Source organism: Diabrotica virgifera, chromosome 9, assembly GCF_917563875.1.
Source record: "Diabrotica virgifera virgifera chromosome 9, PGI_DIABVI_V3a".
In the NCBI taxonomy this organism is placed as follows: Eukaryota; Metazoa; Arthropoda; class Insecta; order Coleoptera; family Chrysomelidae; genus Diabrotica; species Diabrotica virgifera.
In genome coordinates, this window is record NC_065451.1 from 129,591,742 (window position 1) to 129,663,830 (window position 72,089).

Genomic DNA, 72,089 nt, shown 5'->3' on the forward strand with positions numbered 1-72,089 from the left:
TAACATTTTTTTATAGCTGTAGGGAGATAATGTTGGAAAGCTCTGCTAGAAATCATCCAAGCACGTCAAGAATGGTACCAGAACCAGAACAAATTCCAATAGAATTGGAGGGAGATGATACAAAAATAATAGATGCAGATGTTGCAGATGTAGATTGCAATGTTTAACCAATGATGTTGAAATTCAGATAACAGAAATGGAATTTAGATTACAAAATTTCAGTTTGCTAGACTTGCTCAATAGCAATAAACTCTTAAATGCATTTACTGGTATTCCAACTTTTCAGCTATTAAATGATATTGCTAAGTGTGTTGAAGTAGCTGAAGGTTCTTCAAACAATACTAAAATACCAGTGCTTCGTGTTGTGCTGACAATGATAAAGCTCAAACTGAATATTTCTTTTCTGTGCATTTCAGCATTTTTTAGTTTAAGTAATACAGGCTGTAGAAATTATTAAAAAAAAAACGTTAATATCACAGTTCTGCAGTATGGCATTCCTTTTCCTGAGAAAGAGGAAGTATTAGGTAATTTACGTAAGTGTTTTGAAAAATACAGGAACACTAGAGTAGTACTTGACTGCACTGAAATTGTCATTGAAAAATTCAACTGTCTCAAGTGTCGCATCAGAAGTTATTCCCATTATAAAGGAAATCATACGGTGAAATTTTTAATTGGAACTACTCCTTCTGGTATTATTTCCGTCATCAGTAAAGGTTATGGGGGTCGAACTTCAGATAAAGCAATTTTAGTGCAGTCAAAGTTACTAGAAAAATGTATACCAAATGAGGATGCACTTATGGTGGATAAAGGTTTTCAAATTGAAGCAGAGTGTGCACAACATAAAATAGGGTTGATAAGTCCACCATTTTTGAAAAAGAAGGCTCAGCTGTCCCATTTAGAAGCTGTTGAAACTGCTAGTATTGCAGCTGCTAGGGTCCATATTGAACGCTCTATTCAGATAATCAAGCTATTTAATGTTTTCAAGGGACCCATTGGTCAAAATTTATTGCCATATGTTGAGGATATGGTGGTTATTGTTGCTGCAGTTGTAAATTCAACAAACCCAATTTTACATGAAGATAAATTTATTCATTCTTGTTAAATATTTTTTATTATTTCCTTCAATTTTTGTTTCTGTATTCAACTCTCATCATCATTATCATCGTCAATGGTGCTACAGCCCTATGAAAGAGCCTCGACCTTTCTAAGTCTTTTGCGCCAGTCAGTCCTATCCATTGCCAGTTTGCCGCACCTATTTTTCTCCCATGCTCATCTACACAATCCTTCCATCTGAGTTTTGGCCTACCCCTATTTCTACTTTCCACAGGTTGTGACATAAGGATTCTTCTAGGAGGGTTGTTCTGCTGTGATCTTGCTAGATGTCCTGCCCATCTTAGTCTTCCTATTCCTATAAGAGATACTACGTCTATACCACCAAATTTTTGTTTATATCTGTGGTATACCTCGTAGTTGTACCTCCTCCTCCAAAAACCATTTTCACAGATGCCACAGAATATTCCTCTCAGGATCCTTCTTGCTTTCATCTGCCTTGGAGATGGTCCATGCCTCTGATCCATGTGTCAACACTGGTTGTATAAGGGTTTTGTATATGGTTATTTTTGTTTTTTGGCTTAAGTTTCTGCGTCTCATATGTCTACTCAGTCCAAAATAGCATATGTTGGCTAGGATTATCCTTTGCTTTATTTCTTCCGTCATGACGTCCTCCTTGGTGATCAGGGAGCCTAAGTATGTGAATTTGTCCACCACTTCAAAGGTAGAGTTATCAACCGTGAATTGGTGACCGATCTTTCTGGCTCTATTGTTGGGTGTTGATGCCATCATCTTAGGTTTCTCCTCGTTTACCTGCAGGCCCATGGTTTTTGAGGCATTTGAGAAGGTGGTATACATTTCTTCTACAGTCCATCTCACCTTGACTTTACAGTATAGGGAACATAGGCAATGCAGTCCTTATGAGAGTTTTTAACCCAGTGATGCCGATTTTATCAAAAAGAATTTGTAATCGAACATTAGAGAGATTAAATTAAAACAGTTTTAGAAAGTCAATCTACAATTTTGGGATTAATTTGCGAAATAACTATAGTATATCAAATAAACTTAAACGCATACGAATCCTCAAATTGTAGATTGTCTTTCTAAAACAGTTTTAATTTAATCTCTCTAATGTTCGATTGCGAACTCTTTTTGATAAAATCTTCATCACCGCGCTAAAAACTCTCATAAGGACTGCATTGCCTATGTTCCCTATACTGTAAAGTCAAGGTGGGACGGACTATAGCTTGCGTGTTGTGGCAACTAGGTCCACGTCATGTATTTAACTCTCAAGAAATACAAATTTCATACAGGAGTGTATTTAAAGATAAATAATTAAACCTCAGGTTTGATTTGATTTGCATTTAAATATTGTTTTAACGTAGTCTTGATTTTTTTTATGTTTGTAACATTTAATTGTGGCTGTATTAACCTATAACCACTGACCTGCAGTATGCTATGCCTCATCGAAAATATATTTTGTTTTAAAACTTTTTTAATAAAAGATTCCGTCGAACACTATCTCTGTACCTTGAAGTGGTGTGTAATTATAGCTCCTCTCAACTGCTGCAGGTTTAGTAGTTGTAGTCTTTCAGCTACGTTGATGTAAAGTTTTCTGGCGGTATCACATACTGCATGTCAGTGCATACGCTTCTATAGTTAAAAGTCCATTCAGTATGTTTTCAATATTATAATGGCAGCAAGTTCGTCCAGTTATTCTACTTTCAGGTACTTACAATATTGTTTTACTATTTTTTAGTTAACAATACGCGTTTTTTGTAAATCAGTTTATAAAGATTTTATAAGAACCTCCACCATTTTTTTAATATTGTGCAAACTTTCTTGGAAATTCTATTGTTCAATTTTCTTGTAAAAATAAAGTTTATTTTATTTGGAGCAGTATTTTATTTTACAGCAGTATAAAGAATCATTCCTGAGTTAATGTAACAAACAAATACAGAGATGTAAGACTCTCTCTCTTCAATCCTGACCCCCCGGAGGGAGTGTAGTGGTCGACGTGATGTCGTGTATTGTCCGTCTCCAAAGATCTCTGTCTCTGGTCATTTCTTTTAACTCATGCATAGGTCTTTTGCATATTCCTGTAATCTGATCGATCCATCTTGTTGGGGATCTTCCTCGTGATCTTCGGCCTTCCACCTTTCCTTGTATAATGAGTCTTTCCATGTTTTCTGTGTTGGCTCTCATAACATGTCCAAAGTATTTTAATTGTTGGAGATGGACTTTATTGGAGAGCCGTTGGCTAACTTTTAGCTCTCTTAAAATCGAATTATTTGTTCTATGGTCGGTCCAAGGAATTCGTAGCATTCGTCTCCAACAGAACATTTCAGTGGCGTCTATCTTTCTTCTTTCCGAATTTCTCAGGGTGCAACATTCACATCCGTAAGTCAGTATTGGATCCGTAGGTTGATCAGTATCCGTAAGTTGATCAACCTCATCTTTAACGCTCTTGAAATTTGACAGTCCTTCCATATTGTGGTCATTTTTGCTGTGGCGACTTTTGCTAGATCACATCTACGTTTTATTTCCTCCTGTAGTGACCCTGTGTTTGCGATTAATGATCCCAGATATAAGTATGAGTTCACAACCTCAAACCGATCAATTGTGGTTATATGTGGATGATTGTTATGTAGTCTATCCACTATCATGATCTTTGTCTTTGATATGTTTAATTGCAGACCAAATATTTGACTTTCGTCTTCAACCAGTCGTATAAGATCAATCAGCTCTGCTTGACTATTTGCAAGAAGGGCTGTGTCATCTGCGAAACGTAGGTTGTTTATTTTATGACCATTTATTGAGATGCCTTTTTCCCATCCTTCAAGTGCTCTTCTCATAATATGCTCTCCATATATACTGAATAATTGTGGCGATAGTATACATCCCTGTCTGACACCCCGTTCTGGATGAAATTCGTTTGAAAGTGTGTCAAGCACTTTAACTGATCCAGTAGTGTGTTCGTATAGTTCAGTTATAAGCGAAATAAGGTGTTGGGGTACGCCCACTTCTTTTAGTATTTGCCATAAGTGTCTCCACTTGACCCTATCGAACGCCTTACGATAATCTATAAAGCATATGTACAGTGGATTATTGAATTCCCTAGATTTTTCGATTATCTGTCTTATATTTGAAGGGGTGAGTGGATGAAGGGAGTAAGTGACTTCTTTAAGAAAATGAGTTATCCGCATGGATGAAGGTGGTAAGTGCTAAATTAAATTTTCCACTTATCCCCAGCCTTCTATGATTTAAAATAACTGAGATAGCCAGCGTATGAAGGAGGCAATTGACCATACTACTTTAAATATCTAGTGAATGAAGGAGGTAAGTAACAAGATAAAGTACTTACCTCCTTCATCCATACCACAGAGAATAAAAATTGAGACATACCTCCTTCATGTATTCGTCAGCTGACATCAGATGACAACAAATTAAAGTTTTTAGGTTATGTGCAAGTGCAACTCTCGCTACTGCTTGTGTTAGTGTTCTTAGCTGTTTTAGTTTATTTGATTACTTATAAAGTGATTTATTATGATTAGTTCTAGGGGAAAACTTTTGGCAGACTTGGCTTTACAGCAATTACAACAGGAATCCACTATTACAGAAGAAGTTGGTGATAATGAAACCAAGATAAAAGGTAAATATTATTCTTTAGTAGTTTCAAGTATTTTGCAAAATATTAATTTTAATTGATTGATTTTCATTTATTTAAAGATAAGCCTATATATATTACGTCTAGCCTACAATCTAAGTCTAGGCCTATGTAACTTGCAAAGCATCGGCACGTCCTATGCTGTTGTTTACAAAATGGTTATTTGGGCTGTAAGCCTACTAGAATGCTTTTAATGACACCGAATTTTGTAAATCAATAAAAATCCATTAGTATTAATAAAATCATATTTTCATTAAGCGCTAAATTTACAATTCAACATCATAATAAAACGGCAACATTAGTGATATCATTTTTTTCAGATTCAAATATAGCCAAAGAACGTAAAAACCTACGGGATGGCTCTAGTATCTCCATTCAACATTGTAGCTCAAATTATCAGAATCATTCTGATGAACTAGAACTGAAGAACCAAGGTACAGAACGTACAAGACCATCCAATAAAAACAAACATGGAGTTTACAAAAAACTACGTAAGTACATTAGAGATACATATTTGAAAAATGGGCTAGTTAAAAAAATCTAATGAAATGGTAAGGTGGTATTAGAACCCGGATGCCTCACTCTGGGCGAGTCTCTTAAGCAATTACACTATCCGACCCACGTGATTGTTGCCTTCAAATTTTGTAGTTAGCTTATTTAACATGAATTATTTTCTGTTAATCATTGACTGTCAATAGGGACTTAAAGCAACAGACCAGATTAATAACTAATGTTTTGTTTTTCTTAACAGCTGAAATTAAGCCAGGCAAATTTAGGCTTATGCTAATGTTCTGTTCTAGATTACGGAGAAAAACTTGATTCAGATGATGAAAGCGTTTCATCATTATTTAGTGATGACTCAAGAGATGAATACGTTCCTAATGAAAATGAGAAAGATGATATCGAATCAGATGAGGATGGAAATGAGGAAGGCAATATCAATAAGGAAGTGGTGAGTGAAGAAACTGAAAATGAGATTATGAATGATGGCAATATAAATTTTGAACTACAAGTAAATGGAAATATTCCATATGATGAGATCGTTACTCTTCCTGAAAATGGAAATGAAGAGGATCTTAATTTGCCCACTAAAACCAAGAAAAAAATATTTCCACTAAACGTAAAAGTAACTAGAAAAAGACAGAAACAGATTGAAGAATGGAAAGCACGAAAACGTGCCAAGTGCAAATAAAGTGGTCTGCCTTACATTTCTAAAATAGGCCAAGTAAAACCCGCTAAAACCGTTAACTCTGGGATTTTGTGCAATGAAAATTGCCGCTACAAGTGTTCTCAGTCAATAACTGTAGAAGAAAGGGAATCAATATTTTCTTCCTACTACAAACTGCCTTCTTTTTAAGAGCATTAAAAAAGGAAACCAATGAGAAAGAAAACTGGAGCATTAAGCATAAAACTGCCACCTACCAATACAATGTAACTTGTAGTGGCCGGCAAACTACCATATGCAAACGGGCTTTCATTTCCTTGTTTGCATCAGCTTGAAAAAGGTTGACCTGATCCAAACTTCAATAAAACCAGGGAAAAATGCTCCTGAACCGGACAGAAGGGGAAAACACGCAGTCAGACCTAACAAGACCCCTGCTGAAGTTGCTGCTTACGTCATTGAGCATATTTCCAGTTTCCCAGCAGAAGAGTCGCACTACTCCAGGCATTGTAATATTCACAAAAAATATCTTTCACCGCAACTTTCGATCCCTAGAATGCATAAACTTTACCTAGACAAATGCCGAACTGACGGAAGAAAGGAAAAATTTCAAATAAAAGAGGCTACATACCGATTCATTTTTAATAATGAATTTAATCTCTTTTGGTTATCACAAAAGCGATACATGTAGCACATGCGATTCTGGCAAAAGTAATGGAGAGCACGCTGAAAATTACAAATCAGCGTTTGCCTTTTATCTTAGACAAATGTGGTTTTACAACTTAGGAATCCACATAATAACCAAAAATTTGGAAAACACTGTTTTCTGTACATGGACGGAAAATCAAGCTTCCAGAGGTAGCTCGGAAATTTTTAGTTGTTTTCTACGAACAATCGAAGTGGATCCAGCCTTCAAATGAAAAGATCATCTAATTTTGTGGACGGACTCGTGTGCCGGGCAAAATAAAAATTTTTTGATGGTATGTTTGTTTCAGTATCTTGTGGGCAAAGGCATCTTCAAAACGATTGAGCCCAAGTTTCCAGAGGTAGGACCCTCGTACTTAGACTCGGATAGAGCATTTGGACGTATGTAGAAACGAATAAAGAAACATCAGAACATTTACATCCCTGATGAATATCGTGATGTGATTGTTTCTTCAACCAAGAAAAATATGGTGATAGACATGCAACATCACTTTAGAGACACGGAAAATATTATGAAAACCATGAAACTAATGAATAGAAAAAAAGATCTTAATGAAAAGGTTAATTTCAAAACTGGAATCAAGTGGATTCGCGTAGATGTCTTTGGATCATACCTTTTCAAGGAGTCTTACGATTACTACACACCTTTCAAAATGGTATGTATCCTCAAACAGAAAAATTTCCCATCCCTTCTACCTGAAGAATTCAACATTCCAAGACATATCCAAAATACTGGATCCTTAAGCAAAGAAAAGGTAGACAATCTAAAAGAACAGCTTTGCTTCATTCCAGAAAGGGATAAGTGGTATTATGAAGCCATCATAGAGCAACAAAAATTTTAAGAAGGTGGTACAATATCCTTAGACTGATTCAAAAACTGCTTAGAAATTCAGTGTTTGTCATTCCTTTGTAAAACCAAAAATATAAGTATTTACTTGACATCCATGTTATTTTTTTCCTGATTATAGCGCTTATTCAAAAGAAAATGCAAATATTTATCCTAGATAAAGGAGGTAAGTCCACATACCCCCTTCATGTTGGCATAGACATAATTTCTAACACAAAAAAGTTTTTGGATAAAAGAGGTAAGTACAAATATACAGGGTGTTTCATTAATAATTGTCCATATAGTAACTGGAGAAACCTTAGCACAAAATACGAAGATTTAACCTAAAACTCTTAAATAAAATGTGGTTTCTTACTGAGTTACAGGGTGTTTTATCTAAAAATTTAAAAACTATTTTTGCTCAGCATTTTAAAACTATTAGACGTATCCTTTTCATACTTGGCAGGAAGTGCGACTACTAGACACCCTACTAAATTATGATAAACAAACGTTTGTGGCTATTACCAGAGGCGTACTACGGGGGAAAGTGAATGGTTGGCCCTTTCCAAATTCTACGTCAATGGCGGAATTGCTATTTTAGTTCAATTATTGGATTCAATACTTTCTATGAAAATAATATACTCTTCATTCGTAACGATAAAGTCATTAGTTTTCGAGATCTTTGAACTTAAAAATGAAACGACATAGTTATTTTGATTAATGTATTGTGTCGCTTCATTTTTAATTTCAAATATCTCGAAAACTAATCATTTTATCGTTACGAATGAAAAGTATATTATTTACATAAAAAGTACTGGAAAATCAAAAAATTACACTAAAACAGCAATTTCGTCAGTGGCGTAGAATTTGGGAAGGGTCGACCAGCCACTATCCGCTGTCGTACGCCTCTTGTAGTAGCTAGAAACGTTTATTTATCTTAATTTAGTAGGGCGTACAGTACCTACACTTTCTGCCAAGTATGATACGGATACGCCAAATAGTTTTAAAGTATAGGGTACAAATCATTTTTAAATTTTAATCATATGAATCATATCATAAATTAATCAAAATAACTGTGCCGTTTCATATTTAACTTCAAATATCTGGAAAACGAATGACTTTATCGTTACCAATGAAGAGTATATTATTTACGTAGAAAGTATTGGAGAATCTAAAAACGGCACTAAAATAGTAATTCCTCCAGTGGCGTAGAATTTGAGAAGGGTCAACCATTCACTATCCCCTGTCGTACGCTTCTGGTAGTAGCTAGAAACGTTTGTTTATCATAACTTAGTAGGGTGTATAGTAGTCGCACTTTCTGCCAAGTATGAAAAGGATACGTTGAATAGTTTTAAAATGCTGAGCAAAAATAGTTTTTAAATTTTCAGATAAAACACCCTGTAACTCAGTAAGGGACCACATTTTATTTAAGTGTTTTAGGTTAAATCTTCGTATTTTGTGTTAAGGTTTCTCCAGTTACTATATGGATAATTATTAATGAAACACCCTGTATATTTTTCAAACAAGTTTTTAAAAATCTGGGGGATTTTTGTTTTTACAATAAACTCTATACCAGGGGTGGCCAACCTTTTTGGCAACCGGGCCAAAATTCGGAAACACAATTTCGCACCGGGCCGTACTACTAAATAATCTTATGTAGCTAATGGTAGGGGAGCCCAAGCGGGTATTTTTGCAGTTACTCGAGCGCGTCAGATTATTACATGGGGATTATTACCTTGTACCCTGAAAATGTACCTCTACCATATATTGGCTCTTAATGCAGGGGAGTTCGTTAAGGGGGGGCCGAAAAAAAGAATCTATCCTTAGAAAAACTCGAAATCGTCAGATTAAGATAAGGTAAGTTAAGTACATGCAAAACAGTGTATATTTTAAAAATCTGACGATTTGAGCAGGGCATAAGGAAATAAGTGAGTCCCAAATTTTCAAAAGAAAAAAGCGAATATTTCGCGAAATGAATGACGGATCGAAAAACTAAAAAATACGTACCTAATATTTTTCAAAAATCTATCGAATGATACCAAACACGACTTCCCATGGAGAGGGGTGGGGGGCAAATTAAACTTTTTAAATACGAATTCCGCGATATTTCGCGAAATGAACATCAGATCGAAAAACTGAAAAATACACTTATTTAATATTTTTGAAAAATTTATCGAATGGCACCAAACACGACCCCCCACGGAGGTGAGGTGGGTGGTTACTTTAAAATCTTAAATAGGAGCCCCCATTTTTTATTGCAGATTTGGATTCCTTACGTAAAAATAAGTAACTTTTATTCGAAACATTTTTTCGGATTATGGATAGATGCCGTTATAATCGGAAAAAACGATTGTTGGAAATGGAAAATTAAATTAAAAATGGACAAGTCCCCACTAAATTGGAAAACTTTTCTTACCTTTTTTTGGTTTTAGGATCTACTCTTTACAACCCAATAGGTCCCCAAAGCGCTCGAGTGACTGCACATTTAGCATACTTTGCTCCCCTACCATAAGTAACGGACAAAAAAAACATCATTTTTGAAGATATTTTTAAAAATAAAACAAATTTCTTACTAAAACAATTTAATAAAAAAATAAAAACACAAATTTTTTGTTTTATGTATCATTTTGCTAACTGAACAAATTTGTAAATTAATGAGATATCTGACTTTGTTTAGCAGAACTAAGCTCATCAATATTAACCTCGACTGAAGTCGTTGCTACACGCAGACAGTTTTCTAGATGGACATCGGTAATCCGTGTTCTGATATGGGATTTAATATGCTTCATCCTACTAAAATGTTTCCAAATAATGACATCACGAACAGAGCATGTTTGTAAAATGTAGGATATTTCTCCTTGTCAAAATAGTTTTTATAGAATTCTTCCAAGACAACCTGATCAAATTTTTTTTTTCAGCTGTGCATCACATTGCATTTCGCAACATTCCATTTGTAAATGTCCCGGCAAGGAATTTATGTCTGTTGAAAATGGTGAGCCAATGCAGAAAAAAGCACACAATGCTTTTTGAAATCTTGGAATCTGTTTTCGAATTCGATTTTTAAATCAGATATCAAAGATGAGTATTTAGTTGCTGTCTCCGATGTGATATCTGGTCGTTCTGAAAGTGTAGTAAAATGAGTGAAGTTTTTAGTTTGGAGCTGCTGTTCCAAAAGCCCTAGTTTTATTTGAAACGTAGAAATAAGATCATACGTGCCATTAATAAATTGATCATTGCCTTGTAGATGAGTATTGAGTTCATTTAAGTGGCTAGTTATATCTACCAGAAATGCAAAGTCGGAAACCCACTCGTCGTCTTGAAACTCTGAAATACTCTTTGATTTGCTTTCAAAAAATGATTATACTTCTTGCCGCAAATCAAAAACTCTTTTTAACATTTTTGCACGGGTCAGCCATCTTACTTCTGCATAAAATATAACATCTTCATATTCTGATTCGAAGGACTTGAGAAATTCTTGAAATTGACGGTGATTCAAAGCTTGTGACTTAATAAAGTTCACTATTTTGATAACTACCTTCATAACATGGTCCATTTTGGGAGATTTGGCACACAAATTCTCTTGATGAATACATAATGCAATGAAAATTCAGCATCGACGTATTGCCTACTTTACAGGCCTCGTTTTCCATTGCTGGAGCACCAGCAGTTGTTAAGCCCACAAGTTGTTTAGTTGCAATGAAAAGCGATTGAGTGTGGTTTGAACGGCCTCTAATAAATCTCGTGACTTAGTGATATCCTTAGTGGAAATAATGCTGCTAGTTCTTCCGTTTTATTAAAATAGGCATCAACACCTCTGATAAAGATCACCATTACACTTGTGCGGTATCCGTCATATCGGTGATTTCATCCAATGCCAGAGAATAATATATATGAACTCAGATGCGCGATTGTTCTTATCTTCGACATGTTTTCCAATATCATCCACACGCCTTGTAATAGTTTGACGAGATAGGCTTATTTTTGAGAATTCCTTTTTCTTTTCTGGACATAAAATTTCAGCGACACTGTCCAAACACTCCTTAACAATTTCACCGTCTGAAAAAGGCTTTGATTTTTTTGCTAGGATTGCAGCTACTGCATAACTCGCTTTTACATAACATGTTGACTTTGAATTCGCTCTTGTAAATACTTGTTGTTCTGCAGAAAGTTTTCTTTTAAGCTATTGACCTGGTCCTGTCGAAACTGTCCTTTGTACTTGTCGAACTTATTTGCATGTTTAAATAATGTCATAACGACGTTTAATGTTGTACTCTTTCATAAAAGAAACTGATCCATTGCATATTAAACATATTGGTTTTAGTTTGTTATTTGTTATGCTATTGGCATAGCTTCGCGGGCCACAAGCTGACAGTTGAAGGGCCGCATGCGGCCCGCGGGCCGCTGGTTGGCCACCCTTGCTCTATACATATCCTACCTGTGAGAATAAAAAAATTCGGTTTAAAAAATCGATTAATAAAAAAGTTCCAGCAATAAAACTTTTGAGTTAAATTTCTCAAAAACTTACTTTTGTTACTTACTCCCTTCATCCACTCACCCCTTCATTTAACAGGTGTTCTCTAGTACCCCTACCTTTGGCAAATCCAGTTTGCTCTTGTGGAATTTCTCTTTGAAGGAATGTTTTTAGTCTCTCGTTGATTATATGTAGCATTATTTTACTGGCATGTGATATAAGAGAAATAGTTCTATAATTGTCGCATTTATGGAAGCTGCCTTTTTTATGAATTGTGGTTATTGTAGATTTTGACCAGTCTTCAGGCCATTGTTTTGAATGCCATATTTGGTTAAAGAGCAGATGAAGTAATTTTACGCCAGTTTCTTCTGTGGCTTTGAGCATTTCTGCTGTTATCATATCTGGACTTGGTGCTTTATTATATTTAAGCTTACTGATCGCGAGTCTTACTTCATTTTCAAGTATATCAGGTTCTTCTTCCACCTCGTCAGAGATTTGGTTAACAGGTTCTTGGCGTTGATCATCTTTATATAAGTCCCTGCAATACGATCTCCATGTCTCTGCTATATCTTCTCTGTTTGTTCTCAGAGTTCCAGTGTTGTCTTCAATGGCCCAAGTTCTGGCTTTAAAGTCTCTTGTTAAGTAGCGTATTTTTCTAAAGAGATCTCTCGGCTGATTATTCTGATCATGTCTCTCAATTTCTTTGCATATACCCTTTTTTTTTTTTTTTTCCGAGGTGGGAATCTTCTTAAGACCGTCTGGGAAGGTGTCCCAGGTGTGTCGGATTCGGCCCGCCCTCTCTGTATCACGAGCCGCCTACCGACTAAACCCACCTCCTCTTTCTCCAGCCGACGGGTCTGGAACCGCTCTTAGCGAGCATATCTGACCCGTCGACCTTACTCATAGCTCCCCTCCGGCACTTCTAGCGTGCATTCCATGGATTGGTTGGCCGCTCGGCCGCCCCCCGCGCACGCTCCGCACCAGACAGGCCGGTGAAGCGACCGCCTAGCTCAACCCGTGCGCGGGTAGGTCGACCGGGGTGTCCCCAGCCCAGGATGGAACGAACCAGAGAATGTCAGTTGGCAGTTACGAGCAACTCCAGTCATTCATACTTTCATCTATCCACGCTGTCTCATCCACCCATTCATACTTTCTTTCATTTAACCCCAAACATTCCTTACTTTCATCTATGCACACTTACTCGTCCACCCATTCATTCTGACATTTAGATGGGACAGTCTGTGTAGGTTGGATGTAAAAGGTCCTTCCCCACTGATTGTCCCAAAACGATACAAAACATGGTATAACATACAAAGAAAGAACTAGAATAAAAGGAGATGAAAAGAGAAAGTGGAGATAGAATTAGAGAAGAGAGAAGAAAGAGAAAAGAAGAATAGGAAAGAAGCAAAAGAGAAAAGAAAAAGTAAAGATAGAGAACATAAACAGGAAATAGAAAGATAAAATTGATCAAAAGACGATTACTTGTATAGATAAAATTAAGTAAATAAATAAATAAACTACAATAAAATAAATAAATAAATAAATAAAACCATGTAAGAATAAAAATAGACAGTCAGTGTGGTTTGGATGTAAAGGGTCCTCCCCCCTCTGACTGCCCGCCACGACACAAACACATTTTTTAAATAAATAAATATAGTGGTCATCCCGTCTGCAGACGCCTCTCCTTCTCTTCCTTGTGTTTCATTGTCTTGGTGACAAAAGCAATGACCAGGTCGAAGTCTCTCTTGCCATTGATAGCTTTATCAATTAGCTCGTGAGGCTCGCCTAGAGGGGATCCCAGACCCAGCTGCAGCTCGGCACGCCCCGCATGGTACGCAGGGCACACGAACACGACATGCCGCGCGTCATCAACCACCCCACACTCGGGACACAGATCGTCAGCGGTCTTCCCTATACGGTGGGTATATTTTCTGAACGATCCATGCCCCGTCAAAAACTGTGTGAAGTAGTAGTTGACGCGCCGATGCCGACACCCGCACCACCTCACCACATCCGGGATCAAGGATCTCGTCCAGACCGCCTTCTCGACTTCGGCTGCCCATTCCCTCTGCCACAACTCTATACTTCTCTTTCTTTCTAATGGTCCTGAACCTATTGCCCCATTGCCCCGTTGGTACATTCGGACTCTCTCTCCAGCCAGGATGTGCACCGGCACAGAACCAGCCACCACCTGTAACGCAATGGTTGATACAGTTCTGTACGCGCTGCACACCCTGATCAGAGGTTTCCTTTGTGCCCTGAGAAGCATGTCTTTATATTTTTTCATCCGGAGGACCTCGTACCATACCGGGGCCCCGTATAATACTATCGATAGAATGGATTGTAACATAACTGTTCTTTTCTGTGATCCTGGGCCCCCTATGTTTGGCATTAACTTGTTTAGTACCGAGGTCCTTTTTTCAGCCTTTCGACATGCTTCCTGAACGTGTTGTCCGAATGCTAGTCTATCGTCTAACGTGATGCCTAAGTATTTCACGGTCTTTTGGGGTCTTATTTCGGAGCCATTGTACTCGAATATTATGTTGTTTCTGTATCTCGGTCCCCTCAAGATTATCGCTTCAGTTTTCTCTACTGCAAGTTTTAAATCGTTTTCTTCTATCCATTCCGCGGTTCTCTTTATTGCTTGGTTTACTTTTTCTATTATGCCCCAATCGCCTTCGACTAGTAAGGCCAGATCGTCCGCGTATGCAATCGCTTTTACTCCTCTCTCTTTGTTTATTTCTAGTACCCCGTTATATAATATATTCCATAGTGAGGGTCCCAGGACTGACCCCTGGGGTACTCCCGCGGTCATTTTCATCTTCTTTTTCTTTGATATGCATACGGTTCTTTCAGATAGGTAGTCCTTTATTATGTTGGACAAATATTCCGGAGCTCCACATTCGACTATTCTGTCTACAATGAGGCCCCAGTTTGCTGAGTTAAAAGCGTTTTTTATGTCCAACAGAACAAGGACTACCCACCTTTTCTTGCTTGCCTTTGCCGAGTCCTTTATCCAGGTTGCGGCATCTACTGTCGATCTGCCTTTCCGGAATCCGTACTGTTGATTAGATAACGCTCTCTCATCTTCCAACATGACCTCCAGTCTCTTCTTGACAAGTCTTTCGTAGAACTTACCAAGGCAGTCCAGGAGGCATATTGGCCGATAAGAGGCTGCCGAATCGGGGGGCTTCCCAGGCTTCAGGAGTAGAACTAAGTTCGCTTCCTTTAAGTCCCTGGGAAACTCTTGCTTCTGCAGTAGGTCATTACATATTCTTCTGATCAAACCTGGTTTCTCTGTTGCTATTATCTTGATTGCCTCTGGAGGCAGCCCGTCGGGGCCGGGAGCTTTCCCCGTCTTCATCTCCTGACCAGCGGTTTTAATTTCATCTTCCGTGAACTCCTCTACCATTGTTGGAAAAATCTTAACAAAGTTTTGGACTGTCTTCGTGGGGAAGAGGAGTTCAGCTGATTCCATCCGCTGGTCCTCGTCAAGTTTATATGGGGCCATTATTTTCAAGGACTTCATGGTAATTTTATATGCGTCGCCCAATATATCCTCATCTAAAGCTTTAATCAGGGCCTGCCACTTTTCTTTTTTACTTTGTTTTATTGTTTTGTTTAATTTTTTCTTCTGTTCTTTGTATATTTCATTGAGCTCGAGGTTGCCCTGGCTTCTCGTGTAATTCCTTCGAGCTCTGAGGCATTTCTCCCGTAGATCTTCAATTTCATCCGTCCACCAGTAGGGAGTTTTTTGGTTGTTTTTCCTTTTCACGGTGGCCAACTTTACTGCGCTCTCGAGTACTCCTCTCAGTTGGCCAAGGTCAGAAATCTCTTCCTCATTTATTTTTCTGACCTCCGATAGGTACGTATTTGTGTTAAAATATGTTGTAGTGTGTCCTATCGGCCGCCTTATTCCCCCTTTAACCTTTATTTCATATTTGATGTATCGGTGGTAGGTAAATAACTGATCGTCGAGAACATCCCAATCGTGGACTCTTCTTGATAGCCCCTCGCTTGCAATAGTAACGTCAATATGTGTTTGACTGGCCCCCCTTACGAACGTAGGTTTATTATTATTTAGAACTTGGAGGCCAGTCTGGGCTATCCACTCATTCCAGAGTTCCCCCTTTTTGTCGTTTATGGGGGAACCCCACAACCTAGATTTTGCATTGATGTCCCCGGCGATCATAATTTCTTTTTCGTTCGCGGCGGTACTCATTATCTCATCTACTATGTCTTTGTATCTAGGTAGAGGGATGTTCGGAGACACGTAACATGCCAGGAGGCTGAAGTCCCTAAGTCTGATGAGGACATGATTTTCCCCCCTGACAATGGCACGAACTCCCACATCCCCATTCCTAATGAGCACCGCCACGTTTTGCTGGCTATCTTGTACCCACCCACCGACCGATGTAATTTTCTTATTTGGTTCGGGGACGATGAGCAGATCTATTTCTAGCTTGCAGGCTTTTGCGTGGACAAGATCGTGCGATCTGCGCGCTCTGCCCACGTTCACCTGCAGTATCCTTATACCAGGTTGATCCTTGAGGTCCGTTTAGGTTCAGTTCCCTGAGGTCTCCTCTGCAGCGGATTCGCATCCTATTATTAGGTTAAAATGTCTAAAAACTAAAGTGAATAAATAAACAGGTATAGATAAAATAAATAAATAAATAGAAGAAATAAAATGTATATAGATAAAATGTATATAAATAGAAATTTTCAATAAATAGTATATATAGATGAATAAATAAAATAAATAAAATTCAATAATTAAGTTAAATAAAGAGAGTGTATAAATAAATTTTATTAAATTGAAATAGTGGTGAGCATAAGGTGTTTTCCGTGAAACTTTGTGAGAGGTGGCCTCCTGTTTCGCAGGTGGGCTGTATAGGGGTCCATTTCTGTTCTCCAGGAAACCATCTCTCACCTTCTTACTTTTATTTTTTTTCTTATGCACCCTTTGGGGGTTCCCTTTCCCTTCCCCTACCGTACACCCACGCCCGATAGGCTGGGCATTGCATGCGGTCCATGCGATGACCTTCTTCATTACAAGTGAGACAGAATGCGGTGTTACCACACTGCACTGCCGTATGCCCTGTTTTCATGCAGTTGTAGCAACACGCTACCCTGCTCTCCCCTTTACATTCAAATGTGCTATGCCCGTAATGGAGACATTTGTAGCACCTCATCGGGGTGTACCTCTCCATAATGGGACAGAACACCCAGCCTATCGCTATCGTAGTGTATCGTCTCAATTCCTCCGCTTTCGTAGGGCGCACGGCTATGGTTGCCACTTGTTCTCCGTGCTGGTTTGTTCGTAGCATTTTTATGTCTACCTCGTCCTGTGATATTCCGGTGTATGCTTGTATGGCTTCATGTAGGATTTTCTCCGTGACCCCTGGGTCCAGACCAGTTATTGTGAAATAATTCTCTTTGCGCCTTACTGCCATACTAATACCGGACATCTTCGTGTCCATCTCCCTTTTTAGCTTTTCTGCAGCTCCCCTTCCTTTAAGCTTCACGAGGATGTCCCCCCCTTCGGTTTTTTTAAGTCTATCCACCTTCACTCCTATTTTCCCTATATTTATTTTCGCATTCATCTCCTTTAAGACGTCTGTATATGACTTGCTCCCGGTTTTAATTAGGAGGGATTCCTCTTGCTCGTTTTTAACTTCTTTATCCGTTTCTTTGCCTCGTATAATTATCTCCCACGTTATTTTTTCCCTCCTACCCACGAATTCCAGGGCTTTTCGTACCTTCTCTTTGTTTATTTCGTTATTAATTGCTACCCGTATTATTTCGGGCGGCTCCTTCCTCTCTTTAATTTGTTTTAGGGCCTTCTCCGCCACTTCATATATACCTTGGTCCTTAATTTTTGCGACATAGGTATACCATTCTCTCCTTACAGTTGCCATGGAGCTTCTGTTCCCATTTTCTATGTACTCTACGTTTCCCTCTTGACAACCCTCTATGATTTCATGCACTTCTTCTCTGATAGTGCGTATTACGCTTTCTATTCCACCCTCTTTTATTTCATTTTTTGTTACTATCAGGCATTCTTTCTTAGCTATTGTTTCTTGCAAGCCCCCTTGTTCCCATTTTGTTTTTTCGTAGACTGTTTCCTCCCACCTCTTTTCATATATTTGGTTGAAGTCATTTATGTCCCCCCCTTTGTTTAATACTTCAATTATCTTCTCAGTCTCCTTTCTTTGCTTTTCTCGCTCTATTTTTATTTTGCATTGTTCGCATCTAATGCTCTCCTCCTCCGTTTGTGTCTTCTTACTTTGGTTTAGGCCTGTTTTGTTCTGATTATATATTTCCCCAATCAGATTTCTAGCTATTATTTTGTGTTCCCCCTGTATGGGGCCTTTATTGTTTAATATTTCCAATACTTGTTTTAGCTTTCTCAGGATCCTTTCATTTTCTGTCTCCTCGGGGTATTCGGCGGTCTCTTCCCTCTTCTCTTTTTTGAATCTCTCATTTTCCTCTAGGCTATCCCCTTTTCTTTTTTTGGACTGTTGTATTGCTTCGTAATCCTCGTCGTCAAACAACAAGGCTTGAAGAATGCTATCTCCAGTTTTTTGCCAGTGTGTTTCCGTTTGATCTTCTCTTTTATTTTCCTCTCCTTCCACTTCTATTGCTTCCGCCGAGGGTTCCCTCTCCTCTGCATCTCCTTCTTTCTCTTCCTCTTCTCTATTAGTTTCTTCTAGCATGTTGTCCAATAATGTCGAGTGTGTTATGGGACCCGACCTGTTTATTTTTGGTTGATTCTGATGCCTCTTTAACATTTCTTCCTCAAACTTCTTTCGCTCCTCTATTTCTTCCATTTTGCCGTCGTGCGACAGTTCTTCCCCATTCTCGTTTTTGTTAATCTTAGCTTCGTCCTGTTTCTTTTGCCTGTAGTCGTCCTCTTTTTTTTCCTGTTCCTTTGGTTTTTTTAATGGTTCCATACAAATCCCACGAGTTGGGACGTACTATACGTCAGACGCGGCAGTGCGCCCTTACCGCGTTAAGGCTATGTTACTTCGGGAGGTCGCCAGGTATCCCGAAGGGATCGTTTGCGATGCTCTAACCCTCGCATCTCTCATATCTTTGGCACGATGCCTTCCACCGTGATAATGGGGATTATTTTATTGAGGTTTACTCCTCTAGGCTTTTTTCACGGTTGCCTCCGGACGCAGTGGCAGTCTGTATTCGCAGGCTACTTGGAATTTCCGCGTAACTGCTGCCTCCCCTGTTACGCGGGATTGGAATGGGGATTTGTGTATATGGGATAAAGGTATTTAGGTGGGGTGAGACATTTCGGCCACTCTTTATAAATGGGTTGGGATCATTCTAAGAATGAAAAAGGTGTTTGTCGAAAGTTGAAACTGGAGCCCCCGCAACGACGCAAAGCGCGATGCACGACGCAGGCACCCCGGCGAAAGGCCCCAGCCCCGACTCCGACAAAAACGTTTGTTGAAAGTGGCGATTAGAATTTGGGGATAGAGTAGCCTCCGGGAAGTTGGAATGTGTAACTTAAAATTGCTGAAGGCGAAGGCGCCGCAACTGTTCGCTTCAGTTGCCGCGCCTTTTAGCGTCCAGCGGCGGTGTCCGGCGACCACCCGGTGCACAGACGCTGGACGCTGGGACTGTGTTTGGTTTCACTGGTCGTGCTCCCCTCACAGAATTCAGGGACCAAGATCAATTACTCGGCCCTCCCACCAGCGTCGAGGAAAAATACAGACCCAGGGAGAGTTTGCATATACCCTGGTAGTACTGGTTTTTGTCTGTCTTGCATCTTCGTTTTATTTCTCTATTGAGGTTTCTTAAACTAGCTTTTTCCTTTTCACTATGCACGCCACTTTGACAAAGATTTCTTCTATTCTCAATGATTTGAAAGGTTTCATCTGTTATCCAGTGTTTCCGTTTCACAGGATTATTTATCTTTGGATGATCAATTGGTGTTGTTACACAATGTTTACAAGTCTCCCATATTTCTTGTGATGTTCCGTTACGAATAGAGGGCATTATTTTATGTACTTCCTGGAGAAGGTCGTCCTTCTTTCTGAGTTCTATTCTATTTGTCTCTTTTCGTTTGTTGGGCACTTTAAGTTTAAGCTTTACTTAATGTAAGACAAACTCATATTAAAAACAAAGGAGAATAAGCAACAATAGGACATACCACATGTCAGTGTCTCCGTCCTGAAACATCCACATCAGTAGTTAAGATATTATATACAGAGAGAGTCTGTAAAGTGGAAAAAATTCAATATCTCAAATACTAATTGTTTTTTTGGAAAATGCTCAGACCCGTCGATTAGTATTTCAAATTGTCCTTTTTGACATTCAATAAAAATGTATACAGGGTGTCCCAATTTAGAGATACGACGTCATCGTCGATTTTCTTAAATGGCAACACTGTCATTTTGATAGCTAATTTGATAGGGTTTGTAAAGTTATACATAACTGCAAAATATCAAATTTTTATTCCCTACCATTTACAAGATAACAGAAAATAACAAAGTTATATCTGTAATTTGGAATATATTCAATAATTAAAATACTAACTGTTTTTTTGAAAAATGCTCAGACCCGTCGATTAGTATATCAAATTGTCATTTTTGACATATAATAATAATGTATACAGGGTGTCCCAATTTAGAGATATGACGTCATCGTTGATTTTCTTAAATGGCAACACTATCATTTTGATAGCTATTTTGATAGCGTGTGTGAAGTTATACACATCTGAAAAATTTCAAAATTTTATTCCCTACCATTTACAAGATAATAAAAAATAACAAAGTTATGAAGAACAAGAAGTAATCAAATAATTGAATTTATTTATTTCAATTAAGCAAATGCTCCTAACGTTGCCCATTGACAATAATTGAGGGCAACATTATGAGTTTTTGCTTAATTTATTGAAATAATTAAATTCAATTATTAGTTGATTACTTCTTTTTCATAACTTTGTTATTTTTTATTATCATCTAAATGGTAGAGAATACAAATTTGAAATTTTGCAGTTGTGTATAACTTTACACACCCTATCAAAATAGCTATCAAAATGACAGTGTTGCCATTTAAGAAAATCAACGATGACGTCATATCTCTAAATTGGGACACCCTGTATACATTATTATTATGTCAAAAAGGACAATTTGATATACTAATCGACGGGTCTGAGCATTTTTCAAAAAAACAGTTAGTATTTTAATTATTTAATATATTCCAAATTACAGATATAACTTTGTTATTTTCTATTATCTTGTAAATGGTAGAGAATAAAAATTTGATATTTTGCAGTTATGTATAACTTTACAAACCCTATCAAATTAGCTATCAAAATGACAGTGTTGCCATTTAAGAAAATCGACGATGACGTCATATCTCTAAATTGGGACACCCTGTATACATTATTATTGAATGTCAAAAAGGACAATTTGAAATACTAATCGACGGGTCTGAGCATTTTCCAAAAAAACAATTAGTATTTGAGATATTGAATTTATTCCACTTTACAGACTCTCTCTGTATACAAGATCTATGCAAAGATATATCAAAGACAATGACGTCGACTTTGCAAAGTAACAAGACACTTACTCAACACACACACTACACATTACTCCCCTGACTTAGAGATAAGTTATACAATTACGTGGCTAAAGGTTCTAGTTCTAAACCAAAGCCAGAATCAGAGAAAAAAACAGATCTATGCAAATATGCGCATATGTGGATGATATTGCCATAATAAGCTGCAACAAAAGGGAATTAAGCGAAAAAGCTATAGAGCTGAAACTATGCTTGGTCTATGTTTCGGCTATGTTTGGTCTATATATAAATGAAAATTAAACAAAATATATGGAGTGTACAAAGCCGAATCAACATGAGAATCTGAAGATAAACAACCATACCCACAAATTTGTCTCCATTTTCCCTTCCTGGATGTGAAACGTGGACCCTAGTAGTATTTAAACAAATACTAGTCAGCACACCGGTTGATTTCATGAAAATGCGTCGAGCAGTGATAGTGTTAACGGACCATTGTATGATATTCACTCGGTTCGGGTGATACCGTACTTGCGTTGTTTGTGCAAACGGTAGAGTAGTTTTTTACATGTTTGGAATATCGTTATAATTTTCTTCGTTATAAAACTAGATTACAATGCCAATCAGTGGCGTAGTGTGTGCCGGCGGCCCGGGCGGAAGACAATTGTGCCGCCCTCTTATTTAGGTATTTTAATTTATTGTATACTATACATTACATACATTAATTATAGAGAACTTTTCGGGAGAACAGTTATCAATATTTTGCATTATACAGGTTGGATTTTAAATAAAAAAAGTTTATCTAAGTTTTACAATCACGTCTATTAATACAAAACTTCTTTTACTTTAACTAATTAGATACATTGATATAACTTAGGTATTACCGGTACCTGTCACTTAAGATTAGGTACACCTTGGCGATCGACAAAATTAAATAAAATCAATTTTTAATTAGAACTGGAACGATACTATAATGTTATATTTTTATTTTTATTATGAGTATTTGTTAGAATTAAAAACAAAACTTGCGTCTTCGATTAACAATTTGTCTACTTTTTTTAAGAGCAGTCTTTTATTGCACCGTCAATGTCTATCGCATCACAGCTCTTGCTAAATAGACAAATTAGTTAGTCTGAGCGTGTGCTCACTACGGAGACCAAAGGACTGTATCCTCGCTCCCCGGTATTTATATTCGTGAATTCTCGCATTTAAAATAAATACATTATTTGAAATGCGAGAAGTCACGAATATAAATACCAGGGAGCAAGGGTCGGAACGAGGATACAATCCATTGCTCTCCGTAGTGAGCAAACCCTTATGAGTACTCATTGTCGATCTTAAATAATTTTTAATCAATTTCAATTTTGAAAAACTCCTCTCACAGCTGGCATTGCTTATAGCAACTGTGAAAAATATTCGGAACATTATTAAAATATTGGGCAGAGTATCTTCCAGCTTGGATTTAACAATAAATTTAAATAATTCAAGCGAGTCTGCATTAATCAATTTCGTTGCCTATAGCAGCAACGAAAGTCCGCAGTCGAAGTTTTTCAAGCTTGAAACCCTGCTCGTCAATTTCGTCAGATGCGTAGTCTAGATTACATTCAGTGTAGTCTGGATCTAATAACAGCCGGCCGGCGCGGCTTTAGATAAACAAACTTATCCGTTCAATTCTGTTGCTGTTGAAAAGGCTCACGAATTTCTACAATAACTCTATCTCTATCTAACGAAGAAAACAGCTTTCGTCTCAACTCATTTTCACAAGACAAGTTAGCACCTCTAGTTCCGTCATCAAAAATATGCTCTCTTGTTATGCGCCTCCGAGGTTTTATGGAAACTCGCAAGTTCTTCACACATATTTTTGCATAACCTACCTACAGCGCCATTTGCTCATTTCTCTGTCAATATCATCTGCAATGCATTTACTTTCTGAGCTCACAATCTTATGTCAAGTCCCCTTGTTTGTAAATATTTTTGTGCATCATTCACTTTATGTAGCATCGGTTGCCACAGGCCCAAAAAACAAAGAAAGGAAAATGACTGCATCGAAACTAGTGAAGCACCTGCATATCTCCTAGTGTTTATGCTTTCACCTGCTTCTGTCAGTTTTTCCAAAGTGACGAGAATGTCTTTGTAATAATGCCATGTCACATTTACGGCATGGCCTCTTGCACTCCACCGCGCGTCTTGAATCCTGCTTTTGCCTGTAGCTGCTATCAGAACTTCCCAACGATGTGTCGATAAGGAAAAAAAGAATAGCAAAGTTCTAAAGTGCCGAAAAAAGTTGTGGTGACTGTTAGTCATAAACGGGGAATTTCGACAAGTCAGTATACGCTCTGAGCTTCGCTGGTGGCGCTCCTAGCGGATTACTGGAATTATCTTTCACCGGTAATTTTTGAATTTATTATTTAATTGTTATCGCTTAACATTTACAACGCAAAAAATTAATTAAATTGTAATCGATTTTTTTAAGATTTTGCTAATCATTTTGACGTTCTATTGATAAAATATGAATTTCTTACTTCGGATACTTTCACAATTATCGTGTAGATGGCGCTAAGATTTTTAGATTAAATTATAATTACATATTACGGAACATTAAAAAAAACTTAAATTCAGTATTTAAAACGTAAGTATATTTAAGGTAAAAATATATACCACAGCTTTGACCAACTAATATTTTTTATAATTAATGTTTTTAATTTTAATTTTACATTAATCACTTTGACATTTATGTCAAATTTCCGGTAAACGTTTACAGACTGGCCACTACTGGCGCTCGAGAATTTGTAAATATCCCCTCTACGTACGAGCTCACAGCGGATAGACGTTCTTGCCAGTCGCTACAAAATATCATTCAAAGAAAAGGAATTCATCGAATTCGTCACAAAATAAGTAATAATGAAAAATTCCGTGCTCCTTTCAATCGGTCCGAATTTGTAGTTGCGATAAAAATATAAAATGGTTCAAATATTTATAAAATATTTTTATTTATTGTTAAATTTTGCCGCCCCCACTACGCTACGCCACTGATGCCAATCCACTGCGCCAAAGGCATTTTTCAGAAAAAAAAATGTCAATCCTTCTTTTGATGAAAAACGTTTTTATATCAACAACCTAATTTCAAATTATCGTTTATTGAAGTTCTTCTTCTTTAAGTACCATGCCTAAATTTTTAGGCGTGGGTAGTAGGGTGGGCCGAAAATTTTTTTTCTGTAAGATAACAACACCTGAGGTCAAAAAAGTTGCGTTGTACTAAAACACAAATTTTAAGCCCAAAATGAGTAGTTAAAAATATTTTTCTCCACTGCCACAAAGGCTCTATATTATTTTAATATAAAACGTAATTGTGGCAGTGGAAAAATAAAAAAAAAAAATAACTTTTTCAAACACAGATCTTCATATTTTTTTATTATCTAATTTTTAAAACACTAGGGTTATTTATTTTGTACCCCAAAAAAAGTTTAAATAAAATCTGTATTGTTGTGGCTGGTTCATGTGTATACGTTATATACTAACATATACTTTATTTGGCTATGTCGCCACTAAATAATAAATAGACAAAAATTAATTTAGAAACCTACTTCAAAAAATGTGATGATATACTCAAATAAAATATACGATAGTGTAAAAAAGTTAACATTACCAATCGTTGGTAATATAACGTAAAATAACCTAACCTTGGACGTCAACTCTTCTGTACTGAACGGTACTGTCATAAATACAGGCGTAAACGAGGCATTATATTGTTACCTACTGGAGAATAAAATCGAAAGGTCCCTGCAGTGGTTTGTCTGCCAGTTGGCTAGAATACATTTATTTGAACAACTGGATAGCAGTACCAGTCGACTACGTGCATTTTCGGGCCTCTTGGAGAACGACTGTATGTTTGTGAAACTCTTAGCTTCTTTTCAAAAGTAGAATCATCAGCACATTTCCGCAGTGACGATGTTAGTACAGATCAAGAATTTCTGTACGATATTTGACAAAACAGAAAGTGGTGTTTGTTCAGAACAACTTTCTAAGAGACAGCCTGGGAAAATGGTTCATTCTTGCTGGCTTACCACTGCTTCCCGCATCTTTCGGTTATATGTAGGAATCGGAAACCCCTCGGAAAATTTACAAATACCAAGCCATTTTAGAATAAAAGTGTATGCGCCCATGTGGTTTTGCATTAAGACTCAACCATCATGACTTTATGGTGCAAGACATTTATTGAAGACAATATGACTCTGCGAGCAGACCTCTTCTTAATACCAGAATTAAAAGATATAGTCTACAAAAATATTTAAGGAAAGGGATACTTTGGCAGTCCAGAGAATATTATTTTGATTATGCTATTATTTGGTGAACGTAAAAACATAAGACAACTGGGATTTTAAACAATTTTTAAGAGGAAATAATTAAATTACAAAGATAAGCGATATTTCATAGTAGCAGAATTATTTTTTTTGCGCTAAGGAATACTTTGAGATTATCGACTGTCAGAAAGTTTTATGAACAGAGCCTCGTGTAGCTACGAAGCTATCAAAAGACCAACTAAGGGAAGTTATTGAAAATCTCGACACCAGTCTTTTGGCATATGTAACAGCATACCATTGTCACACACAAGCGGTTGAGAGGACCTATTTTCGTTTACTTTTTGTGTTCAAACCAAAGTCAGCTTTAGCTCAATTTATTTTTTTTGTATGCAAAAAAATCTACCATACAAAAAAATATAGTTTTTTTTTGAAAAATCCTCTGAAAAAAAAGTTTTATATAGCTCTGTGGTAGTGGAAAAAATTATTTATCGGCCAAAATACATATTATGATGGCAGTTATCTTATCAAATACGTTTTTTGGCTCAGACGACCATATTGAATTAAAAAAAAAAAACGATTTTTTCGAAAAAATCTCATTCTTATACAGCTCTGTGGCAGTGGAAAAAAATAAAATTAATTATAAAACAAAACACTGTGAAGTAAGTTATTTTATCATACATCTTTTCTGGGGTCAGGAAACTTAATTAAAAAAACAAAATAAAAACACATTACTCAACGGCCCACCCTAGTGGGTAGCTTCCATAACAATTTGCCGATATCGTTCTCGATCTTGTGCGGCATGTAACAATTGATCTGCTGATAAGCCGAAGGTTTCGGAGCCATGAATATTTCTTTCGACCAATTCCTCTTTTATTGAAGTTAGGTGTACAGTAATGTCCGCCGCTTTCCCAAAAACTGGTTACGATACGAATAAAGGGACAGATAAAGGCATGTTGACAATTAAAAAAAATAATCTTATAACAAGCCAGTTTAGCTTCAGCGTCAAGTAGTTGTAATAAGAATTCATCAAATGACTATTTCACAGAAAAAAAGTGACTAAAACTGTAAAAACTTGTCTGCCAAATTATAACCAATCTTTGATACTGCCCGACATGAAATAACTTTCAATATTTTCATCTCTGATGTAGATGACAAAGTGATGTAGAAATGCTTGTGATGCTTGTGAAATGTTCTTATTGATATAATTAAAGTTGTTCATTGATATGACTATTGCGCCCGAGAGAGGAGGCAATAAATCGATGTCTTTCACAGAGATTAGAAACAGTAAGTCACTTTCAACATACATCTCATTGAATAAGTTTGAAATAACCATTGTTTCGGCTGATGATGAAGGCACTTTAAATTTGCTTGAAAGATTTTTTTGGTTGAAAAAATGTCTGCTCTTTGTTTAGAATAATGCTAAATTGACTTTGTCAAATTTGAAGTCAAAACTAACATAATGATTACTCTAAATAAATCTACTTCAGACAGCATTTCCCTTTATCTGATTGACATTGTTAAACGTTAATATCCAAATGATCAATTATAAAAAATGATTCAAACCTCAGGAATATATGGGTAAGGTGTTTGTAAAACAGTGCACGATGGATAATCATAAACCTTTGATTTGCTTGTAGAATCTTCTTGTATATAATTCCACTATTTTGTTTTATAATTATCATAAATCTAATTTTCTATCTCTTTAATAGCACAGACTGGTGTCAATTAGTAAGTCACAACATGACTAATATATCAAAGCATAAAAGTACCTTCTTTTCAACATTATATGTGTGCTCAAAAAACGATCTACATAATACACTTCAAAATACTTATCTTTGTATTATCTGATTTTTATATTAATTTTTGTTTAGATTCGTACATAAAGAAGACAATGAGTTCCTCAGAGTTACATAGCAACCTCTTCTAAAGCCCTCTACTCAGTTCAAAAGCTGGTTTGCTATGGACTGTCCAAGTTGCTCACCACATGTTTTGAGTATATATACATATATAATAATCATAAATTCGCTTTTCAAATTTGAAGCAAATACTAACGTAATGATTATTATCAATAAATATATAAACAGAAGTTGTCCTTGGTGTTGAAAATCCTTGATATTGATCTATTTTTCACTGTCACATTTATTCACACTTATTAAGCCAATACTGACTAAATGATTATTAAAAATAAGCTTGTCAGATATCAACTCCATGACTTTTTGAACAAAACTTGATAAACCTGGAAATGGATATAAAAAAACAAAATAACAAATAATATTTAATATTAATACATTAATTAAAGAAAGTACATTTATACATTAGATCAAGATTTTGAATACTATTCGCCACTGTCTCTTTTTTGTCTACACATATGAGGCTATGTCGGCTTCTTAATCCTGTTATCATGTCTTATGTTGTGCATTCATCTGTGTAGACCCGATACACCAGCATATTATTTCTTATGAATCCATAAAAAAGGCTAAACTTAAAATTGCATCTTCGACACAAAAGCTTTTGTGGCAAGCAGAAACCCAAACTCCATGAGGCCTGCACTCCTTACTAACCAAAAATCCATTTATATGTATCTAGACACTGTGATGGCAAGGCTTCTGCTCCTAACCTGAAAAAATAGAATTATGAGTAAACCAACATCTATGTTTCAAAATCATAACAAATAAATATTAGTAGAAACAATTAGAGGCCACCCAGCCAATTATAAGGGAGGTGAAGTAGTAATGTAAACTTCCCGGGAATTTATTCTTGAGGGAATACATATTCCCAAAATTCATATCTTCCCGGGAATTTTTGGGAATTTATAATTTACATCGAAACTGATTTAAAGATAGTTATTTATTACATTAAAATAATTGGAAACTTATTGTTGGATTCATATTCTAATATGATGAAAATTAGGCAGAAAATAATTCAACAACTTCTAAAGTTTAAAAATACAAATGTAAATAGCGAAAAAAAATACAGAAATAACAATTATTGATATAAAAACGAATAGGCCTATTATAGTGACATAGTAGTAGACATAAAAAATATCAGAGTCTATTCACTTTCACTGTCATTTACATCCATTTGACATTCATGGTCATCGTTGTCATCATCATCATCATCATCATCATCACCATCCACTTCTTTTTCTTCTTCACAATACTCATCCTCATTCTCATGGCTTTCAACTTGCAAAACCTCATCATCGACCTTCTCTTCGTCAGGTCCGTCCTTATTAACGCCCGGTTTCATAATAAACTTAAAATGAACATTAACTAAAGTTCACTTTAATGTCTATACACTTCCATTGATAAAGGTACCAACTTAAAAGTCCACTTTAACGATTATGAAATCGAGCGTAAGCATACCATCGGTTGACGTCGTTCGGCCTAAAGAATCTTCCTTTGGAGTGGTGTTCATTAGTTTCCAATTGTAAGCAAGGTAAGCTTGGCTGCTCGCTCTGCTGATAAACGATTTCTCTTTTTAGAGTGCATCCAGGAGAAGGTATTAAATGTCCGTTCAGTGGCGGCAGAAGTGACAGGGGCACTCAGGATCCTTATTGCCACATCGGCTAAATCGCAGGTACCTCTGAGTCCCCTCCACTACAAGAGGCCTAATAATTGCCTCCTTACTAACACCCTCCCAAATAAACTTTCTCGAGAAAAACCCTTGTTTGACCCTATAATCGACTAAACTTTCTCCAACTTTCACTACCTACATGAAGATTCATGTTTTGAGTGCATTCACAAATAAAGTCCATGGCATCCGACAACTGCGTTGAATCAAGTAATCCCTGCATATTTGGATCTGGCAAAAAAGCTGCCAAGTGAATATCTCCAATTCCAAAATCTTTTCTCTCCTTTAACCCTTAACTTGGCGGTGTGTACTCCAGGATACGTTGTTTATTATAATTAATTTCTCTATATATACGTAAAGTTGCCGCGAGATTTTAAAAGTACCCTCTCCACAAAGTATTCGCCTAACCAATAAATTAATTTGAATGTCATACACAGAGATTTCCACCAATGAGAGAGCGTTTTATGTAAGCGTGCTAAAAATGGCTTCCAAAAAAGGTGTTAGTTTGTGTCATTCGGAAAGTAAATTCATTTTTTAAATGTTTTAAGTTATTATATGAATTGGTAAACTATAGTTCTAGATAAATAGGCCTGCAACAAACAATCGTATAAAATAATATTCAGGATTTGTTTATAAACAAACAGATAGGATCACTTTGAAAAGTAGTATCTCTGAAAATACATTGCCAGGTTAGCGGCAATTTAGATAGTATCCTTGAATATACATTGGCAGGTACTGATGAAAATTGAATGAGTATCTTTTTGGATACATCACCCGGTATACGGACAAATACTAACTGTTTCTTATTAGCTACTTTGCCCATTAGAGAATTAACAGAAAAGTGATAAAAACATTTGGTATATTATGTTGTAATGATTTATCGTATGTTCTTATCTACTCCAAAAGCTTGTATGTATGTCCCAGCTTGTATGTATGAATCATATATGTATGTCCCGTCAATATTTATTGAAAGTATTAGTATAAAAAAATGTTACAGTATGTTATCATATTATCAAATTCTATTTTTTACATATTAGGTATATACAGTGCGACTATAAAGTAACTAAGTAACGCATAAATTCATTAGATATTATCTAAATAAACATAGAAATTCCCGAAACATATCGATTTTTATTTTTAAATTACGATTTTTTGGCATAATACTAGTGACGTCATCCATCTGGCCGTGATGACATTATCGATGACACCGAAAAAGAAGATTCGTAGTCACGTCATATATTCGTAGAATATACCTGGAGAAGATGTCAGAAGAGATCTTTTCGGACACTTTCCAACTTTTACAACCAAAGGACGATGCCGAAACTGTTGCGCAAAGGACAAACAGCAATGAGTTGTACAAAATGTAGGGCGAGATTATGTTTGACGGAATCCCGTAATTGTTTTTATGATTTTCATAATAACTAAATTTTGTAATTTTTTATACTTATAATTACTTTCCACTTTTATTTTTTGAGTGTTCCAAGTTTTATTTGAAGTTTTGAATTTAAGTTTTAAAAATAAATGTTTGATCATCATTGTAGTTTATTTATAATTTATAAATGTACATGATTATATATTAATTAATACAATACTATGTGTATGGTTGAAACCCCTACACAAAAAGCCATCTATTCATAATTATTAAAGTAACACAAAATTCCACAAAATAAAATGACAACATTAAACAAATCTACAAATGTTTCGCTAAAAGTCTTGAAAATTCTAAAGATTTTTAGCGGAACAATTTATTGTAGATTTGTTTATTGTTTTCATTATATTTTGTGGAATTTTGATAATTTTGCTTTAATTCAATGACCCAATAATATTTAATATATTGGTCCAAACTACAAATATACATCTTGGCAATGTATCTTTCTAGATACGGAGGTATTTTTTTAATAACCTGGCAATGTATCTATGGGACTTGTTTTATAGTGTTCCTGGCAATGTGTCTTGCGAGGTACATTGTAATGTACGGTACGCCTAGTAGTGTATCTTATGGGATACAATGTCAATAAAATGTCAAAAAATTTAAAATAGAAAAAAAACTGTAATTGACTCTGATAATGGAGCCCTCTAAAAATGACATCCAGTAAGCAAAAACATTTTTCCCTCAGCGGTTATAGGCGCGCCAAGTTAAGGGTTAATCATGCTATCCGCACTAAACGCGACGGTCAAGTTCTGTCCCTTTTTTTTGACCGCGTGGTTTCTCCGAGAGAATATTTTGATCGTGGCTTGAGCTGACCGTGAGCGGAGCGTGACCTGAGCTATTATGTGAATCGGCCTTAATAATATAAAACAGCTATACAGGCCTTTGAGGCATTTGCAATAAAGCATAATACCCGATATAATTTAAATTTTTAGGATATTGTAGGTAAAAATTTATTCGTTTAGTTAAAAAGTATTATAAACAGCGGTATTATTTTATTAAAAGATATTTCAACAAACGAATAAATTTATTAAGGGGGTAGGCGCAAAATTTTGGTCCAATGCTTTTAAATGCATTTTTTTTCGAATTCTGAGAAAACTAATAAGTATTTTGAAAAATTTAAACTCATAACGAAAAATTACATTATTACCGAGGGCCGAAAGTCCCTGAAAACTTTTATAATGTTTATAATTATAATATACAGGCGTGAAAAAAAGAGAAAATTTATTGTGATTTTTAATTTCAAGTATTTAATTCAAACTAAACTTTTTGTATATTTTAAGACACTTTCGGAACTCGGTAATAATGTAGTCTTTCATTCTGCGTTTAAATTTTTCAAAAATATTTATTGGTTTTTTCAGCATTCGAAAAAATGAAAAAAAAAATGAATTTAAATAGCATTGGACCAAGATTTTGCGCCTACCCCCTTAAAAAGTAAATGGAAACGTTTCGGGACCTCTAATTTATATTCCATAAACAGGGATATTCCTATAACTGGTACTTACATTTTTACTTGTTGGATTTTTGAGATGCTAGATTCAATTCTTGATTTGACTCTCTGCCATAATGTGTCAATAGTCAAATAACAAAGCTAGCAATATATAATAATTATTAATTAAAGTGCTTATTAAAAATGGCAAATAGCCGAAAAGAGTTTTACCGAAAAATCCAGGAATTAAAAAGTTTCTATATAAATAAATATTTAATATATTTATGTTAAATTGTTGATCGTCTTGTATGATTTTTAAATTTTTAAATACGTCCTCGTATATTGCAACACAAACTCAACGTGGTCACCATTCGAGTACCACTCGAAAATTAAACCTGCTGTCGATTAGTGGCAAGGGGACTGGCGCTACGGCGCGGCACTTCCAAAATACCACCACTTCAAGTTCAAATCCTTTTTATAAACGTTAAAAATTGCAAATTTTTATTTTTTTTTGCCAGATAGGGTGCACCCAATAATGATGTTTTCTCTTCTTTGGATTTTTAGCATTGAGGTTGGCAAACTAAAGAAATAAAAGTTAATCGGTGCTAATATAGTACTTAGTCTACTTCGCTGTATTATAATATTACAATGCTGACAAAAAAAAATCTTTACAAAGTGAATAAAACGCATAAATCATAAGAATTATTATTCTAATTTCACAAATTATGTATTAATTAACTACAAATAATTGAACTTTCTAAGTTCTAGGTTTTCACCCATGGGGATCGAAAGTAGAACCGGAAGTCGATATTTGAACTCTTCGTGTAACTTTGCTTTGATGGATAAAATATTTCACTAATTTTTAGTCATTTTTACTAAACTTTCGGTCATAATTGTTTAAACGGAAATAATTTCAAAACCGGAACAAAAGATTTAAACTCGACTTTTCAATACACTTCAATTAATGTCACATGTACCATTTCTGCGAATCTGATATGGTACTTCGGTTAAGAACTTTTTAACGGGAAATGATATGAACCCAAAAAGCATCCGGTTCTTCTTCTTCTTGAAGTACCGTCTCCTATCGGAGGTTGGCTACCATCACAGCAATCTTAACTTTGTTGGCTGCAGCTCTGAACTATTGTATTTGTATAAATCCTCCTACGTCCCACATTTCTCTTTCCCGAGATATTTCCTTGGATTATGAGCCTTAGCGGGGAGTACTTTTCCCGTCTTATTATGTGACCTAACTTCCGGTTAGAACTTTTTAACCGGAAATGATATAAAAACCAAATTTATACATTTGTTCTCATCTTGCTAAGGCACGTCGAATAATATATCTTATACTATTTCCATTTGCCACCATTTCGGTGACTTTCCAACGGTATTTTCCTATTGCAGCTCTAAAGCCGCAACTCTGAGGTCAAATTTCAAATATATCACATGTACTATTTCTGTGTCTATAATATGGCACTTCCGGTTAGAACTTTTTAACCGGAAATTATTTAAAAACCAAAATTATACATTTGTTCTCGTCTTGCTAAGGCACGTCGAATAATACATCGCTTATACTACTCCGGCGACTTTAAACAGTACTTCCGGTTTATTCTAAAATCCTAGGTCAAATTTCTCACCTTTAGTACCCATAGTAACCATATAAATAATAAATATACATATAAATATTACAACCAAATATTTTTTCTCATCTTACTAACGCACGTCGAATAATATATCTTATGCTATTTCAGTGACTTTCCAACGGTACTTCCTATTGCAACTCTACAACCGCAACTCCGAGGTCAAATTTCAAATATATCACATGTACTATTTTTGTGTCCATAATATGGCACTTCCGGTTAAAACTTTTTAACCGGAAATGATATAAAAACCAAAAGTATACATTTGTTCCCATCTTGCTAAAGCACGTCGAATAATATATCGCTTATACTACTCCGGCTACTTTAAAAAAGCACTTCCGGTTTCATTTCTAAAACCGAAAATTCTAGGTCAGATTTTTCACCTTTAGTACCATAGCACCATCCTTGGATTATAAGCTTTCATTTGACACCTCATTTGTCATTCTACCTGGTATAATGACGGAGGAGTTATATTCTCGGTCGGACGGACCGACGTACAGCAGCCTAGGTCAAATATCTCACCTTTAGTACCATCCTTGGATTATAAGCTTTCATTTGACACCTCATTTGTCATTCTACTCATTTGTCATTCTACCTGGTATAATGACAGAGAAGTTATATTCGCGGTCGGACAGACCGACGGACAAACAGCCTAGATCAAATTTATCACCTTTAGTACTGTCCTTGGATTATAAGCTTTCATTTGACACCTCATTTGTCATTCTACCTGGTATAATGACGGAGAAGTTATATTCGCGGTCGGACAGACCGACGTACAAACAGCCTAGATCAAATTTATTACCTTTAGTACTATCCTTGGATTAGAAGCTTTCATTTGACAACTCATTTGTCATTCCACCTGGTATAATGACGGAGGAGTTATATTCGCGGTCGGACGGACCGATAACCAGCCAGCCTAGGTCAAATATCCTACTTTTAGTACCATCATTGGATTATAAGCTTTCATTTGACACCTCATTTGTCATTCTTCCTGGTATAATGACAGAGAAGTTATATTCGCGGTCGGACAGACCGACGGACAAACAGCCTAGATCAAATTTAGCACCTTTAGTACTATCCTTGAATCATAAGCTTTCATTTAACACCTCATTTGTCATTCTACCTGGTATAATGACGGAGAAGTTATATTCGCGGTCGGACAGACCGACGGACAAACAGCTTAGATCAAATTTATCACCTTTAGTACTATCCTTGGATTATAAGCTTTCATTTGACACCACATTTGTCATTCTAGCTGGTATATTGACGGAGGAGTTGTGATTACAGAGAGACAGACAGACAGACAGACGGACAGACGGACGTGGATAATTCAAAGTTTTCACATTTTTTCAAAATTGGGTGAAAACAACAGAAAATTTAAATAAATACTACGACCATATAAATATTACAACCACCATGTATTTTGTTAAATTTTTTTGTCATTTCAAAAAATGTTCGTACTTAGATGTATTATTTTAGTAACAATTATTATTTATATGTTCACATTAAATACCAACAACAATGCTTTTTCAAACAAAACAAACAAATATGATTTTGCTTTTCTCATATCATCTTGAAAATGTTGAATAATGAAAAATAAAAAAGCAACTGCTATATCAAAATAGCTGGCCGAACCATCTCTAATAGCCAATACCACGCCACGGGCCACGGCCATTCCACCTCAATGGGCGCCTCGCCTAAGATGTCTAGTTTGCCGGATTGAGACATCTTATAGACGACTTAAAGACGCCAGTGTGCTGTTTGGGATCCTGAGGTTTATTTGACAGATTTACATGTAATCTGCCGAATAAACCCAATAACTATTTATTTGGAGGTGAAAACACCGGGCCTAAATTAAAAATTAAAAAATATTTCACTCACAGTTCTTTCTCTGTCCATTGCTAGTTAGTCGTTGAATGATGTTAGTGTTACCGACCGATATTAAATACCAATAGTACCAAAATAATACCAATCTTTACTCGGATATGATTACCAATGGTATTCGTCAGCGTTGCCAATTTAGCTTATTTTGAGAGAATATATGTTTATTGTCTAAGAAAAAATCTTGTTGACAAACACTGTTTAAGAGTTTTAAATAAATAAATTAAATTAAAATATGACTAAATATAAAATATAACACATAACACATTTGCATTATATAACAACTACAAAAAATGTAGTATTGTCAAAAATAAAAAACAAACAAACTACAAGCTGTAAAACTAAATCACAAACAATAATGACAAACAAATTGACAAAAAAAAATATACACAATATCACAAATACATCAGCTCCAATGGTCCTCAAAAAATTCTGTCAGATCATAATAGGCCCTCTTAGCGAGCAGTCTATCTAATGAATTTCTAAACTTTCTAATAGTTTCCAAATTTTTTATTTCACTAGGTAGTTTATTAAAAATTTTGATGCCGTTAAAAATAAATGAGTCTTTGACTAGTGTGCTTCTAGGTGTAATCAAAGCTAAATTGCTAGCAAATCGTCCAGATCGATTATTATTTTCATATAGATGTTTATTCTTAAAAATAATGCTTGCCGTTTCCAAAATGAAAAGAGATACAAGTGTAAGGATACTGTGTTTAATAAATAAAGGTTTACACGTTTCTCTAGAATTTACCTGGCACAACAGGCGTACTGCCTTTTTTTGAAGCAAAAACACACTACTGAAAAGCTCCTGACTACACGCTCCCCAAAACTGAATTGCGAATCTAAGATGTGACTCTACTAGTGCAAAGTACACAGTTCTTGCTTGGGCAAAACCAAGCTCCCTTCTAGTCGACCGTATTGCATAGCATCCAGATGCAAGTTTTGAATTCAAGGCTTCAATATGCGATTTAAATTTAAGGTCAGGATCAATATTCAGGCCAAGAAACCTGACGGACAGCTGAGGTTCAAGTTTCAGATGTAATTCAGGCATAACATGTTTAAAACACAGAAGCTTGGTTTTAGAAGTGTTTAATGTCAAAAAGTTCGCCGTGCACCAATTTTCAATCATTAAGAGTTCCCTACCTACAGATTGGCGTAAGACATTCAAATCTTTAGCATGCCATATAAGAGTGGTATCATCTGCATAAAGGGTGAAATGAGCAAATACATCAAGGTAGGCTAAGTCGTTTATATATACCAAAAACAGAACTGGTCCCAATACCGAGCCTTGGGGCACTCCCCAAGTTACATTCATCAAGTCAGAGTCACAGTCTGCCCTAACAAACTGACTCCTACCCGACAAATATGACTCCATCCAACTCAGTGACTTATCTTTAATTCCGTAGTGTTTAAGCTTCTGCAGCAGCAAACCATGATTGACACAGTCAAAAGCCTTCGTCAAATCACAGAACACTGCCGCAACCATCTCGCCTAAATTAATATTATTGTAAGCTATCTCTAAAAAACTGAAAATCGCGTCGGTCGTGCCAGTGTTACCACGGAAACCAAACTGTTTCGGACTTAGTAGTTGGTTAACCTCTAAAAATTGTATTAATCTTGCTTTAACAATTTTCTCTATTATTTTTGCCAACGTAGGTATCAGAGAAATTGGCCTGTAATTGGAAGGGTTTATGTGATCTCCACCCTTGTGCAATGGAATTACAACATTTATCTTCAGGAAATCGGGAAATGTGCCAGCATTAAAACTATCATTAATTAAAATAGATAAAACATCCAAAGCAGAGTTTGGTAGATTATTGAAAACTCTTATAGAGAAGTCATCATAACCGGAAGAGTTTTTGTTTCTGATTGATTTAAATATCTCTTTCAATTCCTCAACATTAGTATCATAAATTATGAAGGGACACATAACTTCTGTTTTCTTCAGATATGACAAAGGATCTGTACCATGTCTCAACTGTGCTGTTAAAGTTTCGGCTATGCTACAGTAAAATTCATTACAGTCATTTGGAAGTGGAGTATGATGACTATTACCTGATCTGTGTTTACCCCTTAATTCATTTATTATAGACCAAGTTTCCCTAGTTACATTTGAGGAGTTTTCTATTCTATGCTTGTAGCAGTTTTCTTTTGCAGTTTTAATAACATTTCTGTATATCTTTTTATATTGATTATAATAGGTAACAAACCATTCATCTTGGTAATATTTTTTGATATAATGGAGCGATCTCATGGTTTTGCAGGAATTTTTAATGCCATTTGTAATCCAAGGTTTTCTATTTTTAATTTTAATCTTTTGTTTAGGAAAAGACCTTTCAAAAAATTTACATATTGTATTATGAAATGATTTAAATGGCTCAGACGATTGTGATAGGAGAGAATACCAGTCAAGACTCTCGCACTTTAATCTAAATTTACCAAAGTTAGATTTACTATACAGGCGACCAATTTTAAATTTATTTACACTATCTTTACCTTTACTAAATTTCTTAATTTTGATAGAAGCAACAACTGCCTTATGGTCTGACAGATTGGGGTCAAATACAATACATTGAACATAATCCTTCTCAAAGTTAGAACAGAAATAATCTATTAGAGTTTGAGACAATTTAGTGACACGTGTTGCTTCATTAACATGCGTTTTTAAATTAAAACAAGTGAGTAAGTTTTTTATTTTCTTTACTTCATTGCAATCATAGTTCAGAAAGTCAATATTAAAATCACCCGTCAGGATTATTTGACTAAACTTTGGAATCCTCAACAAGTTCTCCAGCCTTTCCAAAAAAATCTGGACACTGGTTGTTGGAGATCTGTAGATGCAAATAATATAGATATCAAAATTTGTTATTTGTGCAACTGAAAATTCAAATTGTTTTATGCTGGATTTGGCATATTTTTAAGTTGTTTAGCTTTTAGCTTATTTATTTGTTGTTTAGCATATAGCATATTTTCTAGCATATTAAATATAAAAATAAATTATTTAGTAAAAATTTCATGAATTTCAACGTAAAAAATAATATGTAACATGATCGATAATCTTCTAATTCAGAACAAATTTTTATGTTGGCCTTGCGCAATTACTAAAACAACTTAGGTATATCATAGGAGCTTGAAACTGATATCAGTGAGTCAAATCCGATACCGAATAAAAATGTTTACACATTCACACACACACACCTACATCAGCAAATCCCTTAGCCTTCAATAATACCTATTTATATTAGTATCTGTGAACTACAGGATCATGTTTCAGCAAATAATCTGTTAAAACAAATAATCTGTTATGATTTTACTGGGTTATGCTTGCTATACTGTTTGAGATAATGGAATACTATTTGAACTGATCATTCCATTATCTTATTATTATTATTATTAAAGCTTAAGGGGAACGGCCTTTTAAGGTAAAAAAAATGCGCTCAAAGTTGAAGCATTCGATAATGGTCGAAAAGGGGATTGAAAATTCATACATCTGGCATGTAGACGTTCGGTTGAAAAATCGGTAAGCAGCCACTGCTGGACCCAGGGCGCTGGATTTTACGTCATTTTTACCGATTTTTCTACCGAACGTCTACAAAAAAGGCGTAAACACTCTCTAAAAACTGCTCTAATTAATTAACTAGACCATCTTATGACTTCCCCCAACTACAAAATGTTATTCAAACAGTAAGAAATCGGATAGCTAAAAGACATTTTAAGTAGATGAAGCCTACGTTAAGCTGAAATGGTGAACATTTTTTCTTTACCGGAAAACCAGATCGTTACGTTTTGGTGGATGTTACTAGAAAAAATGTTCACCATTTCAGCTTAACGTAGGCTTCATCTACTTAAAATGTTTTTTAGCTATCTGATTTCTTACTGTTTGAATAACATTTTGTAGTTGGGGGAAGTCATAAGATGGTCTAGTTAATTAATTAGAGCAGTTTTTAGAGAGTGTAATTTACTAATTTAATTAGACATTTGGATGTAGTTAATTCGCCCGTTCTGACGGGTTTCATCTAGCGGAGAATAGATGAACTACCTATTTTTAGAATAGATAACTTTTTCCATTCCCGAAAGTGGAAGGAATCTATACCGACTATGAATGTGTTGAACGAACAAGAAGGCAGGTGCTATACAGTGGAACTTGGTATAGTTATAGTTATAGCGTCATTGAAGGGAGAAGGGTCATTTTTTATTGTCACAGTCACATAGTGAAGTGAGTGAATCTGAATCTATAACTTGCGGATACCTAGCATTCCTCATTCCTTTATAACCTAACTACTTGTGAGATTTAAAATTACAAATAGTTTTCGCGCACGCGCTCCTGTGCCGGGACGACCGCTGAGGAATGCTCGGTATCCGCAAGTGAATCTATATAGTCGTATTATAGTCCTAGTCGGTGGTCGGTGTCGGTGATGGAGAGGCAGCGGTACTTTGGCGTCGTCTCCTGTTTGGGAGACGCCAGATTAAAGCCACATAAAAGAAGAATATGTCGGACTGTAATACTCAAACGTCCTGTTAATCCACCAGGAACTGATAGTTTGAAAACATTTAAATTCGGGAGACACCAATCTAATGATTTTGTTATAAGGAGTACCAGTTATTGTATAAAAACGTGGATCAGCCGACATCATTTCACGATAATCGGAAATTCGGACACATTTGAATGTCAACTGGTAAATGGTTCCTATCGGAATGAAAACGTTATTGTACCATTAAATTCTTCACTACAAGTTAAATACCTTGATAATCCATTATGGACCCATGTGAGACCTGGCAGTTCAGTACCTTTGTACGATGGAACCCTATTTTCAATCAGAGGAGCAACATTTATGTTTTCGTTAGAACAAAAGAAAAATATTTTTGATCCTGATTATGTATTAACCATGTCGAGGAACCAGAAGGATTTAAAATATAAATTTGATTCTTGCAATCATGTAGTTAGTCAAAAGGCAGCAATATTTTGGAGTAATTTAGGACTCCCCCGACGAGAGAATGAATATGCTGCAGCTTGTCCATTATGCTTAAAAAGATTACATGGTCATCCTGGATATATTCGCTGGGAGCGTTAACTTTGACACATGGTCACGTGGTACACTGTGGCTGTTAATGGGACGATCTTATGTGTATTCCTTATGGGCGAATTGCAAAAACAAGAGATTATTTAAAATATTACTATTAATTTTGTACAATTGTATCAGTACATAATAAGAAATTTGATATAAATACTATATATGGTAGAAATTGTCTGATATAATACATAAATATAATTTCGATATACAAACTTCCAAAGAGATTTTTAGGTTAACAGCCGTAATGTGAGGTTACGACTGTCAAGGACTTCGTAAATGTAAACAAAAGTTGCAAAGCCGGCCAAAGCCAGAATTTGCTCAATCTCAAAGCCTTTTTAATTCCTATAAAGTTGAAATGTTGCTTCCTCTGCAGCTTTGTCTGCTTAAGTATAGTGTTTTTAACATAATACCACCATAATTCGGTCTTAAATTTCTATGAAATACAGTTTTTTAGTGATACTCACCAAGCAAAGTTTACAAACTTGTGAATGTGAACTATTCTATTTTGTATAATAAAAATGGTAATGTGCTTTGTCCCGGATTGTACAAAATATTGTGTTGTGAAAGAGGGATATGTAGATTCTTTGTTGTTCCAAAAGATCTGGTTGCAAAGAAGAATTTCATTACTAAGGTAAGAAAATATAGTGAAGAAAAGAATTGAATTTATCACTTTATAAATGATTCACACACGGAAAGAATCTGTCTATTCTTTGTTGGTTTGCTCTTGCCACTTTGTGAATTCTGACCAACAATTTTTGTGCAAAACAAAACCAAAGGTTTTTTGACAGACAATCAACTTTTACATCCAAATTAAATGAGTAAAGTAAGTAATTTTACTTGAATATCTGTGTTGAAATATCTGTTACAATGCTGTAGAGGGCAAATCTACTTTCTAGAATTTATTTTCAAGGACCCATTCTGCATATAGAGGTCCTCTCATTTCGCTGAGTTGATTTTCATTTTAGTATGATAATATATTTGTTGGTCCATTTATATTTTCTTTGTCCGCCTGGTATATAAATTCTCAATTTTATGATGTAGATAGTGATGCCTGATTGAAATTCCAAAATTTATTTCCATTATCTCAAATATACTAAATTTACAATTAAGATGCAGTAAAAATAAACAAACGAAGACACGTTAAATGCTGCTAATAGGAGCACTCCTGAATCATAATTTACAATATATATACACTGTAAATCCCAAATCATTATTTCCAAAATTTATACATTGTAAATTATAATTTGCGAGTGCTCCTAGTAGCATTTAACGTGTCTTGGTTTGTTTATTTTTACTGCATCTTAATTGTAAATTTAGTATAGTCTTTATTGAGAAAATACTACTTTAGCTTGTCATTTTCATTATAAATTATTTCCAGTAAAACAGTCATTCTCTTTAGATATTTTATTCCAAAACGTATTTATTAAGTGCTTAATTTTTTGTAATTTTGTCTTAATAGAAATACCTACTTCTCTATCTGCTAATATTGACCTTCAGGTAATTTATTTTGCTCATATAAATACGATGTTATGTGCTGGTCTCACTCAGGTTTATTTGTATAGGCTCTGCCAAGTGAAACCTAAACAAACCTAGTTGGTAAGTAGGTTTTCTGATTTTATTGCTTAATTCTCTGTTCACATTTTTGTTAATTGAATGGTGGGCTACAACAATGTTGTAAGCGACAGAATCGAGATTATGCAGGAGATGAAAAAAACACATTGACACGCCATTTATGAACATACGGATACCAACATTGCGGTACGAAAAACTCACGGAAGGCAAAATATTTTTAGCCAGATTGAAAGATGCTCGCATTGGTCTTTGGATATACAATAATATTGCATTAAAACCTCACTTTGACCCAATATGTCGCTTTTACAACATTGTTGTAGCCCACCATTCAATTGACTAACTCATTTGCATAATATATTTGTTTGATTATTTCATTCATAGGAGATTCTGACCAATAGAAAGCTACAGAAATCTGAATTAAATTGATAATTTTTGATAATTGCCCGTCTTTAAGTATATTACGTCAGAGATGCCCTTCGTTGCTACGAAAAAATACATTCAGTGACATTAATGACAATTAATGGTTTAAAAATTATAAAAGTGATGACTTTCAATCATCAAATATTTATAAAAATTTTGTGTTTAATTGTACTAATTTGTACTTACAACATAAATAAATTACAATAAAATTTTGGTTTTGAACAGTTTTATTCATGAAATAATCGCAACAAATTGCACTCGACCTCTGAAATTAATATAGAATTTTTGCTCTCGTGACACTTTGACATAATTTCACTCGCCTTTGGCTTGTGAAATTAAAACTGTCAAAGTGTCACTGGGGAAAAATTCAATAATTTTAGAGCTTTTGTGCAATTACTACTGATAATTTGATTCATCCAATTAGGTAAAGAAAATATTTGTGGGGTATTTATTTTCTGTTAATGCTAATTTATTGATATATCAGCAGTTATGTTAAATAATAATTTCTCAAGTTTCATTTATTGGTTTAAAAATTTGTTAATTTTATAGAAATATTTGGAATTCAATTAATTTAACAGAAGATTTTATTTTCTGATTAAGGGGTGTTTCAATTAAAACATTTGTTAGAACTTTTAGTTCAAAAGTAACCTGTAAATTTTTCTGTACTGCTGACAGGGTATATTAAGGTTTTGTTGGCTTGGGTGGTAGGGGCCCTTCATAAATTTATGCTGTGTGTTCTCTACATCTCAATTTCTCTTTTAGGCACCCAGGAGAAGGGCATGGCCCTAACTTTCAAATATGAGTATTATAGAAAATTAACAGTTCCCCAGGCAACCATTCAATGAGAATCGTAGAAAAAGTAACAGTTCCCTAGGCAACTATCCAATGAAAATCTTAAGGCCATAATGAATTGTATCACCCGAATGTCATACTCTAGGGGTGAGCAAGTCTCTCAGGCTGGGTTAATTCACTATTGCCTATTTGCAAGAGCAATTGTCAACATTTCTACAGTTCCACAGGTGACCATATTGTCTCTTTTTGGACATACCATCTGACACCCTCTGAAGAAGATCTTGGGGTGTAAATAACCCAGGACAGCACCGGAAGAAGCCGTCAGACCACAAGCTAAATTTCTTATTAAAATCTATATCTTGCCTATAAACAGAGACAAACTATTTTTATATAAAATAACTTTATTAGTTCTAAAATGTAGATCTTGAATTGTGACCATAATAAAATGAGAAAATAAAGTATTTATACCGAATTTCACCTTTTTACTTTACTGATGCAGAGGAGCAGAATACAAGAACCCATAAAGGTCTCAGGCTCGCTGTGTTATGTTGAATTTGTTTCTTGGTCCAATGTTGGCACTTGGAAATGAATTTAATATCTCATCATCAATATGATCACGACAATGTATTGAAATTTTGTAGAAATCAAATTCAAAATGTGAAAAATGAAACATGAGTCAGTACTTTCCAGGAGGCCTTTACCAGGACCCAGTACCTCTTGTTGCAAATCCACCTACTTCTCCAGTGAGAAGTGAAGAAGAAAGTCAACCCGGCACTGCCAATGAAGCTACTCAGTTTCTACTCCTTTGGTTGCAACTATGGAAGCTGAAAATGACTTTTTGTAGAATGTCAAAGTACTTCAAGAAGCAGTAAATATTGCAAAGTAGTTGTCTTCTTGTTTTTATATAGTTTGTCCGCTCTAACTTTTCCCATGTGGCACAACTTTTCTGTTTTGACTTAATTTTCAAACAAATTAAGTCGAAACCTAAAGTGAAACGAACGTCGATGTGTATATACATTTTGTATATTTATACTATATACTACACACATCAGCATACGGTTCACTTTAGGTTTTGACTTAATTTGTTTGAAAATAAGTTGTGACGCATGGGAAAAGTTAGAGCGGACGAACTATACTGGTTTATCATACAAATATGTATTTATGTGTTTATAATGTGAGTTTAGACTGATGTCAAATAATTGTTATCAAGATTGAGCTGTGGTCAATGTACCTAAAATTGATCCGTTACTATTTACAGTGATGAAATTGAAACCAAATCTTGTGAATGAAGATTTAGGCATTATATTTAAAATTTCAATGAGGATTTCATCCTACTGAATCTGGTTTAAACATGCTGCATGAAATATTATTTCAAAATATTATGAAGGATATTCACAGCAGGAATAAAAATAACTTATTGCATGCCAACATGATTCAAAAATTTTATAAATTGTAGAATAATTTTAGACTGCACAAAAATCTATTGTAACTAACCAAAAAATTGGAAAAACAGATAGAGTAACATATAGCTCATATAAACATAGAAATACTTTAAAATGTCTAATTTGCTCTGGCAAATGAATCTGACTAGTGAATTTCATGTACGTAGGAGGACTTTTAAATTTTTTCTAAATTCGACGGGTAAACGTCGTGGTCCTCTCTAACAGCCACTTTACACCATGCAACTAATTGCGCAATTAATTGCACAATTTCTTTCAGCAATAGAAATTGCATCGTGTCATACGCGAATTGCACAGAAAAGCTGCAACTCCTTGCTGCAAGAATAAGTTGCAGCTAAATAGAACATGTCCTATTTTTCATGCAATTTTTTCTGCAATTTGGTTATATTTTTAGTAACTTTTAAGGCTACAGTGTTTGTTTTTACTTTTCTGCTGTCAACAAATAAAAGATTTTGATGACATTGAACTTCTGTCATCTTAAATTTCAAACCAAACAATTTATTAACAAAACTAGAGGAACTTTTTACCAATTTCACGCTTCACAGATAATATTATTCAGGTGAATAACTTTAATTATGCAACATAGGGATTAAAAAAAACTATTTTATTTCTTACAACTTGTTTCCTTTTGTAAATGAATAATATGTATTACATACTTGGATTAGGTATTAATTGATTTTGTTATACTTAATACATAATATTATAATTTTCTCAAATTATAATCTAACATCTTTAATCTAATATCTGATAATTCTACTCAAAAAATTACATTTAATTTGTAAAAACAAACATAACCTAAAATTTATGCTATTTTGTCAAAGTTTCTGTCTATTTCATGTCAGTTTATGCAATTGTTTGCACCGTGTAATCACTTTATTGCAGAAAGTTAGTTGCAACTTATTGCACAAGTTCTTGCGCAAGAAATTGTGCAATTAATTGCGCAATTACTTGCATGGTGTAAAGTGGCTATAAGAAAATCGTCAGTCAGTAAAAACTGAAAAAATTTAAAAGTCCTCCGAAGGACATGAAATTTACCATGTTTAGTAATTGGGGCCTTCTGATTCCGAATCCGTTTTCAGAAGTGATCTCGGTCGTCCGGAAGTGGGCAAAAGATGGGCACGAAGTTGGGCTGAATAAGAGAAAAATCGATATAAAAAATTCTCCAGCTCCAGCCGTTTGCGCCAGAGGCATGTTGATTTTTTTCGTGATAGATTGATCCTTTACGAATAATTTGACGTAAAAACGAGCGCTCTACGTCCACTAGTGGCTGCTTACCGATTTTTCAACCGAACGTCTACATGCCAGATATATGAATTTTCAACCCCTCATTCCCTCATTATCGAATGACTCAACTTTGATCGCATTTTTTGTACCTAAAACGGCCGTTCCCCTTAAGCTTCACATCGTCCGGATAGGAAATTTTCTTGGCAATCGATTGGGACCCATTACACTTTTCTATCCCTTATAGTTTGGCTGGAAAATCGACTTGTCCGAATAGATGCGTATTTTCTTAACTTTTTGGCTCAATTTGGCATGTAGACGTTCGGGACAAAAATTCGTGTGTAGCTCATACTCCACCTAGAGCGCTGGTTTTTACGTCAAATTGTTCGGAAAGGATCAGTCTATCACTAAAAAAATCAACATGCCTCTGGCGCAAACGGCTGGAGCTGGAGAATTTTTTATATCGATTTTTCTCTTATTCAGCCCAACTTCGTGCTCATCTTGTGCCCACTTCCGGACGACCCAGGTCAATTCTGAAAACGGATTCGGAATCAGAAGGCCCCAATTACTAACCATAGTGAATTTCATGTACGTCGGAGGACTTTTAAATTTTTTCTAAATTCGGCGGGTAAACGTCGTGGTCCTCTCTAAGAAAATCGTCAGTCAGTAAAAACTGAAAAAATTTAAAAGTCCTCCGAACGACATGAAATTTACCATATTTAGTAATTGGGGCCTTCTGATTTCGAATCCGTTTTCAGAATTGACCTGGGTCGTCCGGAAGTGGGCACAAGATGGGCACGAAGTTGGGCTGAATAAGAGAAAAATCGATATAAAAAATTCTCCAGCTCCAGCCGTTTGCGCCAGAGGCATGTTGATTTTTTTAGTGATAGACTGATCCTTTCCGAACAATTTGACGTAAAAACCAGCGCTCTAGGTGGAGTATGAGCTACACACGAATTTTTGTCCCGAACGTCTACATGCCAAATTGAGCCAAAAAGTTAAGAAAATACGCATCTATTCGGACAAGTCGATTTTCCAGCCAAACTATAAGGGATAGAAAAGTGTAATGGGTCCCAATCGATTGCCAAGAAAATTTCCTATCGGGACGATGTGAAGCTTAAGGGGAACGGCCGTTTTAGGTAAAAAAAATGCGATCAAAGTTGAGTCATTCGATAATGAGGGAATGAGGGGTTGAAAATTCATATATCTGGCATGTAGACGTTCGGTTGAAAAATCGGTAAGCAGCCACTAGTGGACGTAGAGCGCTCGTTTTTACGTCAAATTATTCGTAAAGGATCAATCTATCACGAAAAAAATCAACATGCCTCTGGCGCAAACGGCTGGAGCTGGAGAATTTTTTATATCGATTTTTCTCTTATTCAGCCCAACTTGGTGCCCATCTTTTGCCCACTTCCGGACGACCCAGATCAATTCTGAAAACGGATTCGGAATCAGAAGGCTCCAATTACTAAACATGGTAAATTTCATGTCCTTCGGAGGACTTTTAAATTTTTTCAGTTTTTACTGACTGACGATTTTCTTAGAGAGGACCACGACGTTTACCCGCCGAATTTAGAAAAAATTTAAAATCCTCCGACGTACATGAAATTCACTATGGTTAGTAATTGGGGCCTTCTGATTCCGAATCAGTTTTCAGAATTGACCTGGGTCGTCCGGAAGTGGGCACAAGATGGGCACGAAGTTGGGCTGAATAAGAGAAAAATCGATATAAAAAATTCTCCAGCTCCAGCCGTTTGCGCCAGAGGCATGTTGATTTTTTTAGTGATAGACTGATCCTTTCCGAACAATTTGACGTAAAAACCAGCGCTCTAGGTGGAGTATGAGCTACACACGAATTTTTGTCCCTAACGTCTACATGCCAAATTGAGCCAAAAAGTTAAGAAAATACGCATCTATTCGGACAAGTCGATTTTCCAGCCAAACTATAAGGGATAGAAAAGTGTAATGGGTCCCAATCGATTGCCAAGAAAATTTCCTATCCGGACGATGTGAAGCTTAAGGGGAACGGCCGTTTTAGGTACAAAAAATGCGATCAAAGTTGAGTCATTCGATAATGAGGGAATGAGGGGTTGAAAATTCATATATCTGGCATGTAGACGTTCGGTTGAAAAATCGGTAAGCAGCCACTAGTGGACGTAGAGCGCTCGTTTTTACGTCAAATTATTCGTAAAGGATCAATCTATCACGAAAAAAATCAACATGCCTCTGGCGCAAACGGCTGGAGCTGGAGAATTTTTTATATCGATTTTTCTCTTATTCAGCCCAACTTCGTGCCCATCTTTTGCCCACTTCCGGACGACCCAGATCAATTCTGAAAACGGATTCGGAATCAGAAGGCTCCAATTACTAAACATGGTAAATTTCATGTCCTTCGGAGGACTTTTAAATTTTTTCAGTTTTTACTGACTGACGATTTTCTTAGAGAGGACCACGACGTTTACCCGCCGAATTTAGAAAAAATTTAAAAGTCCTCCGACGTACATGAAATTCACTATGGTTAGTAATTGGGGCCTTCTGATTCCGAATCCGTTTTCAGAATTGACCTGGGTCGTCCGGAAGTGGGCACAAGATGGGCACGAAGTTGGGCTGAATAAGAGAAAAATCGATATAAAAAATTCTCCAGCTCCAGCCGTTTGCGCCAGAGGCATGTTGATTTTTTTAGTGATAAACTGATCCTTTCCGAACAATTTGACGTAAAAACCAGCGCTCTAGGTGGAGTATGAGCTACACACGAATTTTTGTCCCTAACGTCTACATGCCAAATTGAGCCAAAAAGTTAAGAAAATACGCATCTATTCGGACAAGTCGATTTTCCAGCCAAACTATAAGGGATAGAAAAGTGTAATGGGTCCCAATCGATTGCCAAGAAAATTTCCTATCCGGACGATGTGAAGCTTAAGGGGAACGGCCGTTTTAGGTACAAAAAATGCGATCAAAGTTGAGTCATTCGAGAATGAGGGAATGAGGGGTTGAAAATTCATATATCTGGCATGTAGACGTTCGGTTGAAAAATCGGTAAGCAGCCACTAGTGGACGTAGAGCGCTCGTTTTTACGTCAAATTATTCGTAAAGGATCAATCTATCACGAAAAAAATCAACATGCCTCTGGCGCAAACGGCTGGAGCTGGAGAATTTTTTATATCGATTTTTCTCTTATTCAGCCCAACTTCGTGCCCATCTTTTGCCCACTTCCGGACGACCCAGATCAATTCTGAAAACGGATTCGGAATCAGAAGGCCCCAATTACTAAACATGGTAAATCTCATGTCCTTCGGAGGACTTTTAAATTTTTTCAGTTTTTACTGACTGATGATTTTCTTAGAGAGGACCACGACGTTTACCCGCCGAATTTAGAAAAAATTTAAAAGTCCTCCGACGTACATGAAATTCACTATGGTTAGTAATTGGGGCCTTCTGATTCCGAATCCGTTTTCAGAATTGACCTGGGTCGTCCGGAAGTGGGCACAAGATGGGCACGAAGTTGGGCTGAATAAGAGAAAAATCGATATAAAAAATTCTCCAGCTCCAGCCGTTTGCGCCAGAGGCATGTTGATTTTTTTAGTGATAGACTGATCCTTTCCGAACAATTTGACGTAAAAACCAGCGCTCTAGGTGGAGTATGAGCTACACACGAATTTTTGTCCCGAACGTCTACATGCCAAATTGAGCCAAAAAGTTAAGAAAATACGCATCTATTCGGACAAGTCGATTTTCCAGCCAAACTATAAGGGATAGAAAAGTGTAATGGGTCCCAATCGATTGCCAAGAAAATTTCCTATCCGGACGATGTGAAGCCTAAGGGGAACGGCCGTTTTAGGTACAAAAAATGCGATCAAAGTTGAGTCATTCGATAATGAGGGAATGAGGGGTTGAAAATTCATATATCTGGCATGTAGACGTTCGGTTGAAAAATCGGTAAGCAGCCACTAGTGGACGTAGAGCGCTCGTTTTTACGTCAAATTATTCGTAAAGGATCAATCTATCACGAAAAAAATCAACATGCCTCTGGCGCAAACGGCTGGAGCTGGAGAATTTTTTATATCGATTTTTCTCTTATTCAGCCCAACTTGGTGCCCATCTTTTGCCCACTTCCGGACGACCCAGATCAATTCTGAAAACGGATTCGGAATCAGAAGGCTCCAATTACTAAACATGGTAAATTTCATGTCCTTCGGAGGACTTTTAAATTTTTTCAGTTTTTACTGGCTGACGATTTTCTTAGAGAGGACCACGACGTTTACCCGCCGAATTTAGAAAAAATTTAAAATCCTCCGACGTACATGAAATTCACTATGGTTAGTAATTAAGGCCTTCTGATTCCGAATCAGTTTTCAGAATTGACCTGGGTCGTCCGGAAGTGGGCACAAGATGGGCACGAAGTTGGGCTGAATAAGAGAAAAATCGATATAAAAAATTCTCCAGCTCCAGCCGTTTGCGCCAGAGGCATGTTGATTTTTTTAGTGATAGACTGATCCTTTCCGAACAATTTGACGTAAAAACCAGCGCTCTAGGTGGAGTATGAGCTACACACGAATTTTTGTCCCTAACGTCTACATGCCAAATTGAGCCAAAAAGTTAAGAAAATACGCATCTATTCGGACAAGTCGATTTTCCAGCCAAACTATAAGGGATAGAAAAGTGTAATGGGTCCCAATCGATTGCCAAGAAAATTTCCTATCCGGACGATGTGAAGCTTAAGGGGAACGGCCGTTTTAGGTACAAAAAATGCGATCAAAGTTGAGTCATTCGATAATGAGGGAATGAGGGGTTGAAAATTCATATATCTGGCATGTAGACGTTCGGTTGAAAAATCGGTAAGCAGCCACTAGTGGACGTAGAGCGCTCGTTTTTACGTCAAATTATTCGTAAAGGATCAATCTATCACGAAAAAAATCAACATGCCTCTGGCGCAAACGGCTGGAGCTGGAGAATTTTTTATATCGATTTTTCTCTTATTCAGCCCAACTTCGTGCCCATCTTTTGCCCACTTCCGGACGACCCAGATCAATTCTGAAAACGGATTCGGAATCAGAAGGCCCCAATTACTAAACATGGTAAATCTCATGTCCTTCGGAGGACTTTTAAATTTTTTCAGTTTTTACTGACTGATGATTTTCTTAGAGAGGACCACGACGTTTACCCGCCGAATTTAGAAAAAATTTAAAAGTCCTCCGACGTACATGAAATTCACTATGGTTAGTAATTGGGGTCTTCTGATTCCGAATCCGTTTTCAGAATTGACCTGGGTCGTCCGGAAGTGGGCACAAGATGGGCACGAAGTTGGGCTGAATAAGAGAAAAATCGATATAAAAAATTCTCCAGCTCCAGCCGTTTGCGCCAGAGGCATGTTGATTTTTTTAGTGATAGACTGATCCTTTCCGAACAATTTGACGTAAAAACCAGCGCTCTAGGTGGAGTATGAGCTACACACGAATTTTTGTCCCGAACGTCTACATGCCAAATTGAGCCAAAAAGTTAAGAAATTACGCATCTATTCGGACAAGTCGATTTTCCAGCTAAACTATAAGGGATAGAAAAGTGTAATGGGTCCCAATCGATTGCCAAGAAAATTTCCTATCCGGACGATGTGAAGCTTAAGGGGAACGGCCGTTTTAGGTACAAAAAATGCGATCAAAGTTAAGTCATTCGATAATGAGGGAATGAGGGGTTGAAAATTCATATATCTGGCATGTAGACGTTCGGTTGAAAAATCGGTAAGCAGCCACTAGTGGACGTAGAGCGCTCGTTTTTACGTCAAATTATTCGTAAAGGATCAATCTATCACTAAAAAAATCAACATGCCTCTGGCGCAAACGGCTGGAGCTGGAGAATTTTTTATATCGATTTTTCTCTTATTCAGCCCAACTTCGTGCCCACTTCCGGACGACCCAGGTCAATTCTGAAAACGGATTCGGAATCAGAAGGCCCCAATTACTAACCATAGTGAATTTCATGTACGTCGGAGGACTTTTAAATTTTTTCTAAATTCGGCGGGTAAACGTCGTGGTCCTCTCTAAGAAAATCGTCAGTCAGTCAAAACTGAAAAAATTTAAAAGTCCTCCGAAGGACATGAAATTTACCATGTTTAGTAATTGGGGCCTTCTGATTCCGAATCCGTTTTCAGAATTGATCTGGGTCGTCCGGAAGTGGGCAAAAGATGGGCACGAAGTTGGGCTGAATAAGAGAAAAATCGATATAAAAAATTCTCCAGCTCCAGCCGTTTGCGCCAGAGGCATGTTGATTTTTTTCGTGATAGATTGATCCTTTACGAATAATTTGACGTAAAAACGAGCGCTTTACGTCCAGTAGTGGCTGCTTACCGATTTTTCAACCGAACGTCTACATGCCAGATATATGAATTTTCAACCCCTCATTCCCTCATTATCGAATGACTCAACTTTGATCGCATTTTTTGTACCTAAAACGGCCGTTCCCCTTAAGCTTCACATTGCCCGGATAGGAAATTTTCTTGGCAATCGATTGGGACCCATCACACTTTTCTATCTCTTATAGTTTGGCTGGAAAATCGACTTTTGCGTACCTATTTTCTTAACTTTTTGGCCCACTTTGGCATGTAGACGTTCGGGGCAAAAATTCGTGTGTAGCTCATACTCCACCTAGAGCGCTGGTTTTTACGTCAAATTGTTCGGAAAGGATCAGTCTATCACTAAAAAAATCAACATGCCTCTGGCGCAAACGGCTGGAGCTGGAGAATTTTTTATATCGATTTTTCTCTTATTCAACCCAACTTCGTGCCCACTTCCGGACGACCCAGGTCAATTCTGAAAACGGATTCGGAATCAGAAGGCCCCAATTACTAACCATAGTGAATTTCATGTACGTCGGAGGACTTTTAATTTTTTTCTAAATTCGGCGGGTAAACGTCGTGGTCCTCTCTAAGAAAATCGTCAGTCAGTAAAAACTGAAAAAATTTAAAAGTCCTCCGAAGGACATGAAATTTACCATGTTTAGTAATTGGGGCCTTCTGATTCCGAATCCGTTTTCAGAATTGATCTGGGTCGTCCGGAAGTGGGCAAAAGATGGGCACGAAGTTGGGCTGAATAAGAGAAAAATCGATATAAAAAATTCTCCAGCTCCAGCCGTTTGCGCCAGAGGCATGTTGATTTTTTTCGTGATAGATTGATCCTTTACGAATAATTTGACGTAAAAACGAGCGCTTTACGTCCACTAGTGGCTGCTTACCGATTTTTCAACCGAACGTCTACATGCCAGATATATGAATTTTCAACCCCTCATTCCCTCATTATCGAATGACTCAACTTTGATCGCATTTTTTGTACCTAGAAGGCCCCAATTACTAACTATGGTGAATTTCATGTACTTTGGAGGACTTTTAAATTTTTTTTGAAATTTTCGTCAATCATCGTCAAGTTGTCGTCGTTGTCAGAAACTACGGCAAAATCGTAAAAACTGAAAAAATTTAAAAGTCGTCGGAAGTACATGAAACTATCTGTCTACCATTCTCATTCTCTGCATTTGAGTGGCCAAGTTGGCGGCATTTTCATCTGTCGATCTAGTGACGTCTGACATTATATGTCAGTCATCTTTTCATTTTTCTGTCTGCTGTTCATTTCCTGTTCGCCATTATCACAGTACACCCCCTCGAGATATACCGGATTTTAAAATCAGGTGTGTATAAGTTTAACACGGGTTACGACCGTTGCGATCGGGAGAAATGTAAGCAAATTGCATCGATCGGGAAAAACCATAAATGTGTGTACACTCGAGATTTTTTTACTAAAATATTCGAGAGCATCGCCTTTGGCGGATGCGGTGAGCATAATAATGTATCTTATTATGAATACCACTGCATTCACAAACGTGTGGAGACCTATCAGCTAGTTAAACAATTCGTGTTACACCGAGATGGAGGCAACAAGTTTAGTCAGAGCGACTTCCAAAAGAAAGTAACCAAAATGTTTAAACTACTCCATGCTCACAAGCATGTGTTGGCACTTGAACTTAATCTTTGGAAGAAGTTGCCAAAGGTGCCTGAGCAAAGAGCAGTTAGATATGATGAAGGTAAAGGTTTGTTGGAAGGCCAGGATGTCGCCTCGTCGTCAGGAGTGGCGTCCTGTTCGTCAGGGGCGGCGTCCTGTTCGTCAGGGGCGGCGTCCTCGTCGTCTTTGCCAAGACAATCTGATATATTAAGGGATATATCAGATTGTCCCTCATCCACATCGGTTTGCACGCACCACAGCCGACAATTTGAAATGCCTGCTCAAATTTCCTCTGATGTGGTAGATGAATCAAGGGAAAACCTACATTCATCTACGATAATAGAGGAGAGTTCTGTAGTTCCTTCTGAGGATAATGGTCCACTTTTGGGTTCTGAACTCACGAATGAACCAATTTCGTCTGATGATGATGGTCCATTTTTGGGTTTTGAGCCCATGATTGAAGCATTATCAGGTTGTCAATGTTCTGCGGGTTCTGCCGTTACAGCTTACGTGGATTCTGAAGCAAGTTGTTCAACAACCACTTCTGAAGCAAGTTGTTCAACAACCACTTCTGAAGCAGGTTGTTCAACAACCACTTCTGGAACCATGGAACCTGGCGCTTCTTCTTCATCTGAACCTGTTCCGAAGGGGAATAAGACAAAAACCCAAACGGCGAACTGAATTTGAAATGTTGCTTGGCTCTACTGTTTGCTTCCCTTGATTCTGTACCTCGGAATGTCCATTTTTTAACTTTACAGGAGAGCAGTTTTAAATTGTTTTTTAACATAGGCGCAAATGGACTTAATGTTTTTTTAAAGGTCACTATCTCCATTAATTTAAAATATTTATCATTTAAAATTAACGGTATATATCCCGAAAGAGGGATCAGAAATAGATGTAATCTAAAATTTAGTTTATAATTAATGTAAAATTGTCCTATAAATGGATACCTGTTGGACAATAAAGCTATTATTATTATTATTATTAGCAGTTGGTTGATGACCTAGTGCTCTATTCCTCTAAATAAAATAATAAAAGTTAAATAGTTAATTAAATTAAAAAGTGTAAAAATGTCATAATTGAAAAAAAATGGACATAGTGTTGTATGGTTCCGAGGTATAGAATTAGTAAGATCGTCTGGCTCTAAAGTGTATACATGGTTTGGTTCCCCGGTTATGAATTTGTTGGAACATGCCACCTGTCGCATCGGCAGTTTCCGACGTTTGCTTATCACACCTCCTGGTGATCAGGTATAACAGAGAAATATACGAGCAATATAGCGAACCAACTCGAGCACAATACACTAAACTGCAGAGATTACAATGGGCAGGGCACTTGGTCCGCATGCATGAGAACAGAATCCCCAGAAAATTGCTAAATGCAAGAATGCAGGGAAAAAGACCTGTTGGAAGACCTAAAAAGAGATTGGAAGTCGATGAGGATGCCAGAAACTGTTCATGGAAAAGCACAGCGGTAAATCGAAATGATTGGAGAAGCTTTGGGCTGTAGTGCCATTGGATGGATGGAGTGGATTTCTCTTATAAGGTAAAGTTTTCAAATATTAGTCAAATACAAACAAATCAAACCACAATTATTGCTGACCTGTAAAGTACATTTGTACATTATTACCAATAAATACTCTACTCTAATCAAACCACAAAAATATTAATCAAATATATATGAGGAGTGGATTATTTATTTATTAATGACCTTCAATTTTATCTTAGCCTAATTATTAAATACTATTATTACTTAATGTTGTTCTGAAGCTATTTTCTTGTGGCATTTTTATAATTAAGTATTTGAAATGGGAAATAAGCCACAATTTTACCAAAAAAAATTATTTTATTAACGTTTCGACGCCCAAGTCGGGTGTCGTTGTCAAAATACAAAATATTTTGTATTTTGACGACACCCGACTTGGGCGTCGAAACGTTAATAAAATAATTTTTTTGGTAAAATTGTGGCTTATTTCCCATTTCAAATACTTAACTATTATTACTTATTACATGAATAACTATTAAAACTTTTTTTTGTTTTAGGTAGTTCCAACGTTTGCTAAAGAAAAATCATATGTATTTATGGACAAGTGCAATTGCTACTTACAGGACTACAAATATGTTATTTTGTAGTGTTTTGTCCATTTGATAAGTCCACACTTCTTATTAAAGTACCATTTGATGTAGAATTTATACAAGAAATGTTAAAAATTTTGGTAGAGGTATATTTTTACAATGTATTATCAGTTTTATTCCAATTCTATAAGTAAAAAACTTGTTTTAAAAGATTGTTTTATTTCTTATAGGTACTTTTACTTGAAAAGAATATTCACACTTGACTACACTCATATCATCTGTGAATTCAGATAATATATACAGTAGAACCCTGATTATCCGTGCTATGGTTTTCTAATACTGAAGTTGCATTTTTGAGGTTTTATCAAAATAGCGTCACCTTAATTCACTTGACGGAAACTCTGTAAGCCAAGAAGAAGACTCGTAATGAAAGATTCATTTTTTCTATTATCTTTTTATGGTAGGTACATATGTATCTATATACCTACGTATATGTGTATTATATTATTATATAAGAAATAAATTTCAATTATCCATGCCACGTCTGACCCCGAGGAGCACGGACAATCAGGGTTCTACTGTACACATAAATTAATTTTTATCATTACTAAGTATTGTTGTAAAAAGGTTAACAATACCTCAAATAATATTTATATCAGTTCATATGAGGAAACTATTTAATAGGAATAAAGTAACTTGTACTTTGATTTTTAAAGATTTTAGCCATTGTATAGTTCTTTCAATGTTTACACTTGCTGAAGCAAGTCTTATTAATTCAATTTTCTTCTCAAAGCATTCATTTTTTATAAAAAAGTCTATCTACCATTATAGCATCCTCATTTGGTGTCAATATGATTTTTGTTGTTCATTTGAACAAACACCTGTCCAGCAGAAACATCTGATGGGATAAAACTTGTTTAACAGCTATTAACACACCACCTCCACTGTCGAAATTAATGGATTCTTGTGTCAGGTCTTGTGTGTAGATATCGTAATTAAATAAACCAATTTCAGCATCGCTTGTATCAGGTGTTAACCATGTTTCAGTAAATATGATCACATCAAAGTAGCTGTTAGAAACATTTAGAGTCAGAGTTGTCAATTTAGTCCGAAGTCCTCTACCATTTTCAATAAAAATGGAGAGCTTGCCCAAGTCATTGTGGCTTAGAGGTTTTTTGAATTACCTTTGGGATATTATAATACCGTATCGACAGGTTCTGTCCCCTGCTTCCTGAGACAAAAGCTCAAATTTTATATACAGATTCAAGTACCTTCCCTTTATTAGGGGTCTGATCAATGCTGATAAAGATGGTTTTAGCATGGTCAATGTGTTTCTGTTTAAGAACTGCATGTCTGCTGTCTGAACATTTTCAGTTGAAGATAAGAACACTTTAAATGGATGGTGCCCATTTTTATTTTTCTTTCCAAAGCGAGCTATTCTAATATTGTCAGAGACTTCATCCTAAATTTCGTCTTCGGCTTAGACTTCATCTAAATTTTTTTATATAAAAAACCTTGTTACTCTTAATAACTGAAATATAACTCAAAAAGCAATATAGGCAACTCATTTATTTAAAATAAATGTAATTGAAGACGATAATTGCAAACATTGCAGGAAACAGGGTGATCTTGATCATATCTTTTTTGAATGTAGGCACTAAGTTTTAACAGCATTTAAACTGCCTCTATAAAAATTTAATCAAACTTAATATACATGCACCATTCAATATCCAGTCTGCTGGCTACGGGCTCACAACAAAAATATAAATTGGATAGAGTTATTCTTAGAGTTTAGTTTAAAAAATAAATCGCTGGTGTTGGCGCTTGGTGTTCTTGTTAATAGATGTCGTTATAGTCGTTCTGGGACTTAGATATTTTTAGAATATTCAATATACTCCAGTAGAAATCGGTTGGTGGTAATTTCTTAAATATTCTCGAATTTGTCACGAATGAAAATTACGTTAGAAGTTTAGTTTAAATTATAAATCGTTGTTGTTTGCGCTTGGTGTTCTTGTTAATAGATATCGTTGGAGTCGTTCTGGGGCTTAGATATTTTTAGAATATTCAATATTCTCCAGTAGAAATCGGTTGGTGGTATTTTCTTAATATTCTCGAATTTGTCGCTTGGTTCCTTTTCGAATAACTCTATCCAATTATAGATTTCTTGTCAGACACATGCACATTTCCATAATCCATATCCGATATCCATTTTATTGTCCTTTATTGTACCAGTATTGTATGGGATTATTATTATTGTATTAAGGATAGGATTGTATATTTGTTATTACAACTGACTGAATGACTAATGTCTATGCCATTAAGGGCGTAGGCGCAAAATTTCGGCTCTAATGCTTTTTAAATGCATTCAGTTTTTTTTTAATTCTGAGAAAACTAATAAGTATTTTTGAAAAATTTAAGGGCAGAATGAAAGATTACGTTATTACCGAGGGCCGAAAATCCCTGAAAACTTCCATAATGTTTATTTTAATAAGTTACAGTTGTGAAAAAAAAAACAGAAAATGTGTGATTTTTTATTTTAAATACGTATCTCATTAAAAAAATTTGTTTATTCTAATTCCGTCCCAGCAGTTGTTGAACCGAAAATAGGGACCTATTTTCGGTTCAACAAATTCAGGCGGAACTGCCTTTCCTGCTCTTCCTCCTTTTTCCTATTTTCTTCATTCTCCTTTCTATAATTCAAAAAAAGAATTTTAAATTTCGAACAAGAATTATAAGTTTTTGATATATACCTGGCCTTTTTTTCCTCTTCTTGCCTCTTCTTCTCGCTCCACGAAATTGTGGAGGCATTGGAATACTAAAATTAATTAGGTTTTGTATATGTTTTTAACTAAAAAAACTATAAATATTTTTTAATTTATAATTTAGGCTCGGTCTTTTCACCTCCGAATAACTAGTTATATAACTAAACATCACGTGATTAATGGACGACCCCTTTACAAAGCAAATGTGACAAATTTTTTTATAATATTTAGGAATGTCAGTAAATTACATTAAAAAAATGTATGAAAAGATTTGTGCAATAAAAATGTTTATATTTATCAAGGATGTATTCGTGGGCGTTCTGGGAAAATCCACTAACTCCATTTCAAAAGCTTGGAACAGTAAGAGCGAACTTACAATGACATTATCATAGTAAGTTCGCCCTTACTCTTCCAAGCTTTTGAAATGGAGTTAGTGGATTTTCCCAGAACGCCCACGTATTATTTGGTATGGCCACATATAGTCAGTGATGTGACAATACCTCCTATCTGTTTTTTCATGAGATTTGTAAGATAGACTAAAAACTTGTTTGGGCCACCTCCTGTTTTCATATATATATTTTGACTTATAAAAATAGGAAAAAAGTTAAAGTTTTCCCTTGGGTTTTCTGGGTATTATAACAAAGTTTTTAATTTATAACATTTTATAAGAGTTAATTGATTTTTGTTTAAAGTTATAAAATAATATATTTTTTTTAATGTTACCCGTCACTTATAAACTTGATGATTGAGAATACAGTTCAACGTTGGTGAAATATACAACAAATTTTTATTTTATATTTTTTTATTTATATTTGTAGTAGATTAAGCAGGTACACATTGGTTTGTAGTTAAAATATACATAAAAATATAAGAAATTTTTGTATTATTTTTACTTTTGTATCAAAGGGAATGAATAAGTATGGCTTAAAATTACCTAAGCAAGATATATGTAAGACGTCCTTTGATAGATATCTTTAAGACGTTCTAAAATCTACATCTTTAAGACATCTTAAAGATGATGTCTTTAAGACATCTTAAAGATGATGTCTTTAAGACATCTTACTTTGTAACATTCGATGTCTTTAAGACGTCTTAAAGACGCCATTCAGGAGACAACAGACATCTTTAAGGCAAGGCGCCCACTGAGGTGGAATGGCCGTGGCCCGTGGCGTGGTATTGAGTAGAGGTGGCCGACTCGCTATTTTGATACAGCAGTTACTTTTTCAGCATTATTCAACGTATTCATGTTGATATAAGAAAAGCAAAATAATATTTGTTTGTTTTGTTTCAAAAAGCAGTTTTGTTGGCATTTAATGAGAACATATAAATAATATAAATAATTATAATTATTGTTAAAATAATACATCTAAGTACGGATATTTTTTGAACTGACAAAAACAATATAACAAAATACATGGTGGTTGTAACATTTATATGGTCGTACTGTTTATTTAAATTTACTTTTGTTTTCACCCAATTTTGAAAAAATGTGAAAACTTTGAATTACCCACGTCCGTCTGTCTGTCTGTCCGTCTGTAATCACAACTACTCCGTCAATATACCAGCTAGAATGACAAATTAGGTGTCAAATGAAAGCTTATAATCCAAGGATGGTACTAAAGGTGAGATATTTGACGTATCCTGTCTGTCCGTCGGTCCGTCCGACCGCGAATATAACTCCTCCGTCATTATACCAGGTAGAATTACAAATGAGGTATCAAATGAAAGCTTATAATCCAAGGATGGTACTAAAGGTGAGGTATTTGACGTAGGCTGTCTGTCCGTCGGTCCGTTCGACCGCGAATATAACTCCTCCGTCATTATACCAGGTAGAATTACAAATGAGGTCTCAAATGAAAGCTTATAATCCAAGGATGGTACTAAAGGTGAGATATTTGACCGAGGCGGTCTGTCCGTCGGTCCGTCCGACCGCAAATATAACTCCTCCGCCATTATACCAGATAGAATGACAAATGAGATGTCACATGGAAGTTTATAATACAAGGATGGTACTAAAGGTGAGAAATTTGACCTAGGCTGTCTATCCGTCTTTCCGTCCAACTGCGAATATAACTCATCCGTCACTATACCAGATAGAATAACAATTGAGGTGTCGAATGAAAGCTTATAATCCAAGGATGGTAATAAATGTGCGAAATTTTACCTAGGACTTACGGTTTTAGAAATGCGACCAGAAGTACTGTTTTAAAGTCACCGGAATAGTACACGTGATATATTATTCGACGTTACTTTGCAAGAAGAGAATAAATATACACTTTCGGTTCCATCACTGTCTGTTCATCTGTCTTTCCGTCCGCGAATACAACTCCTCCATTATTAATACAGATAGAATGACAAATGAAGTGCCGAATGAAGGCTTATAACCCAAGGATGGTATTAAAGATGAGACATTTGACATCGGACTTCCGCCGACTTCCGGGTTTAGAGTTGCAACCGTATGAACTGTTCTAAAGTCACCGAAATAGTATAAGCGATATATCATTCCACGTGCCTTAGCAAAATAAGAAAAAATTTTGGTTTTGGTTTTTATATCATTTCCGCTTAAAAAGCTCTAACCAGAATTGCCACTATAGTCGCAGAAATAGTATATGTAACACAACAATCGAAGAGTATTGAAAAGTTGACTTTTAATCTTTAGTTCCTGTTTTGAAGTAATTTCTGTTTAAATAATGATGACGCAAAGTTTAGTCAAAATGACTCAAAATTAGTAAAATCGTATATCGATCGACGCAAAGTTACACGAAGCGTTCAAATATCGACTATCAGTTCTACTTTCGATTAGTTTGGGTGAAAACCTAGGACTTACGAAGTCCAATTATTACTTGTTTTAACTGAGAATAAGCCACAATATTATTAGGAATTGAATTGGAAAGATTTGAATTTGGAGGTAAAATTAAACTTCCACTTTGGAAATTGCTCCAAATGAAATATATAGCAATGCCCTGCACATTCCTAATTAATAACATCAAGTAAAATAGTATTGAAAAGTACGTGAGTAGTGTAGAACATACAGTTTTCCAAAGTTTGTTTTCTCTTCAGGTGACAGCCACATCTTTGATTTTTTTTTTAAATAGGAAAGTACATAATGTGACACCTCATTTAAAAGCCTTTGAAATACTGATTACAAAAATATATAATACTTTAATCCTTTTTGAGAGCGTAGGCGCAAAATTTCGTTTGAATTATTTTTAAATGCATTCATTTTTTTCGAATCCTGAGAAAACTAATAAGTGTTTTTGAAAAATTTAAACGCAAAATACAAGACTACAGTGTTACCGAGGATCCAAAAATCTCTGAGGAATTCTATAATGTTTATTTTAATAAAAAGTTACAGGGGCGAAAAAAAAAGAGAAAATTGAGTGTGATATTTAATTTTAAATATATCACTCTAAAGAAACTTTTTGTTTATTCTAAGGGACTTTTGTCCCTCGGTAATAATGTAATATTTCATTCTGTGTTTAAACTTTTCAAAACTACTTGTTAGTTTTCTCAGGATTCGAAAATATGATTGCATTTAAAAAGAATTCAACCGAAATTTTCTGCCTACGCTCTCAAAAAGGATTAAAGTATTATACATTATTGTAATCAGTGTTTTAAAGGCTTCTAAATGAGGTGTCACATAATGTACTCTCCCATTTAAAAAATCAAAGTTATGGCTGTCACCTGAAGAGGGATCGCGCAATAATTCTTAAAGTCATTTTAAATCAAGTATATCACATAATTTTTGCGGAAGTGGATTATACAAAAAAACAAATTCATATTCAATGTAAATAAATAAAAACTTTAGAAATAGAAAACAAGAATTAAGTTATAATCTTAAGTTAAAGTAAATAATATAAACAGTAAATATAATAAAACAAATATACTTATAATAAAGAATAAAAACAAATATGAAGTATCATCACCGCAACTGTCAAATAAATGTTACCAATTTATGCTAAAATGTCACATTCGTTCGATTACAGTTATAGTGTGTTCCGAACAAATGTGCTTCATAAAAACGCTTTATAGTCCATTTAGGTATACAAATGAAATGAAACATATTATTGTGTATTTCTTTAAGTTAACATTAATAGAAATCTTCAAATATTATTTCTACGCGTATATAATAAAATATATCTAGTGGCTGTAATTCCCGTGTACTCGGAAAAATGATTCTAAAAAAAATTACACCTACCGCCAAAATATTTCGTGTTGGTATCATGTGACGTCACGGGCTATGACGCGGATCACGTGCAACGGTAAGTAGATTAGACGAAGTATAAGTAGGTGGGCACTGTATAGAAATTTGTAGAAAAGTAAAATAATTTTACCACCAGTAAATTTGTCGGCGAGTTTGTATAACAGTTGTTATAAAGTATTTATTACCTGAGAAACCCTAAAGGCTGATTCACATTATAGCTCAGGTCACGGTCCGCTCACGCTCAGCTCAATGTTCGGTCAACTATTCTTACACGCATTTTAACCCTTAACTTGGCGGTGTGTACTCCAGGATACGTTGTTTATTATAATTAATTTCTCTATATATACGTAAAGTTGCCGCGAGATTTTAAAAGTACCCTCTCCACAAAGTATTCGCCTAACCAATAAATTAATTTGAATGTCATACACAGAGATTTCCACCAATGAGAGAGCGTTTTATGTAAGCGTGCTAAAAATGGCTTCCAAAAAAAGGTGTTAGTTTGTGTCATTCGGAAAGTAAATTCATTTTTTAAATGTTTTAAGTTATTATATGAATTGGTAAACTATAGTTCTAGATAAATAGGCCTGCAACAAACAATCGTATAAAATAATATTCAGGATTTGTTTATAAACAAACAGATAGGATCACTTTGAAAAGTAGTATCTCTGAAAATACATTGCCAGGTTAGCGGCAATTTAGATAGTATCCTTGAATATACATTGGCAGGTACTGATGAAAATTGAATGAGTATCTTTTTGGATACATCACCCGGTATACGGACAAATACTAACTGTTTCTTATTAGCTACTTTGCCCATTAGAGAATTAACAGAAAAGTGATAAAAACATTTGGTATATTATGTTGTAATGATTTATCGTATGTTCTTATCTACTCCAAAAGCTTGTATGTATGTCCCAGCTTGTATGTATGAATCATATATGTATGTCCCGTCAATATTTCTTGAAAGTATTAGTATAAAAAAATGTTACAGTATGTTATCATATTATCAAATTCTATTTTTTACATATTAGGTATATACAGTGCGACTATAAAGTAACTAAGTAACGCATAAATTCATTAGATATTATCTAAATAAACATAGAAATTCCCGAAAAATATCGATTTTTATTTTTAAATTACGATTTTTTGGCATAATACTAGTGACGTCATCCATCTGGCCGTGATGACATTATCGATGACACCGAAAAAGAAGATTCGTAGTCACGTCATATATTCGTAGAATATACCTGGAGAAGATGTCAGAAGAGATCTTTTCGGACACTTTCCAACTTTTACAACCAAAGGACGATGCCGAAACTGTTGCGCAAAGGACAAACAGCAATGAGTTGTACAAAATGTAGGGCGAGATTATGTTTGACGGAATCCCGTAATTGTTTTTATGATTTTCATAATAACTAAATTTTGTAATTTTTTATACTTATAATTACTTTCCACTTTTATTTTTTGAGTGTTCCAAGTTTTATTTGAAGTTTTGAATTTAAGTTTTAAAAATAAATGTTTGATCATCATTGTAGTTTATTTATAATTTATAAATGTACATGATTATATATTAATTAATACAATACTATGTGTATGGTTGAAACCCCTACACAAAAAGCCATCTATTCATAATTATTAAAGTAACACAAAATTCCACAAAATAAAATGACAACATTAAACAAATCTACAAATGTTTCGCTAAAAGTCTTGAAAATTCTAAAGATTTTTAGCGGAACAATTTATTGTAGATTTGTTTATTGTTTTCATTATATTTTGTGGAATTTTGATAATTTTGCTTTAATTCAATGACCCAATAATATTTAATATATTGGTCCAAACTACAAATATACATCTTGGCAATGTATCTTTCTAGATACGGAGGTATTTTTTTAATAACCTGGCAATGTATCTATGGGACTTGTTTTATAGTGTTCCTGGCAATGTGTCTTGCGAGGTACATTGTAATGTACGGTACGCCTAGTAGTGTATCTTATGGGATACAATGTCAATAAAATGTCAAAAAATTTAAAATAGAAAAAAAACTGTAATTGACTCTGATAATGGAGCCCTCTAAAAATGACATCCAGTAAGCAAAAACATTTTTCCCTCAGCGGTTATAGGCGCGCCAAGTTAAGGGTTAATTTGGCTGTGATTTTTTTTACTCAGCCTTCTAGAGAGGTAAAGCGATCAAGTTTAGGGGCTATAATCTTTTCCAGATCATCCAACTTTCTTACAACTCTGTGCATTTGTGGATCATTGGATTCAACCTCAGTAATGAAGTCTACAATAGATTTGAGCAAATTTATCAATTTCTCAATTCTAGTCCAAAAGACCCCATCATTAAGTAGTCTTCTTTTCATACTTGGTTCCAGCTCAACTATTTCAATAACAGCTAATATTTGTAGCAAGACTTTATTTGATTGTAAACTCTGTAAGCAAAAAAGATGACTTCCCCAACGGGTCTTTACTGGCAACATCAAAGAAATGCATGCAAGTACATTTAAGGCAAAATACAGACTCGAGACTTGTTTTAAAAACAGACCTAATAACCATTGAAAATGCTGTAGTACCTCCGTATGTCATTATTTTCAGATAAAAATTTACAATTTTGTTGAAACAAAATCACACTGATCACACTGAGGCACATACATTCAAAAAAAAAAACAGCTAAAATGTTAAAATAAGCAGAATTTTTAATAAATTTCCACTTTTTGGGAAGATATAATGACCGAGGGAATAGTCTCGGGAATATTACCATTTTTTATTCCTTCCCACTGGGAATATTCCCAGTCCACATCACTAATGTGATCACTATAAGAAACTTACCAAAGGAAGCAACAAAAACAATGGAGCGCATCAAAACTCATCAGCAATCTACACAAATGATATACATACAGAGTGAGTTTTATGTACGGAAACACTCAATTATCTCGAAAACGGCTTGCACGATTTTTATAGATTTTGGTAAGTAGGGGTTTTCTAATGCGGCCGATATTGTAGTGCTAATTGTATTGCCATATTTTTCGTTTTTCTGGAAATCTAATGAACTTTCTTATTTCAAATAGAACACACTGTATATTATTTGCGTTTTAAAGTCCCTAATAAATACTGATTATTTTTCATGTTATATTCCCTATACCTAAATGCCACGATTTCGGAGTTGTTGCTACATTTATTAAAAAAATAATAAACAAATTATAAAACTAATTTTTTTTTTGGCCCGGGTAAACACTGTTTTAGGTTGTTTGGATCATTGGGACCAAAAAGATCTTTTGTAATTTTTCTCTAAAATTAATTGTTTATAACTCAACAATTTCAAATTGAAAAAAATCGAATAATGACGATTTTCAAGGTTGAAGAACACAAATTAACAATATTATTTTTGAAACTGCGAAGTATCCAAATTCAAGATTAAGCCTTATTTTATCAGTTGCCGATAAGTAATTTGAGATTGTTTCATTTTAAAACATGGTTTTTTAGTTGTTAATGCAGCGCGATCGCCCGTTCTCTCATATGCGCTTCATTAAGAAATTAAAAAGCAATGTTTTAAAATAAAACGAGCCAAAAACTCTTATAGCAAGCTATTGGAAAAATAGTTGAGCTTGAGCTTTAATTTAGGTACTTTGTAATTTCAAAAATTATAATATTTACTTAAATTTTTGAACCTTGAAAATCGTCATTATTCTTTTTTTTTCAGTTTTAAATTGTTTATTACTCGAAAACGATTAACTTTAGGGAAACACTATTCCCAAGGATCCAAGGAACCTAAAATAATGTCTACCCGGGCCGAAAAAATTGATTTTTATAATTTGTTTAAAATGTTTTTAAAATAAAGGTAGCAATACCTCCGAAATTATGGAATTTAGGTATAGGGAATGTGACATCAAAAATAATCAGTATTTCTTAAGGACTTCAAAACGCAAAAAACATATAGGATGTTCTATTTGAAATAAAGAAGTTCATTAGATTTACAGAAAAACAGAAGATCTGACAACAATGTAATTAGCACTATACTATCGGCCACATTAGAAAAGCCCTATCGTGCAAGCCGTTTTCGAGTGTTTCCATACATAAAACTCACTATGTATACACAAGAAACACACAACAACGATCCAATCCACTGCTTATCTCTTGACCAATGCTGAAGTAACTAAACACAACCCCACCGAACATATAACCACTGTGTTAAACAAGTTTTTGGAAGAATTCAAGAATCTATTCAACCAACTAATCCACCAAAATAGCATGGTCCTCAACTAACATGCTTACCATGTGTAACGTATGATTTTTCTGTTTGAATGGGGTAGCTTAATAAATGACTAAGTTCTACAGAAATAGGCTAGCTGGATATTTAAGAGACTGTATCAAGTGGACTCAGGAGAGGATCAGGCCGTATTTGCACGCCCGAAATAAGACGGTACCTAATGAAGTACTAGAGTGTTAAGAAACTAAAGTAAAATAAGGAAAGAAATTTCAAAAAAAGGAACTACTGACCCAGAAGATATTCAGAAGTAGTGTTGAGCGCCAGGGAAGGATTTTATAAATTCTTCTCCACGTGACCTATATTGCTGTACCTAACTAATACTATTTAAAATGGTAGGATAATAAAACATATAAGTATGTACAACCAACAAATTTAATGAAAAACCTATAACCCCTATATACAATTTTATACAAACTAGCTAATCAGTACCTGTTGTACTAGAAAAGTACGCTCCTGTAGACAATGAGATCGCAATAAAAATTAAAACAAAGAACTTAATTAGTTAGATCAAGACAGTTATTGGGAATCACAAGTTATTTACTTAAACAAAAATGTATGATGGATATTGGTTACAGTATTGGTTGACAATCTCGTATCTGACCTAAGTGATAACCCTGAGTACCATACCTGTTAACTGAAATAAAGGTTATTAAATAGGAATTAAAACCGTAGATATTGTATACAACACCTTAACATATAGTTTATAATTCCCGGACTATTTTAAATGAATGGTACGAACAGTGAACGATAAAACTTGTTGAAAAAAAAATGATTGAATATTACAAATGGTGATTTTAGAAAAAAATGAGTTTATATGATTATTAAGGTTATTTCTAATTTATTGGGAAAAATATTAATATTGCAAGCAGTTATTTAAAAGAATTGAAAATATATATTTTATAATAAAAACCTGTCGCTTCTACAAAAGTAGGGACGGAGGCTTCTCCAAACTCCTTGAGAGGTTGACGATGGGAGAGCCAGGTAGGTATCCTCCGGTTTCCAATCCTGGGGAGATACTCAACCACAATACGGATGGTCCGATGAGGAGGTACTTACTAGTACCGGTAAAAATCAATGTTGATTCCAAAAAAACATAAAATCCCAATCCACACCAAAAGAAACCCCAAACTGATTGCTTATTCCATATCCAACAAAAACAAAAACGGTGACTTAATTTCCTTTTTCTCCAGTGGCCATTGCTCTTCAAAAAAGTATTGGAAACAAAAACTCTTCTCCTCAAACTCTTCACAAAACCCAAAACAAAATAAAAACTTCCTCCAACGTAAATTAATCTTATAACTTTTTCAACTAAAAGGTAAATTCTGGCAATGGCCACCGGAGATCGGGAGATCAGATGTCTTCTGTACAAGAGTTGAAAATTAAGTCCTGGCCTGCTCTCCCCGAAGCAATGACAAACACGTCAGCCGGAAGCCGTATCGACACACGGACCAACTTCTAGATTACGAATTCCCCTAAAAGTCACCAACTTTGTCCAAATACTTATTAAAATCTAAGCAATACCTACTACACGCTGAAGTATATTTGGTTGCATACTTATTGGGAGTTGCTTTTCCTAATAAATATTTTGAAATGCATATTATAAAGTGACGATGAGTATCACTCAACGTTACATTCCCCCATTACTTGTAAGAAAAAAAATTGATCTTATGAACAATTTTTTTTTTATTATACATATATACATATATATATATACACATATATACACATATATATATGCCCATATAGATACTCAACTCAAGTATCCACAGAGAAAAATCACACGCTGTGGGATCCAACACAGGCGTGAACAAAACAAATATCTAAAATATAATAAGAACCTACGAATACTACACTACTATAAACTAACCTATCGTTGGACACCGTCCAAACTCATAGTACCAGTCCTCTGTGACATATACCCTAAAGACCAAATTGTGTTCAAGTTGATTTAATAGATTTAAATAAAACCCCAAATTATAGTCAACAAGAACACCATAACAACAATATTCGAATACAAACTCAATATAACCTATACAACGACTAACTTACTCACACTTACAGCTGACTCGATCGATTATACCTAACCGCAAATTATGAGTCGTGTAAATGGGTTGCTTAAATGGCGAATACATCACATGCCATATCAACATACATACATACCTAAGAGTTATTATAACCCGTTTCTAAAGTACATAATTCAGATAAATCCTAATCTCAAAAAAAATGTCGAATGGGACGAGTAATACAAAATTGTTCTATCGATGGACAACAGATTTAAATAGAGCATATCCAAAGTGAACAATTAGTAGATTTCGTAGCCATTTCGCAATAAGTCAACATAGATCATAGTATATATGAAAATAAATATAAGAGTTATTGGTAAGAAAAGAAAGTATTGTAGCAAGCCTTTTATCCTAAATTGATCCGACAGTGGACAACAGATTTATATTGAAGCATATCCAAGGTGGAACAACCAGGCAGATTTAATTGAGCAACGCTACAACCTAGCACTAAATGTGCTAATAATGATTACATATTGGGTACCATGAACCTAATTCAACTGATCATCCGAATTGTATCAGATGCCATGGAAGATCTTCCTAAAGGTACCTAATCGAATAGTCGACATAACAGAAGTTAGCTCATTCTGGGATTCTCTAACTGTAGCTATAGCCAACAGATTGATAAGAATGGCCAGAAGAAGCTAACCAATATTTCGAAGTCATCACACATGAAATAAATCAAGAAGTCACATATTATAACTCTTATAAATAAATCCAATTAAGGAAATACTAGAGAACAAGTAAATCAATTTCTAAAGAAACTGCAGATTAAGAAAATGTTCCCTAGTTACTCACAGACAACAGGATGTTGATCCTGACTCTAATTTAAATACAAACAAAAAATAATGAGTTTCCAGGAAAGCTGATGTTCGAACACAATAATTCCTTGGTGTAGGCAAAAGCTACATTTTCATAGGACTGATCTTTAAGAAGTTACCATTATTATCAGAACAAACAAAATAGTAAAGCTTAAGAAGGATAGATAAACATACAAGTTAAGACTAAGTTTCTTCAGAATGAATGTAAACTGAAAATCGAATAAGAATGCCTAGTGCATGATTAAAATGATGATTAAACATTCTATCATAAAGATTCAGCATCTGAACTAATTGAGGTATGGCTTGGAACTAGGCAACTGTGAGCAATGAAATCTGCTTCCTATCAGGTGCACAGTCGATAAGCAACAAGTCTCGAACCCACGTATTTGCATAGCCAAGCTAGGCAAACCACTTTCCTAAGAAATGTTCACTACAATAAATAATGAAATGGTTCCATAGTCTTTATCATAAATTTAATCTCAATTAACTTTATCAAAATTTGGACACATGAAGTATAACTTTGGAATCACACTGTATACTAAAATTGCATTTACCCAAACAAATATCACAATGACTTCTTTAGACAAAAATAAGCTAATGTACCAAGGAATCATGCTAAGCACTGAAATAACTTTCCAGTAGAAACTACAAAATCAAATACAAAACGAGATAATCCTAATCTAAACCTATTATGTAGATACACTAATCTATAAGTGATGATATATATAAGCATAATCACATACAAGGTGTTAACAGCTCCATACCAGTTCAATATTAAGCCCAACTAAGCTAAATCTCAATAATAAACTAATGACATCTCAGATACATAGAATATGGAAAGCTAGAAAGACTACTATAATAGATAAAACATAGAGTCCCTATCTGGTGACTAAAATCAAAATCCAATCGTTAACCTATTCATTGAACAATCGAGTATTTCTAAAATTTAGAAAGAGGAATTAACTTGATCAAACCTGTTAAGTTAATCTTCTTCTTCTGACGACGAAGATGCTAAGTCGTTGACAGTATTATCTGGTAGTAAGTCCTTTATGTGAAATCGACCAAGTTTCCTGTTGGACGAACTATCTTTTAATTCATATATTAAAGGAGAGATTACTTTACTGACAACACATGGGACATATTTCTGACAAAATTTGGCAGAAATAGCATCACCTTTACTTGACTTAACAAAATTACGTTTTAATACCCGATCACCAACAAAGAATCGCAAATCTCTTTTCCTCAAATTGTATTGACTCTGTGACTTAAGGTAAGAAGATTTTAACTTCTTCCTGATGTCTGCAAATATTGGGGGCAAAGTCTGAACATCATCTAAACGATGAAGTTTCTCAGAGATCTGAGGGAGATTTGTGGAATTGTCTGAAATTAAACCAAAATAATCACCAGACAAAGCAATATTTCTACCAAAATTCAGATAAGCTGGAGAACATTGAGTAACTTCATGGACCGAAGTTCTTATGGCTTGAGCTATGGAGTGGATATACTGGTCCCAAGCTCTGTGATCTGGATAGGTGTACGATCTAAGGGCTGTTACAATACTGCGGTTCACTCGCTCACTATGATTAGCTTGCGGATGGTATGCAGCATTATAAAAGATCTTCTGAACTTTGTACTTGGTTAGAAGATCCTTAAAGGCCTTAGACACAAATTGAGGACCATTGTCACAAGACACAATTTGGGGGACACCAAACAACA